Genomic DNA, 61,013 nt, shown 5'->3' with positions numbered 1-61,013 from the left:
ATTTGGTTGCCACAGAAATCCTCAAGGGCAGGAGATGAAACAATGGCAAGGAAGGTCACCCAGTGGGTGTGTGGTGGGACCAATGTAGACGCCGACCTCTGCAGCTAGTCCGTGTGCTTTTCACGTGTGCATTGCGGGCCTCCGAAGGAGGCTGGCCTAGAGGTGGGTGCCAGTGTAGCCTCCTGATACAACCTTGACCTCTTCGCCCTCAGAAGTCAGTGTCTGGATGAGGATCTTTCAACCTTTAGATTGTTGATTGAGCACTTCTGTGGCTAGGAAAAATAACGGTGGCTAAGAAAATTGGGAATGGGGTAATATGAAAATTCTTAAAACCCAGGATGATGATGTGCCATAACTAGCAGTCGATTTGTCCCTGGGTCTCGGATAGTAAGGTTGCCTGGTTTCCTGTCCTCTGATTTAGGCCTGGCCTCACATGGCAGTTTCTCTTGTGGAAGTTTAGTGTTCACCCAGCTCTCCTTTATCCAATACAAGGACCCCTTCCTGTCTTTTCTGTTAATCTGGGGTCCTGCCTTCTGGGATAAGGCATGCTCTTCAGTTGTGCTGAGTTACCAGAATGTGATTCCGGTACCAGAGTTGGCAATGGTATGGCCTATGACATAATCTAGCAGATGGGGATCCTGCCACTCAGCCTCACTGGGATATACCAGGAACTTTACACTCATATGAAGACACCCTGAGATGTAAAAATGTATCCATATTTCACAAAATGGAAACAGGCTGCCAGAGACAGTGGCTTGTCCAAGATAATGGAGGCCATAAATGTCATGACCATGAACTGAATTTACTGCCTGGTGCTTATAAATTTGATTAAAACTATAGAAGACGGGCTGGAAAGATGGCTCTGAGTCAATCAGGTGCTTGTTCCCAAGCTTGATGACCTGAGTTTGGCCCCCAGGACCCACAAGTTGAAGGAGAAAGCTGATTCCTGTAAGTTTCCTTCTGACCTCATTCTCGCCACACGTGTACACACACACACACACACACACACACACACACACACACACACACACACAAAGTAAATGTAATTTAATAATTTAAACTGTAGCAGACTTCTCAAATGGTTTCCTTGCATTCATAGAGCACTTTACACAGTTTGCAAAGCCCTTGTGTTTCATTTCCCTTCCCTCCCCTCCTCTCTCTCCTCCTCCTTCCCTCCTCTCGTCCTTCCCACTTCTCTTCTTGAACTGTGTGACCAGGTTTACCCTAATTCAAGACATGCAGCCCAGCATATGCACACCTTTAATCCCAGGATGTGAGAGGCAGAAGCCAGTAGATCTCTATGGGTTCAAGACCAGCCTAATCTACATATAGAGTTCCAGGACAACCAGAGATAATAGTGAGACCTTGTCTCAAGAAACAAAAAACCAAAAACATTAGTCATGTAATTTGGCGTAATTTGAATGCCTATTGGCCACAAAACACAAACAGAAGCATGCTGCTGTTGTGCCAGAGTGCCTGCAGGACTGAAGTCGACACCAGAGGGCGGAAGAGATTATGAACTAACACCTCCAATGAGAAAAGACATCTCCAGCCAAATGTGGTGCCACATGCCTTTAATTCCAGCACTTACCGGGCAGAGGCAAGTGGATCTTTGAGTCTGAGGCTAGCCTGGTCTACAGGGTGAGTTCCAGAACAGCCAGTGCTATGTAGAGAGACCCTATCTCCCTCCAAAGCATTGGAAGATCCACACACCCCAGAATGTAGCTGGGCTGATTACTGAAGGCGTTCCTCAGTATGAATGCAATTCACTAAAAGTCAGAAAAAATGACCCAGGAAGAACCTGAAGGTATCCGCAGAGAGGAGCCTTAAGGAGCTAAAAATTCTGAAATGGAAAATTATAATAATTGAAAAATACACTAGAGCAGTGGTTCTCAGCCTGTGGGTTGTGAACCCTTTAGGGGTTAAACGACCCTTTCACGGGGATTTTATATCAGATATCCTGCATATCAGATATTTATATTACGATTCATAACAGTAGCAAATTTGTAGTTATGAAGCAGCCACGAAATCTATGGTTGGGGTCGCCACAGCATGAGGAACTGTATTAAAGGGTCGGGGTTGCCACAGCATGAGGAACTGTATTAAAGGGTCGGGGTCGCCACAGCATGAGGAACTGTACTAAAGGGTCGGGGTCGCCACAGCATGAGGAACTGTATTAAAGGGTCGGGGTCGCCACAGCATGAGGAACTGTATTAAAGGGTCACAGCATCAGGAAGGCTGAGAACCACTGCTCTAGAGAGTTTCGATAACAAACCTGAGCAAGCAAAAGGATCTGCATGGGCCAGAGGGATGGCAATGAGTAAAGTGCTTTGCTGTGCACATCCGACACCCATGCGGAGAAATTATTACAGTCCAAACGTCATAAAGAAAACTGAGAGAAAAACAAACTGTTACACACAAGGGAGATCCCAAAATATTATGACGAAATTTCTTAGTAGAAATGTGACTGGCAAGAAGACAGTAATGTGTGTGGCACACTCAAAATGCTGACAGGACAAAGAAAAAAATACAGCCAAACAAAATACCTCATCCGTCCAAAGTGTCCTTCAAAAAGTGGAGGAGGGAGGAAGACTTTCCAAGATAAAAGCTGCAGGAGTTTGTTACTAGACCTGATGTACGAGAAATGCTTCCTGCTTTGATGGCACTCGCCTGCAATCCCAGCACTCTGTAGGCATCAGTAAAGGCCAGCCTGGGCTACAGAGTGACACTCTGTCTTAAACAAAAACAACAGGGCATGGTGGCACACACCTTTAAATCCAGCACTCTGGAGGCACAAGCAGGTGGATCTCTGTGAGGTCAAGGCCAGCAAGGGTTACATAAGGAAACTCTGTCTAAAAAACAAAACAAAAACAAAAGAAAAGAGCTGGGCGGTGGTGGCGCATGCCTTTAGTCCCAGCACTTGGGAGGCAGAGGCAGGGGATATTTGTGAGTTCGAGGCCAGCCTGGTCTACAGAGTGAGTTCCAGGACAGCCAGGACTGTTACACAGAGAAACCCTGTTTCGAAAAACTTAAAAAAGAAAAGAAAGGTAAAGGAAGCTCTTGAGTTCAAGCAGGGATACTCAAGTTCAGACTTACAACAACACAGCATAGGAAAGGGTTGGGGACTCAGCTTAGTGGTGCCCCAAAGCCCTAGGTCCAGTAGCCAGCACTGAATGGAAAAAACAACATAAAATACAAATATCACCGGTGAGTTCAAAGTTATAGATACATACAGATTACTGTAATATAGTGCTATATAAATTACTCATTTTTTTTCAGTACTAGGGATTAGATTCAGTGCCTCTCACATGCTAAGAGAGCACTTCAGTGGCCCTATGAATTATTAATTCTGGTATAGAATTTATTTATTTAAAGTTTTTTTCTTTTTAAGACAGTATCTCATGTAGCCCAGGCTGGCCTCAAACTCACTATGTAGCTGAAGATGACCTTCCATTTCTGATCCCCTTGCCTCTACTTCCTGAGTGCTGGGATTACTGGCATATGCCACTCTGTCTGGTTTATGTGGTGCTGGAGATCAAACCCAGGGCTCTGCATGTCAGTTAAACACCCTACCAACCCAAGTCCTGTGTAGAATTATAATATATATATATATATATATATATATATATATATATATATATATATATATATATTGGGTGTAGTGTTGCATGCCTGTAATTCTAGTACTCAGGAGGCAGGCAGAAAGACCACTCATGAGTTCCAGACTAGCCTCTGCTACATAGCAAGACCCTGACTCAGGAAAACTGCATGGAAAGGTCTTAGAAGTCTCCATTCTCTCCTGACAAATAAAGCCTGAACAAATGAACAACCAACAGTTCTCCTTAAACTCATAGAGAACTAGTATCAGAGGCCACATCATCGCCTCTAGAATGGAGGCAGCTGGCTGCATAGAGAACTAGTATCAGAGGCCACATCATCGCCTCTAGAATGGAGGCAGCTGGCTGCATAGAGAACTGTGCAGGAGCATATACCGTGGGAACTGGTGCCAGGGTAGAAAACCTGAGCTGTAAGTGTGGATAATCTGACAGCCAGAAGCTGCTGGGAGAGTTCATGTGGTAGAAGGCTCCACACAGCTGTGAGTTTCACCTCTGGGGATTTGACTAGGTTGTTACAATAAATATTGGGGGATAGTGTCCTTTTGATAGGAGGAGGGGAAAGGGACCCTTTTTAAATATACCAGAATTTCTCAGGTAATCCCAGCACTCAGGAGGCAGAGGCAAGCTGATCTCTGTGAGTTCAAGGCCAGCCTTGACTATATATCAAATATTTACTTATTAGGAGGGAAGAAATAAAACCCTGTATTTGCAGGTGGCAGTATTCTGTTTATAGAAAGTCAGAAAGAAGGAAAGAAAGAAAGAAAGAAAAGAAAGAAAGAAAGAAAGAAAGAAAGAAAAGAAAGAAAGAAAGAAAGAAAGAAAGAAAGAAAGAAAGAAAGAAAGAAAAAGAAAGAAAGGAAGATGTGGCTGCCAAGTTGTCTCAGTGGTTAACTACTTCTAGAGAACTGGGGGTTGATTCTTAGTAGCGCCACCTTCTGGGCTCTGAGGGCACAGACACAAACATGATGTATAGACATGCATTCAGGCAAAAACACTTGTGCACATAAAAATAAAAAAAATAGAATTTGAAAATCGAAAGAGAGAGAGAGAGAGAGAGAGAGAGAGGAAGTCAGGATGCCTCCAGCAACTAAGAAATCATAGCAAGATACAAAATTAACATAGAAGTTGGTCACTTTCCTAAATACCAGCATTGAATTAGAATTTTGAGATCAAATATATAGTACCATTTAGGCCAGCAAGACGGCTTAGTGGGTAAAGGAACTTGCCACCACCCTGGTGACCTGAGTTCTATCCCTGGAAGCCACATGGTGGAAGAAGAGAACTGACTCCACAAGTTGTCCTCTGACCTCCCCATGCTGTGGTATGTGTGTGCTCCCCCCGCCAAACAAATATAAAAATGTAATACCTGTGGTGGTTTGAATAAGAAGAGGCCCCATAGGCTCATCTATCTGAATGTTTAGTCACCAGGAAGTGGCACTATTTGAAAGGATTAGAAGGATTGGGAGATGTGGCCTTATTGGAAGTAGTGTGTCATTGGGAGTGGGCTTTGAGGTTTCAAAAGACCAGGCCAGGCCGAGTCTCTCTCTCTGCCTATGGATCAGGATGTAGAACTCTCCGCTACTTCTTTAGCTCCAAGTCTGTCTATGTGCCATCACGTCCCTCTCCATGATGATAATGTATTAAACCTCTGAAATTGTAAGCAAGCTCCCAATTAAATGCTTTCTTTTGTGAGCTGCCTTGGTCATGGTGTCTCTTCATAGCAATAGAACAGTGACTAAGACAATACCATTTACATTAGCATCCCTAAAAATGGAAATAGGTGAAAAATATAACAATGTGTGGTACAGGATCAACATGAGAAAAGTTATAAAAGTGATGAAAGAAAGAATTTAACACAGATATTGCACATTTTGGACAACCATCCAAAGTGCTGGGAACCAAACACCAGTCTTCTGGAAGAGCAGCAAGTGCACTTAACCACTGAGGTATCTCTCCAGCTCAGTTTAAAAACTGATTAGTTAAATGCAGGAAATCTCTAGAGGCCAGCCCAGAAAAGGTAGGAAGACATGTGACAGATGCCCCACTGACAACTTTGGGTGTCCCGCGTACATTTATTGATCTAGTGACCTGGAGACATGGTTTTGGTTTGGGTTTGTCTTTTTGAGACAGGGTCTCATGCAGCCAAGAGACCTGGCCTTGAACTCCTGATCTCCTGCTAGAGACATGGTTTTAATACTAATACAGTAACACAAGAAGAGGCTGAGGAGGTGGGCTTATGTTGGGTGGAGATTTGTAACTGATACTTCAGTTACATCCTTACCTCAATATGCTGCATCCTTACCGAGAAAGTGAACTTTACAACAGTCTCCTGTTCCCATGGGTTTCTATTTAATATTATTATCTGGGGACTCTGTATCAAAATTTGAAACGTTTGGGGCCGACAAACTGACTCCTTGGGTAAAGAACTTACTATGCAAGCCCCAGGTCATGAGTTAATCCCCAGAACCCACGAGGTGGAAGGAGAGAACTGACTTGTGGAAGTTGTCCTCTGACCTCCACACATGCTTCCATATTCTCTCTCTCAAACATACACAGTAAAGTAGATATAGAAAATCTTTACAGGAGAATGTCTGCAGTAAAGCATTTTAAGTTTGTTCATGTGAAGGAAGTAATTTTACCTTTTTTTTAAAAAAAAATATTTATTTATTCTGTATACAGTGTTCTGCCTGCGTGTGTCCCTGCAGGCCAGAAGAGGGCACCAGATCTCATTACAGATGGTTATGAGCCACCATGTGGTTGCTGGGAATTGAACTCAGGACCTCTGGAAGAACAGCCAGTGCTCTTAATCTCTGAGCCATCTCTCCAGCCCCTGTAATTTTACTTTTTTAAAAACTTTTTAAAATTTATTTTTATTTGCATTGGTGTTTTGCCTGCATGTATGTGTGAGGGTGTCAGATATTGGAATTACAGACAGTTGTTAACTGCCATGTGGATGCTGGAAATTGAAGCCAGGTCCTCTGGAAGAGCAGTCAGTGCTCTTAACTGCTGAGCCATCTCTCCAGCCCCCAGTAATTTTACTTTTAAGGTTAAGGTTAAATGTTAATGTTAAAAGTAGCCACAAACGCAATAAAAATTCCATTCCAGGGCTAGGGAGACAGCTCAGTGAACCAAGAGTTTCTGCACAAGGTGAGCACTTGAGTCTGGATGTCCAGAGCCCACATAAAGCAGGGTGTGACAGTGTGGATCTGCATCTCAGTGCCCCTTTGATGAGGTGGGTTGGGAGTGGAGGTGGGGCCTCTAGGGTCCGCCAGTCTGATGTGTGCAGAGGCTAATGACAAAGAGACCCTGTTCAAATGGTGGGAGCTGAAGACTGACCACCAAGGCTGTCCCCTGACCTCCACACAGGCCAGAGCATGCACCCCCTCCCCAATTCCAGTTACCAAAACAGGAAAATACAACTTAAAGGCTGATCAGTCCCAAAGAAAAGCAGGACAAACAAAAATGGTTTTCCAAATGAAAATAAAAATGCAATTAGAAGACAAATATTTTTCAGGTCAGCTAAGGAAGTATATGCCCAGATATAGCTAGTTTACAAGAGGTGTACCTGAAATGTAAGGACACAGCCGCCACTGTTAAAACACATCAGGATAATTAGCTAAATAAAGAGAAAAGATTTGCATGGCTGGCTGGGTTTGGAGGCTCCAGCCCATAATTGATCAGTTGGACCCTTCGCTTGGGTTTGTGAAGGGCAGCATGCAAGGGCACACACATTCCTTGCATTATGAACCAGGAGTCAAAAGGAAGAGGCCTGGGGGTGGAACATAGATCCCCTCCTTACTAGGGCGACCCCTCAACTTTCAAGGGCTCCACCTTGTCCCAACAGTGCCACCTTGGGGACTAAGCTTGAACATTTGGACTTCTGGGAACTGTCAAGATGAAGTGGCACAGCCTTTAATACCAGCACTGGGGAGGCAGAGGTAGGTGGATTTCTGAGTTCGAGGCCAGCCTGGTCTACAAAGAGAATTCCAGGATACTCAGGGCTACACAGAGAAACCTTATGGGGGAAAAAAGATTCAAGCTGCATATAGAGAGGTTGAAACTGAAAGGATTTACAAAGATATGCCCACTCATCACCAAGCAAAAGGAGTCTAGTGCACAGCTTTGTTACGATCAGAAAAAGGACACTGAAGGAAAAGGCAGTGCTAGATACAGAGGGCCATGGAAGGGCTGGAGAGATGGCTGTGACCAAGAGACCTTGGGGCTCTTGGGGTGGACACTAGGTGGGTTCCTAGCATCCATGTGGACAGCTCACAGTAACTTCTGCTCCAGGGCATCTGACACCTTATTCTGGCCTCCATAGGCACTTGTATAAGTATACATAAAAATAAAAAAGATAAATCTGTGGTGATATATTGTGTACCTTAATAAAATTTGCCTTAAGATCAGAGAACAGAACAAGCCACTAGATTAAACATAGAAGCCAGGCAGTGGTGGCACACACCTTTAATTCTAGCACTCGGGAAGCAGAGATCCATTTGGATCTCTGTGAGTTCAAAGCCACCCTGGACTATGTGAGATTGACTCAGTCTAGGAGAGAAACAGAGCCAGGTAGTGGTAGCACACACTTTTACTCTCAATATTTGGGAATCACAAGTCTTTAATCCCAGCACTTGAGATCTCACACCTTTAATTCCAGTATTTGGGAAGTACACACACCATTAATCCCAGCACTAGGAAGGAAGTGATATATGGCTGGGCAGAGAAAGGTATATAAGGCATGAGGAGACAGGAACTGAAGTCTTTTCAGGCTGAGGAGTCTAGAGGTAAGCCATGGCAGTGGTTTGTTACTTTTGTCTATCTGATCTTTCAGCATTTACCCCAATATCTGGCTCCGGGATATTTTTTTTTTTTTTTTTTTGGTTTTTTTCGAGACAGGGTTTCTCTGTGTAGCTTTGCGCCTTTCCTGGGACTCACTTGGTAGTCCAGGCTGGCCTTGAACTCACAAAGATCCGCCTGGCTCTGCCTCCCGAGTGCTGGGATTAAAGGCATGCGCCACCACCGCCCGGCCGGCTCCGGGATTTTTTATTAAAAGATCATTTAGGATTTTGAGCAACATAAATCTTTTCAAAAGGGCTACATAATTAATTTAAGGCCATCAGAAATATATAATTCTAAAATGATTGCCTCTAATAAAGCCCTTTTAAATGTAGTTTTATGTATATGTGTGTGTCTATATGTGTGTGGGTGCCAGAGGAGGCCAGCAAAAGGCATTGGATCCTTTGGAACTGGACTCACAGGTGGTTGTGGGCCACCATGTGGATGTGGGAATTGAATGTGGGCCCTCTGGAAGAGCCACAAGTACTCTTAACTGCTGGGCCCTTCCCCTAGGCCCACTAGTAAAGTCTCCAAAGCTGGACATGGCCCTATGACATGTGCAGGAGTTCTGAGAATCTGTCTTTCCCACATGCTCTCCCTTCCTAGGCTGGCAGTCAGGACTGCTCTGACCAGGGCCTTCTCCGACCACCCCGGGCCCAGAGTGAGGGTGACAATAACAGTCCTAGTCAACTCATGATGAACGTGGAACACAAACAAGAAAGAAACCCATGATGGCTCTTGACAGCTTTACTGAGGTATAACTGACATATGATGAACGCTACGTACTTAAGTGTACAACTTGCTAGAGTTTGGAATAAGTTAGCACAAGAACCTTGGAATATGGATGAAAAGGCCCCAGTAGTTTTTTTTTTTTAAAGGGACAACTGCACAAACTATTGTCGTCTTCTTCTTCTTCTTCTTCTTCTTCTTCTTCTTCTTCTTCTTCTTCTTCTTCTTCTTTGCTAAAGCTTTTTAAAAATTTATTTAAATTTATTTTATGTGCATTGGTGTCAAGGCATCAGATCCCCTGGAACTGGAGTTACAGACAGCTGTGAGCTGCCATGTGGGTGCTGGGAATTGAACCCAGGTCCTCTGGAAGAGCAGCCAGTGCTCTTAACTGCTGAGCCATCTCTCTAGCCCAAACTATCTTCTTTTAAAATGAGTTTTTATTACATTTAAAATGTTTTCATTCATTTATGGGAGGTGCCTGTGCCACTATGCATATGTGGAGGTTGGAGGACTGCTTGTAGAATTTAGTTCCCTCCTTTCACCATGAGGGTCCCAGGGGTCAAGTTCAGGTGGTCAGGCTGCAGCAAGCACCTTTAATCACTGAGCCGTAAGCTATCTTAAGAGGTTCAGGAATGGGGCTGGAGAGATGGCTCAGTGGTTAAGAGCACTGACTGCTCTTTCAGAGGTCCTGAGTTCAATTCCCAGCACCCACATGGTGGCTCACAACCATCTGTAATGAGATCTGGTGCCCTCTTCTGGCCTACAGTCATACATGCTGTATACATAATAATAAATAAATCTTTAAAAAAAAAAAAAAAAAAGAGGTTCAGGAATGCACCCAAAGCCCCAAATAATCAGTAAAAAATATTATGTTGAAGAAAGAAAGCGGGGGAGGGAAGGAAGGAAGGAAGGGAGGGAGGGAGGGAGGGAGGAAGGGAATAAGGAAGGAAGGGAGGGAGGGAGGGAGGAAGACACCCAGAAGCTGGACCTGTAGGCTCAGTCTGTAACCCCAGCACTTTGGAGGCTGAAGCAGGAGGGTTGCCTGAGCTACATAGCAAGTTCCAGGGCAGCCTGGGCTAGCTATGGAGTGAGACCTTGTTACAAAATAAAACAAAGAGGCAGGAGAGATTGTTTGTTGGTTAGGGCACCTGCGGTCAAGGCTGACAACCTGAGTTCAACACCGGGATCCACGTAGTGAAAAAAGAGAAGCAACTCCTGCCAAGCTGTCCTCTGACTTTCACATACATGCTATGGTGTGCACATCACATGCCCTCGCACACACACTGAATAAATACATAGAAAATTAAAACACAAAACAAGCCTGGCGGTGGTGCACACCTTTAATGCCAGCACTTGGGAGGCAGAGGCAGGCGGATCTCTGTGAGTTCGAGGCCAGCCTGGTCTACAGAGTGAGTTCCAGGAAAGGCGCCAAAGCTACACAGAGAAACCCTGTCTCGAAAAACAAAACAAAACAAAAAAGCAAGCATCCACTAATTGTAATACACATTTCTCTTTTTGCTTTTACAAGTTAGATGGGCTTGCAAACTTGCCAGCTGGTTGCAGAAGGGTGTCATTTGAGTCCAGGAGGAAGGTACAGGATAGAAGTCCCATGTCGTCCTAGAGACTTTAAAAATGGCTCATTGTATCTGCCATGACTCAGACAGAAACATCCTGGAAGTCTGCAAAGCTCAGGTCCTGTCCCAGGTGTCAAATTTCTGACTGATAATGACAATCGTGTTAATAGAGTATCTACTCCCCAGCCTCAACATAGGATGTCAACCTCAGCCTTCCTGAGTAGGAAGCGATATTAGAGCCAGGAGCTGCTGAGCCGGTCGTCTCAGCTTGGCGGCTGAGAATGCAACTCTGTCATGGGTGTGAATTGTTGACCTGGTCATCTGAACTTCTAGAGACGCTAAAACTTCTTCCTTGGTGACTAGTGGCTTTTCAAACCCAAGGTTTAGGATTAAATTCAGAGTGTGGCTGTACCACACAAATGCACCAGATCTTGAAAAGTGAGCAGGCCTGGTTAGTACCTGGATGGGAGAATTAAATATAGAGCTGATAAATAAATTAAGCATCTTATGTTAATAATTTGTGTTTAAAATAATATTGTGGGGCTGGAGAGATGGCTCAGACGTTAAGAGCACTGGCTGCTCTTCCTGAGGACCTGAGTTCAATTCCCAGCAACCACATGGTGGCTCACAACCATCTATAATGAGATCTGGTGCCCTCTTCTGGTGAGTGTATAAATAAGCAAATAAATAAATAAATAAATAAATAAATAAATTTTTAAAAATAATATTGTATGTATTTGTTTCATATTTCAAGTGAGATTTAAAAAATAGTACGGTATACTACAGAATCTGATAGGTCAACATGATTGGATCAAGACTCATGAGCTATAAGAAAATTTTGTTAAGTTCATAAACAGTATTGTAATATTTGACAACTAGACCTGCTGAGTTTATGTGTCTTACATTTATAAATTTTTGCAAAGTACTTGGCCAGGACGTTTTACTAAGGATGGAAATTGGATTGGCCAGGAATACAAAAGCATAAGCAAATAGAAACAGGAAGCTTACAAATTCAGTTCAAAATATGAAATGGAATCAAATGTGTAAGTTTAGAAGTGAGGCTACTTAACAAAGTTTAGCTCCCTCTGAGTTACTTGAACAATAATAAAATTCTCCTTAAGCCTAGGAATTATTTGATATTAATATATTAATAATTATAACCATATACATCTGGGAGTTGTTTTGTTCTTTATTGCTGTTCTTTTTATTTTATGAGTCAGAGTCTTGCTATGTAGCTCAGCCTAGCCTCAAACTTGTGGAGATCCCCTCTGCTTCAGCCTTTAAGTGTTGTGATTACCAGTGTGTGCCACTGTGGATGGCTGGGATCTTTATTTATGTTTATGTTTTTCTATACAAGGCCTTCTCTTTAGTCCAGGATGGCCCAGGACTCTCTGTGTAGCTCAAGGTGGCTTTGAACCGATGACAGTTCTCCTGCCTCAGCCTCCCAAGTGCTGGGATTATACGTGAGAGCTACTAGACCTAATTGTGTAATTCTTTTTCTCACTGGTGTACATTATTGTACGTAATGGGTGGTTTTTTAAAAAATATGTATGTATGTATGTATTTTATGTGTATGAGTGTTTTGCCTGCATGTATGTCTGTGTAGCATGTACATGTAATACCCAGGGGAGTTGGAAGAGGCATCAGATCCCCTGAAACTGGAGTCTCAGCTGGTTGAGAGCCACCATGTAGGGGCTGAGAACTGGACCTGGGTTCTCTAGAAAAGCAACCACTGCTCTTAACCACCGAGCCATCTCTTCAGCTCTAACAATGGGTTTTATGGAAACATTTGTATAATGCACACTGGCCAGTTTCCCCATGTGCCCCTCATAGTATCACTAACCACTCTCCTAGACAGCCCTGCTCTTACTTTAGTGTCCTATGTACGTAGATGGTTTTTATGTGTGTATGGAAAGCCTAGGATCCACAGAGGAGAGAGACTGTGATTAAGTATATGTTTATTAAATGACCCTTGGAGGTCTAAGTAAAACCAATGTTGAGTTTGGATGAGTAAATTTAACGTTCGTTTTTAACTTAAGGTCCTGTAAATAGTCTTGTGCTCACAAAATCTGCCTTCACTCATGAAAAAGAAAATCACTTTGACCTGGAACTCACTATGTAGCCCTGATTGGCCTCCAACTAAGGATCCTCCTGCGTCTTCTTCCTGAGTGCTGGGACTGCAGGAACTATGTGAGCACCGCCCACGTGGCCACCTTGAGACAACTGCATCAGGGATGGAGAGTTAACTCAGCAGTTAAGATCAGAACACACAGGTTCTGCTCCCAGCACACACATGGTGGCTCACAACCATTTGCTAACTCCAGCTCTGGGGGATCCAACGCCCTCTTTTGACCTCCACAGGCACTATGCACACACATGGTACATGTACATATATGCAGACAAAACACTCACACACATAAAAGAAATCTAAAAGAAATGTAAAAAAAGAAAGAAAGAAAAGCTACTGCATCATTTGCATTTAGGAAGTGAAGAAATTAAAGCTTAGAAAGCTTAAAAGAATGAGAGTCAGCTGCATGCCTGGCTAGCTCGAAAGCCTGTCCCCAGCCACTGAGGATGTGGCTACTGTCAGGTGACCTGGAGACAACTTACCAAGGTCTGCTTACGTGCATCATACTTGGCTCTGTAGCTAAACAATTAATTTCAGCCTTAGGAAAGACGGTTTCTTGGCTCTGTAGTGAAAGGCTGGCTTTAGGCTTGGTGACTAAAGACTCAAGGCCACCCACCCTCTGTCTGTCCATCTGTTTGGGCTAACTCCAATCAGAAAGGCCTTCTTTCCACCTGTGTAAAGGTTGGAGATGTCTCTCTGGGTTCAAGTATAGCTGAAAAGAAAATGTGACTGCCACTTTCCCACAGAACAATTGTGGTGATATATCATGTACCCTAATAAAATTGGCCTTTGTCAGGGAAATGCCTGAGGGGCCTCTCACAGACCCCCATGTCAAATTCAGTTCAGTCATTTCCTGTCATCATGGAGGAAACTTCTTCCCAGAGCAATTAAAGAACCCAATGCCTATTGTAAAAAACCATACTGCTTGGGGTGATAGAACAGCTATAGGAAAAAAAAAATCAGGAGAAACCATAAATCAAAATTGATAGAGATTAGATTTGGAACCTCCCCAAAGTTAGGGTTGGGGAAGAGTTTTGTTTCTGTCTTTCAGCAGAATGAAGGCTAAGGAATCTGAAGAACACTGGACAACTGAGACATCTGAAGAAAAAGGACAAATCATCCAGAAAACTTGCCCCAAGTAAAAGATTTTCTGCAGTGACCCATGACCACACCTAACAGTGACTTTGAAGTCTCCAAAAAGATGATGGGACCCCACAACAACGATTCCATCAGGACAATGATAATGCCATTAAGCTGACATTTACCACCTAAAGATCAGTTTTGGACTACAAACTGCTCAGGACAATATCAAGATGGTTAGCTGAGATGATACAGCCTCACAGACTACTCCAATCAGGACTTGACCATAATCTTAAATTTTCTTTGTGTCCCTGTAAGACTACCAGCAAGAAGTAGCCTAGAAAACTACACCCACATTCCTAAAAAATTAGATTATGGATGTCTGTCTTTGTTTAAAGGTTGGTTAAAAATGTTATTGATCATAGTCAATCTCTTTCTAAAAGGAGATATGATATAGAAATGTATTATATAGAAATGAAAGGATAAAAAATAGATTATTGAATCTACTCTGAAAAAAAGACATAGAAATAATAGGATAAAGAGTAGATTATTGAATCTACTCTGAAAAGAAAAAAGGAAGGATATAGATATGATAAGATAAAAGTATAGATTATTGAATCTACTTTTAAAAAGCAACTACTTCTTTTAAATATTTTACATTGGATTGGATTTTTGTATATTGTATACAAATTGTATATATTGATACAAATTTGAGATTAATTTTGTTAGAAAATACTGTACATATATTTATAATCTAGTTTAAGGTATTGTACCTATACAATTCATTTAACAATGTAATGCAAATTGCTGATCCTTAAAAGTTATTATTACCACTAGCTAGGATATAAGAAATGCAAGTTAATAGTCATTAAAATCAAACTTGTAGTCATATTAGGTATGTTTTCAAGGTCAAACAGATGTATTTAGATAGATCATCTTCAAACACTTCAGAGATCTACAGAATATGGCATTTAAGAGGTTTTATCTTTTTTTTTTTAATGACTATGAGACATATCTGCTCCTGGCAACACCAATCTACTTCAGAGAAGATGATGGGCATCAAAGAAACACCATATGGAATTTACTTTCTTTGTGGCAAAAGTTAGCTACTAGATAAGAAACTGCCCTTGCCTCAACTGCTGACAGTATGGTGTCCAAATGGACAAGCAGGACACAAAAGAAAGGACTGCCAAACCTTACCAAGACAATTTAGGAAGGCCCTTCAGAAAATCTTGCTTCACAGATGAATCTGTCAGATATGCTAGGCCTGTAGGCTAAAGATGGATGCCCCAATGTTGCAGAGGAACCTTAGGTGATTGTCCAGGCAGCCAGCTGTTTCTGTCATTTCTCACATTTTTTTGGAAGTTGTTTGCTTGTACTTCCTGTTTACTTAGGTAATATTATTTCCTTCTTGGGTCTCTGAGGGAGTTGAAGACTAGATAGCTATAGTTAGTTTTCCTTGTTAACAAATTCAGAAAAGAAACTCACTAGAGAGGTGTAAAATGTGTAAGTTTGAAAGACATCAAAAGATAGTATTTGGTTGGTAATACAAGTTAGAATAGCAAGTGAATTAGGTACAACATTTTGGACTCACAAAAATAGGATAAATAATGGAGTATTTTCTTGAATTTGTCAAATGTTTATAGACTGGACATTGTTAATGTAATTCTTGACTTATATATTGTATATACTTATTGTACTTATTGTATATAGTTTTTCTTATATTAATTGTAACCTTCTTTTATTATTTTAGACAAAAAAGACGAAATGTGGTGATATATTGTGTACCCTAATAAAATTTGCCTGAAGATCAGAGAACAGAATAAGCCACTAGATTAAACATAGATGCCAGGCAGTGGTGGCACAAACCTTTAATCCTAGCAATCGGGAGGCAGAGATCCATCTGGATCTCTGTGAATTCAAAGCTACCCTGGACTACATGAGATTGACTCAGTCTAGGAGAGAAAACAGAGCCAGTGGTGGCACACACCTTTATCCCAGTACTAGGAAGCTCACACGCCTTTAATCCCGGGAAGTGATGGCTGGGCAGAGAAAGGTAAATAAAGCATGAGGAGACAGGAACTAAAGGCTTTTCAGCAGAAGGGTCCCTTTTAGCTAAAGGCTTTTTTTGGCTGGGGCCTTTCGAGTGAGGACTCAGAGGATTTCAGTCAGAGGATTCATAGAGTTGGTGAGGTGAGATGTGGCAGTGGCTTGTTCCTTTGTCTCTCTGATCTTTCAACATTTACCCCAACATCTGGCTCTAGGTTTTTTATTAAAAGACCATTTAAGATTTGAGCAACAAACATTCCTTGCCTCTCATCAATCTGATTAGACTATGGATCTGATTCTGGAATAATCTCTGAGGCCAAGGGAAGACAATGCTCCTGGCTCCTGGTGTATATGGTGTATAGATCCACCAGAAGCTCCAGGATATACGGCAGAGAAGGCATAGTGACTAGGGTGGTTGTGTCCACACTGGTGGGAGTGTGAGGTGGAAATGCCTCACGTCTTGGCAGACCAGAAAGCAGAGCAGGTCCAGAAATGGGTCTGGCTAGAACCCTCAAGAGCCCTGCCCCTATGCATACTAGTTAGGCTGTGAATCCAAAGGTCTGATGTTCTCCCAAAACAATGTCACCAGCTGAGAACCCAGTGTTCAAGTACATGAGCCTGTGAGGAACATTTCACATCCACACTGTAACATTGGGTATCCCTTAAGCCAGGCAAGTGGGCACAAGCCCACACACACCCTGTTATTCTGGCACAGGTGTGTTCCTTAAACCACATTTCATCTCCAAAAAAAGACAACAAGGAGGTCCTGGATGGTCCTGGACGGTACTGCGATCTGTGTGTGAGCAAACTACTCACCCTTTCCTAAGAGGACATGAAGTCCATGAATGACGTGAATTTTCCTCGAGATATCTCACAGATTAATACTGTGAAGTAAAACTGACAATACTCCATGCCGTTCTGAAGTCAACACATCCCATATTACATGCCAACTGAAAAGAAGAAAGGAAACAAAGATACTTGCTGAATATTGTAGACAGACACACAAACAGGTTGACAAATCATGGAGGAAATATTGGTGACAATTGGAGGACTCATTTCTGTAAGCGATCACGTGATGGTAGCTGGTATTCCAGAACCACCTGCTTCCACTACCCATCTATATTCACTTTACGTTCAGCAGGAGCCCCAGCTGACCAGGGTTCTTAACCAAGGGTAGGAAGTGGTATGGGACCCACATCTTCTTCCCTGAAGAGTGCAGAGATCCTCCTGGTTTTTCCTCTCGCCAGGATTAAAGCTCAGTGCCGCCACACCTAGCTCAAGTTCTTTTTCACCAAATTTCCGGTCATGTTCCTTACTAATTCCTGACCACTCAGACAAACCGATGGCTTCTAATGGAGAACCCGTGTGCTTGTATTACTGCATTTCTGGCTAGTTCTCCTTCCAAACAAAGTACATAACCGCGGGCCCTAAGTTCCCCAAAGATTTCCCCGAATAACTGCCCTTGATAATATCACAGATAGATAGGGCTGCAGCGGTCTGCTTTCAGGCGGTGCCTGCATAGCACACAGAATCATCTTTAAACCAAGACTATATCTTCTCTTCCTCTGTGAAATGATTGTAGGAAAAATCCCCATGAGAGTGAATGCAGTGTGAGTGAGCAGGAGTGAGGGGCCTTGGTCATTGGGCCATTTCATCTAACTCGCCTGTGTCTGCAGGGCCTGTCTCTCCCAGTCACATATTTCCCTCTGATAACGGAATGTGTGCACACCTAACTTTACAGCTTCATAGGACAGATAACCATAACACCCGCACAATGATAAGCAGTGTGGGTCACAGAGTAACTTCGTGGCCCACGGTCAAGCTTTCAGTTTCTATGGAGAGACAAGAGCAGCCAAAGCTGTCCCTCCAAAGGACAGTAGTCATCTGTGGATGATGGCAGGACCTTGCCCAAAATCCTAAGGGCTACACTGCAACTAACTATTGGTTCCTGCCAAAGACTCTCACAGCAGCACCCTTCCCTGGCACTGACACATTGAACGCCATCATCGGTCTGTCGGCTCAAGTGGCCCACATGGCGGAACAACGTGCCTGAAGGCCGAACCTGTCTTAGACCTTTTCTAGCTCTGGGTCCCACTCAAAACTGGCAGCAGTGACTGCATGCGCAAGATCCCAAATCCCAGCACAGATAGTGAGGAGCTCACGAAGCTCCACCTCTGTCTACAGCACTATTGGCAACTGATGGCGGCTGTGGCAGGGAGAGCTGATTTTCTTCAGGGAGGGATGCAGCCCCTGAACGGGCTTCCCGTGTTCTAGTCCATGGCCCCACATCCATGCACATACAGGTAGCACTAAATGGAGTAGGTTAAAAAAAAAAAAAAAGGAGAAGTGGGGGCAGGGTCATGCTAAAGAGAGGGTTCAGCAGTTAAGAACTCTGGGCTGCTTTTGCACAGTTAGATTCCGAGCACACACACGACAGCTCACAACTGTCTGTGACAGGATTCAATGCCCTCTTCTGGCCTCCAGGTACATACATGTTGCATAGTCACACATGCAGGCAAAATGTTCATATACATAACATTTTAAAACAGTTTATATTTATTTATTTATTTATTTTACTTATTTTCCAGACAGGGTTTCTCTGTGTAGCCTTGGCTGTCCTGGAACTCATTATGTAGATCAGCTGGCCTTGAACTCACAGAGATCCTCCTGCCTCTGCCTCCTGAGTGTTAGATTTAAAGGCCATCATGCCTGGCTAGTTTAAATTTCAAAACAGAATGAGCTGGGTATAGTGGTACATGTCTTTAATCCCAGCACTAGAGAAGCAGAAGCAGGTGGACCTCTGTGAGTTCAAGGCCAGCCTGTTCCAGGCCAAGGCCACATAGTGAGATCCTGTCTCAAAAAAAAAAAAAAAACAAAACAAAAAAACAAAACAAAAGGAGAGAAACCAGTGAGAGCACATGAAGACAGGAAGAAAACAGGAAGGGAGAAGATGTAGGGGCTGGAAAATTGGATCAAAACACAGTTTATGCGTGTATGAAAGCCTCACTTCTTTAAAAAAATCTTTGAGGGAAGTGTACTTTCTGAAAAGCGAAAGAGACAGAGAGAATGGTATGACCCCAGATGATGCCTGCATTACACTTAACCCACTTTTTTGTTTTTGTTTGTTTTTTTCCAGACAGGGTTTCCCCGTGCAGCTCTGGCTGTCCTGGATCTCACTCTGTAGCCCAGGCTGACCTCGAACTCACAGAGATCGGCCTGGCTCTGCCTCCAGAGTGCTGGGACTAAAGGCGTGCGCCACCACCGCCACCAGCATCCTTTTTCCACTTGACTATGACAACACCGGGGATCAGAAGAGCAAAGAGACTTGCCCACCATGACTTAGCTAAGTGGCAGACAGTCTAAAGTCGGCTGCCTCTGACTCATTTCTAAGACAGTGCAGAGCACCGGAGAATGTGTGCTTGGTTACGAAAGAGCTAAAGGAATGAGAAAGTGACAGCTGATTTGGTCTCCTGCGACCACATCACCTTACGGACAGATGTGGAATGCTGTCCTCACAGGAGAGCGGCCATTACCACCCAGGCTACAGGCACGTAACCCCAGCACCTGGCTTAGCCCTCACCGTCTCATTCAGAGCAGCTGGGATGACTCACATGCAGCCCTGGGGTTTGGACCTGTTCGAGTTCCCTCATGGAAGGACGGGTGGGACGCGTCTTCAGACCCTCACTTGAGGTTTCAGCCACTCTTTCTTGAACCTCCCCCTAAGCTGTATATAACTTTGCCCCAGCTACACATGGTCTTGAGAAGACTCTCGAGTTTGTAGAAGGTGAAAGGTTCATTGAAGTGGGAACTCCATCTGCGAAGCTGTGGGTAACTCATAACCCATGCTGCCGGGCGAATCCTCAGTGGTGTGGCTGTTTAGAGGGTCACCTATGTACCTGGAGGTAAGGCCAATAAACTCACTGGTTCCCTGATCTTGGCCTGGGGTGCACCTTTGTTCTTTCATTGGTCCCCTATCTGGGGTGCATAGCTGTTCATGTCTCCCCAGGAAACCTTCAGGTAACAACAGAACAAAGGCAGACCAGGAGAGAAAAGTCTTGACCAAATGTGTTAGAGTAAGACAGTTCCCGGGAGGAGCTTTCTAGGGAATACTGAGTTGTCAGCCTGCCTGGAGCATAGGGCATTGAGCACACTGTGTGGTCTTTAAGAACGCCTTTAATCCCAGCACTCGGGAGGTAGAGCCAGGCAGATCTCTGTGAGTTCGAGGCCAGCCTGGTCTTCAGAGAGCGAGATCCAGGACAGGCACCAAAACTACACAGAGGAACCCTGTCTCGAAAAACAAACCAAAACCAAAACTAAAACAAAACAAAACAAAAACCCACAGAATTTGGTTAAAAGTTTTGAACTGTATCATGCATCAGTGTGGAGTATTAATCCGTGTGATAATAAGACACATGGTGCTTTAGTGAAATCATTCTGAGTGGATGGATCAGGGTGACCAAATGGACCTGTCCCCTCCAAAGCCATTTATTCTCTGAACAAGAGAGGCAGAAGTTAAAATCAGCCACTAGTAGGCAGCAGTGTGCCCAGGAATGGACAGGCCAGGCCTGGACCGTTCCTCACAAGAATGGCCACTTGGTGAATGGGAATCAGGCAGAGCGGGGAAAGCATCTGTGTGAAGTGATCCCAGAGACCCAGACGGGAGAGGGGACATGGTAGCCAAAGACGGGGGGCTTGGCCCCTGGAGGATACGGATAGAGGGAGTGGAGGGCTGTGGTGAGGAGAGGGGCATCACGAAGAGCCTTCTGAGAAAGACAGATATTAAGATGTGCCCACTGATACAACTGAATCCAATTTGATATAAAATCATCTACTTTCTGATCGAAACTGAGGCCTGTTCTACGGGAAGAGAATTCTTGTCTGGTTCTGTAAACCCTCTCAAAGCCCTTGGCTGGAATGGTCACAGGCCCTAGAGGGAAGCTCTAGCTGTTGTTCTGTTGAGTGGCCACGGCACGCCCATCAGTTTGCCTTCTGACAGTTCTGTCTATCTCATAGGTTAGTGCTACTGGCAGTTTCTGTCGGGAAGTGCCATGCAGTGGACAGCAGTCCCTGCAGACTCAAAACTGCTCCGTCCAAGGCTCAGGGTCACCGAGGAAGAGAGGGCAGAAAGGGTGTGGGAACAGAAAGATGGGGTGGAGAGTTCTGGAGGTCTGATCTCTGGACATGATACTGGCTGTGTCGCTCTTGAATGCACAGCAGCTTTGATTGTCTGCACAAGATTGGGCCATTAACATCCTCTCATGGAGGGAGGCGGGACCCCACCTATGTCTGAGGATCTAGAGGCTGTTAATGGTTGATGATATTTTCTTCAAGGTGTAGTCACTGGCAAGGTGCCCATGCTCCTGTAAACAAGCTCTCACCTTTGTGCCTGCGAGCAACTCTAGTGAAACTCATGGGTGAGGAGGAGGAAGGGAAGGAGAGGATGAAGAGGAGGAGGAAGAAAGACCAGCAAGATGGCTCAGCAGAAAGAAGTGCTTGCCACTAAAGCCCCACAACCTGAGTTTGATGCCTGGAACCCAAAGGTGAAACCCAATTCCCACAAGTTGTCCCCTGACGGTCACATACACATGTATGCACCCCCATCACCATTGATGCCAATAATATAATGAAATTCTTAAAATTAAAAAAATGAAGTGAGAAGAGGCAAGGGCTCAGCAAGAGAGAAGGATAACGATGTAATGGAGGTAGGTGGATATGATCAAAATACATGACATGAATGCATAAAATGCCATAATGAAACCCACTATGTGTAATAATGCAATAAAAAAGAAAGATGGACATTATCCTGAGGGGGACCCAGGGAACGCTTATAAAAAGAGACACAACTAAATTTTAGAAGCATCACTACCATGAGGAGAGCCAAGACTTAAAGGAGAGAGGCGTTGAGGAGGCTGCTGCGTGGCTGGGCAGAGGGCAAGGGGCCGGTACTGCCAGCAGCTGAGTTGGCAGGGGACTGGAGAGACAATCAGAATGGGGGGAGGAGCCACGAACACGCCGTTTTGTTAAAAGACAATAGACATTCTTTCCCTATGAATGCGTGTACTTTCTGAATCGGCACTCCTGCCTGAAACTGCATGGGAGGAGTTCGGCTGGGAAGCCGGGACTGACTTCTTGTGCTCTCATTTGAAGTCTTGACCAGATTCTCTGGTGGAACCTGAGATCCTGGAATGGTTCGGCCTTGGCCCCTCTGTGCTCTGGAGGAAGGACCGTCGACTCCTGCAGTGGGTGGATAGCACTCGAATGAGGAAAATACAGGCTGCCGCCGAGTTCCGACTGTTTCCAGGGAGACTGAGGCAGGGTTGCAGATAAAGCACCAACCTGTCTAGGCGCTGGTGAGAAGGACGCCAGGGAGCAGCTCGGGTACCCGCTGGCTTCCCATCAGAAACGGAAGGCTTCACCTGATGTGGGACAGGTGTGCTCCTCCCTGGCTCGGAGCCCGCCCCCTCGCTCTGACTGGTGACTACGTCACCTAACCCCGCCTCCCCCGCGCGTCAGTGGGCTGACTGCGTCCTTGCTGCGTGGCTGGGAGGATGGAGCCAACTCGGCCCCTTCTCTGCGCACGCGCGTTGCCCCGTTCGGGGACACGGTAGGCTCTGGGCTGGGGAGGGCTGCAGAGTCCGGCTTTTTTCAGCCCTGGACCCCAATCAGCTCCTCCCGAACCTGGAAGTCTTTGGGCCTTAGGCCACCCGCCTTGCCACGTCCCCGACCGCTGCTGAAGCAGTCCCCACCTGTCCCTACTCTTTGCAGAGGTGGGTTCCCAGGCCTTGCAAATGGCAAAAGGCTTACTGACCGCCCATACTCCCCCTCACCTGGCCTCAACAGCTCAGGCTCGCCTCTTCTCAGCTTTGTTCAATTGGGAAGGGGCTGGAGTAAGACCTTACATTTTGTTTGTAAAGTTTCCTCTCCTTAACCCCCTTGTCATGCTGAAATTCTATAGTTGTCTGCGTAGTCAGGAAAGGAAATTCCCTCTAGGTTTTGTAACCTTTAGAGACAGGATACTCATGGCGCTCTACTACAGCTATTTCTTGAGTGCCTAGCCCTGGATTGGATGATGCTGAAAATCCAGTTAAACCTAGATGTCCCTTCAAGTGCCTCTGAATTGAAGGGGGTCTCTGGGAAGGACCTGCCTGTTCAGTGCTGCCCAGACACCCTGGACACCCCTCAGGTTGACCGATTTCTGTAAATAAGAAAGCTGCCTTGGATACAAAGCACCATAACAACTCACCGTGGCAGTGTAAACAGCTCATTTTGTTTGGGGGAAAAGGAGAGGACAGTTGTAAAATACGCAGCGTGGCTAGGGTGGGGGTGGGGTGGTTGAGATTGCATCCATTTTAAACTTCTTGAAGCCTGTCAGGTAAGACACCTATCTTCACTTTCAAGATGTTCAAGCTTGAGTATCAGGGCTAGGAGCTATCAGTCTGAAAATAACATATGAAGAAAATGCTGACTGCCAGGACAGAGAACTTGGGTTTTCCTCTGGGTCAGAGGTCATACAGATTTTTGAGCAATTAAAGGGACGTTGAACAGGTGCTTAGAACTGACAGGATCCTGAGCCAAAAATCCAAAGCCACTGCATGGTTATAACCATGCTTTGCCTCCCTCTGACTTCCATCCAAACCTGCCCGGCCCCAATCCACAAGCATTTTGAAGCCACATTTCTAAAAACCAGCCATTTATATCTGCTTAGGTAAAGTTACAGGAGTATGTTGGTGTATTTACAAGTGGGTTTGTCCAGATATACTATAACTTAGTGTCTGTATTTAATATTGACAACCAAAAAATATATAAATATCTTCCATCTATACACAGCAGGGCAGGAGTGTCCGTGTCTGTCTTCAGCAGTGAGTTCTCAGCCTCCGAGGCCTTCTCATGATGTCTGGCCCTCAGTGCACAGGAGACTGGAATCTGGCAGCCCAGTCTGACCCTTCCCCTCTCCTCCCTGCTCTCCAGTGCTTCCAACTGGTCTCAGGCAAGGAAAGATTAACTGAGTGGTTGGGAAGGAAGAGATAGGAATGGGCGAATCCTAAAAATGGAGCCCGACCCCTATGGTGGGGAGATCCAGGCCTGCGGAAGGGGGCGGCAGCAACCACCTCCTGGGGTAAAGCCTCATAGTTCATAGTTCGATTAGTGTGTCCTTGGTCATAGGTCCAGCCCTACAGATTAGCTTGGCGAAGAAGGCATGTGTCTGGACAGGCTTGGTCCCCACCCTCAGGCGCTGAGCCATTCAAGGTGAAGACTAGGGTGTGAAGATAGGAGAGTGGCTGATAAAAAAAAATAACAAAATCAGTAATAAAAAAAATTATAAAACCTGTTGCTTATCTGAACAGATTTGAGCAACAGTCTTGCTTTCGTTAAAATTCTGGAGCCATCCAAGTCCTGAATATTCTTCTGGACATCTTTGCTGGCTGAAGAAAGGCGCCCGAGCCCGGCTCGCCTGAGATCTGTCCGTTTGGAAGAGGTCTCATCTAGCTGCCTGTGCTCCAGAGATCCTTGGGGCTGCTGGAAGCAGGCCGGGCTGGGTGTGGGGCTCCTCACACTTGGGAGTCGGCCCCCAGAGGGTGGAAGAGCTCCTCAGGTGTCTTGTCACTTTGGTTTGCACCCCCCTGCCGGAAGCCAGACGCGATCTCATCGAAGGTCCGGCCTTTGGTCTCGGGAACTTTGAAGTAGGTGAAGATGAAGAAGAGCACCAGGAGCACCGTGAAGATGATGAAGACATAGGGACCACACAGTTGCTGGAAAACAGACACATCATCACCATCTGTCCTGGCTAAAAGGACTCTACCTCTGAGCCTTTGATCTGAAGGAGGGAATAACTGCTACCAGGCACCCAGGCGTGCTATAAAAACTAAATGAGACTGCTCACATCTGACTTGTGACAGGCTCCAGAACTGGCATGAAAACTAAGGGAAGAGCCTGGGCTGGGCAGTGTTTGGCCAGGTGACATGGGCTTCTGAGCCCAACTGCTTGTCAACATGACTCTTGAATAACAAGGGTGAGCACTTCAGATAACTGGACAGAGAAGATGTTTTCTCACCTCCACATACTGGAAGCACATGCCCACGATGAAATTTGAGGTCCAGTTGGAGAAGCCAGCTACAGCAATAGCAGCAGGACGGGGCCCCTGGCTGAACAGCTCGGCCACAATGAACCATGGGATGGGACCAGGGCCTACTTCAAAGAAGGCCACAAAGCCAAAGATGGCCACAATGCTCAGATAGGACATCCAGGGCAGTTGTTCCTGTGGACAGAGATGGGATGAGAGGTTAGACTGGGAGATGATGGCTTCTCAGAAGGAAGAGAAGCTGCACAAGTCTCCACACTGGGCTTGAGGTCACCCTGATTGTTACACAACCCAATGTGGTGGTTTGAATGAGAATGGCCCCCAGAGGCTCATGTCTGATTGCCTGGTCCCCAGTTGGTGGAACTGTTTGGGAAGGATAGGGGTGTGGCCTCGTTGGAAGAGGTGTGTCACTGGGAGTGGGGTTTCAGGTTTCAAATCAGAGTTCTCTCTGCCTCATGCTTGTGGGTAAGGATGTAAGTAAGCTCTCAGTAACTGCTCTAGTACCATGTCTGCCTACCTGCTACTCTGCTCCCTGCCATGATGGTCATAGGCTAGCCCCCAAACATAATGTTCTCTTCTATAAGTTGCCTTGCATGGTGTCTGTCTCATCCAGCAATAAAAAAAGGAACTGAGACACCCTGGTAGCCTCTGCCGGGTCTCAGTCTCACAAGAATCTACTCTGCCTATCCTCTAGTGCTCTCGGGACTGTCCCTAGTGCTTTTCCTCGCTTGGGTTGGACACAGGAGTGTGTAGGAGTGAGTGTGTGTGTGTGTGTGTGTGTGTGTGTGTGTGTGTGTGTACACACCTGCATGGTACAGGTTGTCATAGTGATTAGTGACAGGCTAGGGACCAGTCAACCTAAGGTCAATTCTTAGCTTCCTTCCTTATCCAACATGAGGCTTTACTTTTAGTTTCAGTAAAAAGGCTGAACACATTTTTAATCTGAAAAGTCAGAAATGCAAAATGCTTCAAAATCTGAAGCTTGGTGAGCGCTGGTAACTGACACCAAAAGTGGAAAATTCCATACCTGACCATGCATGATGTCAGTCACGATAACAAAAAAAAAAAAAAAAAAGCCATTTAAATTTGCCACCAGCCTATGTGTGGAAGGCACATGTGAAACATAATGAATTTTACGTTTAGACTTCAGTCCTAGTCTGACAGTAACGTATTGTGTATATGCAGGCGATCCCATATCAGGAACCCAAGGTGTATATGCAGGCATTCCCATATCTGAAACCCAAGGCATATCTGGTCTGAGCACTTCGGGAAAGGGGTGCTCAAGCTACAACATCTAACTGTACAGCTCCTGTCTGGAGAATGGAGACAGGTGTGTCTGTGTACCTCTGTGGCATGGAGGGGACATTATACTGCTCAGGTTGCTGTGGAGATGAATTGAGGATACAGGAAAAGGCTCTGCAAGGCTCAGCGTTGGGCAAGGCAGTTTCATACGGAGATGAGAGCTTGGGTTCTCCAGTCAGACAGGCTAGGTCAGGAAATCCCCAACCAGGGAGGGGAGAAAAAACTCAAGATGGGAGGAGACAACCTGAGTAGCACAGGCCCCAGTCCAGAGGCACACACCCACACTGGGCAGCCTAGGTTGGGTGCAACATGGGCATTTGGGGATCCAAATCCAGGTGGAATCTACCATCATGGGCACCTGGGTCTCCCAGGGCGTGGCCACTCACCAGCAGGGCCAGTGCGATGGTCATGAGTACAGCACAGCCTGCCATGCCGGCCAGGCCAATGAGGTGCAGGGTCCGCCGTCCGGCTCGCTCTACCACAAACAGCTGTAGACAAAGAAAAGGTCATGTTCCCCTTGCCTGTCCGATGCCTCCTGGAGCCTACCTGCGCAGAGGCTCACCTCAATAGCCAAATACAAATAGGCACTCTACACACTAGTGGGGGAAACACCTTTCCCCACCAGGCTGTAGCTTGGGGGCCTCATAACTGAGTCCAACAGTAACAGGGTGAGAGGTGGCCCTGGGGATCAGACAGCAAAAGCATCCTGGCTGTGACCTTCTCACCTCCCTGGGCGTCTGTGTCAGTTGCACAGTGTGGGCAATGAGCCTTACAAATTTATTGACACCAGCTTGGTTCCCAGGATAGGCTGTCATTCTGTCATGAGGCCCTGAGCTGGACCCTGGCTGCTGACCGAAAGCAAGCCAAGACTCACCGACACCACAGTGAAGGCTGTGTTGACGATGCCGGAGCCGATGGTGGCGTACACAGGCTGCTGCACACCTGCCTTCTCGAAGATGCTGGTTGAGTAATAGAACACCTGCCAGAAAGGGAGACAGTTGGCGATCTGCCGTGCTTACAGCCTTCTCCTGCCTCTGTACTGGTTACTAGTGGGCGTGACACCCAAGGTGAATAAGTGGGGTGGGGGTGGCGGGGAGATGAATACTTCTCAGGCAGGTGGACTCTGCCACAGGTTTTGGATCCACAGGTATATTACTTTGGCAGGACTTGCTTATAGTTTGTTTGGGATTCACTCACGGGGCACACTTGAGCCTGGACTTGGCCGGGGCCACAGGAAGGGGTAGGTGGGGGACTCACAGCATTGATGCCTGACAGCTGCTGGGACAGTTGCAGCACCACAGCAATGAGGATGGGCTGGCGGTAGGCGGGCGAGCGGAACAACTCCAGGATGGTGACCTTCTTCTCCCTCATCATCTGCCGACCCTCTTCTTTCATCTCCTGCAGGTCTCGGGTGACGTCGGCTGTCCCTCGAAGCTTCTTCAGCACTGGTGGGACCGGAGGGAAGGTGAAGTGGCTCAGAGTGGGAAAAAGGCCTGAGCTCAGGGGGGCAGGGAGGAGGGCAGGGCCCAGCCCGTACCGCTCTTGGCCCGGTTCTCCTCGTTCCGATTGATGAGTAGGAAGCGGGGGCTCTCGGGGCAGAAGGGCAACAGGATGCACTGTAGCAGGGCTGGGATGAAGATGACACTGAGCAGTAGAGGCCACAATTTTGCATTGCCCATGATGGAGTCCAAGCCGAACACCTGGACAAAGAAAGCAGGGACTGTGAGTACCCCTGCCCTGGCCCTACTCAAGTACCCATTCCACTCTCCTAGCCCACTAGCTGCTAGGAGACGGGAACACTTTGCTGAGCCTGTTGCTCATCTGTAAAACCAGCTCAAATTATAAGGACAAGGGACAAGGCCACATATAAATGTGTCAAGCACAGCTTGTGAAGATTGTTACTCAGCTCCAGGAGGATTAAAGGATGGGAATGGAGGAGCCTCGAGAAGGTACAGTATGCATGAGACTTAGAGGCCTGGAGGCCCAAGAGCCCAGCACGTTGAAGTGGGGCCCCTGTGATGAAAGGAGAGGAGAAGGCCAGGGGCTCTTGCTCTTAGGCTGGTGTAGGGTGGGGGTTATGTGTGCCCTGTCTACCGGGAGACTGTCCTAGGTAAGGCTGGGTAGAGAAGCTCTGCTCTGCTGGACTGTGACCTGAGTGAGGGCCAGAGCTGTGGGCAAAGGCAGTACTGGGCAGGAAGACCCAGAACTGGCTTACCTGGGCAATGAGGATGCCAACGACGATGCCGAGCTGGTGCAGCGTGCCTAGGGCTCCACGAAGAGCTGTGGGTGACACCTCTCCCACATACATGGGCACAAAGCCAGTGGTCAGGCCACAGTACACTCCAATGATGAAGCGGCCCAGGATCAGCATCTCAAAAGACTTGCCCAGTTTGGAGAAGCCCATGAGCACGGCAGACACAAAGGCCAACAGGTTCATCATCAGCATGGAGTTCCGCCTGGGGGCAGATCACAGGTCAGCCAGCTCCCAGGACCCCCGGACTCCCCAACATCCCCCCAGGAACTCCTTGAGAAGGATAGCATCCCCAAGGCAGAGCTGGGGCCTTTCCTGCTTACCTGCCAAAGCGATTAACAAAAAGGCCCACAGAGAAGGAACCAATCATGCCCCCGACGGAGAAGATGGCCACTGAGAGGGACCAGAGCGTGGTGAGTGTGGTGGGCTGGATGGCTTCTCCATATCGGTGGGCCCATGTCTGGTTGTAGAACTCCTCAATTACCTGCAGGGAGAAGATCCTGGGTGAGTGGCCCCTCCAGACAGAGCAGCTACTTCACCACAAGATGCCAGGGCTTGGCTCTTCTGCAAACACACTGTTCTTCACTGCTTCTTCCTTTATGTAGGTTCAGTTTCCTTGGGTGAGAGGAGGACTGGGCTCTCCCCACTTCCAAGGTGCTCAAGACTTACTCGGGAAGATGGCCAAGGATGACAGAGCCAGTTTGGGCACAGAGCAGGAAGGTACAGGAGAAAAAATGCTTCTGCCCATTTGCCCCCTTTTCAGATGGCTCCATGTACACTCTAGGCCACTAGGCCACAGCTGTAGGCCCTGGGCCCTCTCCCAAGTTCCTGTTGGAGGAAGCACAGCTGGACAGACAGGTTCTGCCATTCTGAGGGCCTGTGGGAAGTGCACACTCACTGACTTTGCATTTTGAGCCTGGAGGACTAAAGGACACGCTCTAAGGCACACTGTCACTTTCTGTCTCCTAGGCCAGCTCCCCTGTGGCTGGCTGGAAATGCCACCTTAAAGGAACCACGGCCTCCTTCCCTTTCTAAGTGCTCAGATGGGAGGTTCGGGGAAAGGCCCTGGGCAAGGAAGTGGTTCCAGGAACTGGAGACATTTGTCCTGGTGTGGGCCTGCTCACTAGCCCTGCCCCCACACCAGGGAGGGCCTAACCTGGTGCCAAGGATGTGGCAGTAAGCAGGTGGCGCTGGTTCTGACACACTCACCACACTGTCAGGCAACATGGACAACACCCAGTGCCACAGACTTAGCCAGACCCACCCAGAACACACAGACATGGACAGGCCCAAGGGCACACAAAGAAACAACTTTCTGTGTGCACGCCCTGGCATGACACATACTGGACTTCCATTCCACTTCACTTTCTTTCTCTTTGAAACAGTAATCCTCCCGCCTCAGCCTCTTGAATGTTAAGATCATGGATGTGAGTGACCGTGGTCATATGGTACTCATAAGGCTCTCGGTTTTGGCCAGTCACAACCCCTCCTCCTTTATGTCACTGCAGCTCTTACACAATTCCACACTGACACAAGCCAGTCCCTCCCAGGTGCACACGGAGCAGCACACACCTCCTCCATACCAACTGCTTGAGTCCTTCTGATTCCAAATACTGAAGAAAGGAAGGGGTGGATAGGTGCTCTTGCCAAAGGAAAAGGGTGTGTGTGTGTGTGTGGTGGGGGGCAGCCCCTAGGGTGCCCACTGGGCCTGGGCTGGCTCTGCTCTCATGATTTGACAGAGCCAGGCTCCAGGGGTTAGGACAGACTGATGGAAAAGGTAACCTAAGCACATACTTGGCTGCTGTATAAAGGGAAACCAGACAGTGCAGGGGTCAGAACCTGGTTCCGAATGGAAACACAATCAAGTTCTGAGCCCAGGCCTACTCCTTTGATCCGGGGTGACAGTGGGCAAGTCAGGACAGCTCTGAGCTCCGAATGCCTCCTCTCCAACGCCGACTTCGGCACCACGGCCGCGCGTCACTTAACGGGGGCACAGTCTAAGAAATGTTAGTAGGTGAGTCCATTGTGCAAACATCAGAGTGCACTTAGAATGAACCTAAACGGTGTGGGTCATTCAGGGGCTCTTGATGCAATTAAGAGACGGCAAACACGAGCTACGCCAGGACGCGTCTGTGCACCCAGCAGGCTGTTTCAGGGCAGGCTGTTCTAGTATGCAGAAGGAACTCACTGAAATTATGATAAAAAAAAAAAAATACTAGATAAACTAAGAACAGCTACCTCTATTGTCATTTTATAATTTTTTAAAAATGTACTTTAAATGATATGCATGTATGTTTGTATCTCTATATGGGTATGTGTACATGAATACAGGTGCTTATGTGGGCCAGAAGAGGGTGTCAGACCCCCCTGGAGATGGAGTTACAGGAAGTTGTCAGCCACCTAGTATGGGTGCTGAGAACTAAATCTGGATTCTCCACAAAAGGAATCGTCCTCTGTACCACTGAGGCATCTCTCCAGCCCCACTGACAACCCTATATGTGGTATTGCTCTTTGTACATGACCACGTGTGCTAAACACTGAGATGTATCCGCAGTCCTGGGCTAAACTTTTATGGCTGGTAGCATAGTGGGTACATTTACAGACTTAAGAGCAATGCTGGTATGCCAATGTTTCTGGACCACAGGAGTATTTGCTACATGTCTTTGTTTTGTGATGCTGGGATAAACTCAGGGCCTTGTACATGCTGGTCAAGTGCTCTACCACTGAGGTACTTTCAGCTGTTATATTATAGGACGGCCACTCCGAACACAGTCTGTCATTGAAAGGTCTTTGGTGGCACCTGACTGCCTCCTTTACAATGCTAGGAGAAATTCAGGAAACATACGGCACCCACTGCAACACTACTGGCCCCAGTGCAGTGAAAGCATTGACTAAGTCTGACTACACTTTCCTGCCACAATTTAATATTACGAGTCGTGCCTGTTAACCCAGCCGCCATTCCGATCGCCATCATCTCCGTTACCTCCCCATCCTGCTGTCTGTCACTCCTGCCTCTGAGACCTAGCCCAGAGATTTCCAGACTCCCAGGAGTTTGTCGTCCTGGAGGTCAGGGGTCAGAGCCAGTGGTAGGGGTACCTTGAGTCAACAAAGGCTCTTGGGCTCTCTTCCTCGAGACCCTTGGGCCTACAGGATGCAGAGACCAGGCTGACTCCGTCAAACAAAACAAAGTGCTTGTGTTCTTCCAGGGATAACACACCCCAGAGAACTGCAGGAATGGCAAGGCCCCGTTTATCAGGCTCTGCAGAGAACAAGCCGTTCTGAATAAGGGAGCCGCAGAGATAAATGACGAGTGTTTCTCCAGGACCCACAACTGGGAATTGGGACTGTTCCCCTTTGGTCACTCAGGGTAACCAAGCAGACCCACAAGAAAGAAGAACTGAAAGCTATTGAGGTCCTTGCAGGCAAAACACTCAAACATTTAAAACAAATAAATAAACAAATCATCAATTTTTTTGAGGCAGGGTCTCTATATAGCCCTGGCTGTCCTGGATTCTCTATGTAGACACCAGGCTGTCCTTGAACTCAGAGTTCTGCCTGCCTCTGCCTCCAGAGTACTGGGATTAAAGGCATTTGACATCACAACATCACAACTGACTAGAAAATAATGGAGCTTATCTGAACTGTGTGCAGCCAGTGGATTTGTGCTGAGAGTGTCACTTAAAACTTAAGCTGCCTAGACGAACCTAAGGATGGGCACTGAGCTTCTCTTCACAGCTCAGGTCTTTAGCACTGCTCACAGTCAGGGAGAGGCAGCTCTGAGTGATGAGGTGCTTCCAAGCTCTCCCACATCCAGGTAAGTCCTGGGCCTGGATTGTCAGACATGAGCCGAAGCTCACACTCTCCCAGCTCTCTATGAAGAAGTGTGGGCTTCCTAGACTTCAGCACCACTGGCCCCACACTCAGGGACAGCGGAGTCTGAGCGGTGGGTTTCCACTCAGAATCAGGAATATTGTGTCATGAGTTTTCCAGTCCTTTGCCGTTAGAGACTCTCCTTTTGCAGGGGTCCATATGGGGCTCCAAGCTGACACTTGGCTCAGGAAAGAATGGCCCCAGAGAATCCTAATTCTATATGGGGAATAATTCTAGGCTCACCTTCCCCATCCAGCCACTGCCCTCAGCATCCTCCTGGGAGAGAAAAGCTGTCCCCAGAGACAGAGTGCCTGCTCACTACTCCTCTCACAGAACCCCATGGAGCAGCCTCCTCAGCCCTGGCTTATGTTTGAGGTGAGGAGCAGCAGCTGCCTCCTGTCCTGAAGGTTCCTACCCCTTCTGCCAATCACAAGCCCAAGAACTGTCCCTGATGCTGCCACTGCCCTGCCCCAGCCATCCCAGGTCTGCTGAATGTGGCGCAACACCTGTCCTAGGTCCAACCTGTGTTCTGCTCCTGTCTGTCACCCCCAAAGCCACGCCTGTCTTGGGAACAATTGAAACAAACTGGCCTAGAGCAGGGACAGGCAATAGTTGAGGTTAAGTAGGCCTATTCAGAAGGGCCTAAGGCCATACACGGCTCTCACTCGCTTTTCATAGAACCCTTTTAAAGTGGAAAGCCAGGGGGCTGGAGAGACGCCTCAACACTTGCTGCTCCTGCAGAAGAGCCAGGTTCTGTTCCCAGCACCCACATGCCAGCTCACAACCACCTGCAATGCCAGCTCTAGGGGGTCTGCTGCTCTTTTCTAGCCTCCGTGAGCACGTGGTGCAGACACACAGGTAAAATTAAAATCAAACAAAATAAATGTGAAGCCACTTCTTCATAGGTTCATGTTGAGGAGATAGGGAGGTCCTGGCCAGTTGAGAGAATTGTCATGGAACTGGCCTGTCACAAGAGCTGAGGTCCCAGTGATGCTCTTGGTTAGTGCAGAGAGCACCCAGGCTGGTATGGGAGGGAAGCACACTGGCTCTGTGCAGCTGAGGTCCTGGGGCTTGGACAGTTGGCAGGAAAAAGCTGGTCCTCACCAGGCAGCTCCCCTGAGGTCAGGCGAGGGAGCTGCACATGTCCAAGGGCATCTTGGAAATCCCAGGGACACGCTCTACCAGGCCCAGGCAACTGTGGGTGAGCGTGTCTGCTCTCTACAGAGGAAGTTCTCACTTCCGCTCTGTGGTGGCAGGGTGGTGTCTGCAGAGGGACGTGAGGCAGAACACGTAGCCTATGCACAGAATAAACCGTTGCTGATGTCACTGTTGCGCCCAAGGATAGAAGCCAGGAGGGGACTAGGGGATGCCTAGGCTACAGAGTGCTTATTTAGCATACACCCGGCCCTAAGGTTCAAGCCCCAGAATAGCAAAAACAAGCAAATCCAACAAAAAATGAGAACCCAAAAAACCTCAAACAAACACAAACTACAAAGGAGCATTTGAGGCAGGGTTCACAGCTTACATTGCTAGGCACAGGTGACTACCATATGGACTACACAGGGCAGGAAGAACCCAAAGAAATTCAGAGGCCTGGCTCAGGGACCCCAGGACAGAAGCCCCAGGTTCCTAGGTTTCTGAGAAAGAGGCTCCCCACCTCAGGAGTGGGAGTTGCCTGTTGTGGGGAGCTTGCTAAAGGTAAGTCTGAAGCCACATACAGCCTGGCACTTGCCTTTCTTTTAACCCTTTCACAGTGTGAAACCCATTGGGCTCATAGGCTACATACACATGGGGTGCTGGCTAGCTCGGCCATGCTGCTGACGTGACCTATGGTTCTGATCCACTGCAGAAGCGTCTTTGGGAACCTCTGGCTGCTCTCAGTACTCATCCTTTGGATAGTCTACTTTCAGGCCTGAATCTTCTCCCACATCCCAATGATTCCCTCAGCTCTCTTTCCTCCATGTTCTGTGTGGATGAAGAGGGTATGGTCACAGCCTTCTCACTCCTCTTACAAGGAGAAAGGGGTCAGATTGTCCAGCTCAGTCCCTTGGCCTGGACTTGACCCCCACTCCCAGCCTCTCATCTTTCCCAGAAGGCTGCAGGCCCCTGCATCTCTCTGTAACAATCAATGCAGCTACACCCGAGGGTCAACTGTGAACCCAGATGTTCCAGGTGGGTCTGGACAAACAGTCCCACCCACTGTGTCCCCAGGGACCCTCTCTGAAGCCAGGGAAGAGGAGGCTCAGGTTAAAGCTGGAAGCAGAGTCAGACCACCCAGGCTGCTTCAGAAGATCCAGAACTGGCCTTCCTCCTCACCAAGGATAGGCCTCTCTCAGCCTGCTGGCAAGTGATCCCTTCCCTGCTCCACGGCCTGCAGGAGCTTCCCACGTAGACACAGACCTTCACCTCACTGTGGCAGCCGCAGCGGGCAGAGCCATCTCAGCCCTCAGGATGAAGCGTCTCCTCAGCAGTACTATGACTCACATCCTTTCTGGGCAGACCGTGACCCCACATCTCAGACTGCTCCTCCCCTTCCACCCAATCACCTTTCAGGGAATGCAATGACCTTCTGGGAAGTCCCCCTGGCTAGCACTCCTTCCTCAGTGCAGAGTACCTATGGTGCTACGGGTGAGAAAACAGAGTCAACGCCCCCTCTGTTCCTCTGCCCGTCTACGTTTCTATCACCGTCCTTGGACAGCTGATGAACGAGAAGGTGATGTGATCTAGAACAAACCCTAACATGATCTGATCCACTGGTGCTGGCCATGGGGGACAAGGGGACCTGCGATGACGGGGCGGGCTGTGACAGCATGAGGGTTTGTACGACAGCTGTGTGGGAAGTTCTTGAGCTATCTGTACAGGACTAGACTTGACTCAGCTCTGAGCTCAGAGCACAGTGGGCTAGCAGTGTGACAAGTGTGGGCAAGGGTCCAGAGGCAGAGGCAGGGGATCTGTGTGAGTTCAAGGCCAGCCTGGTGGGGAGGGAGGGAAGGAGAGGGGGAAGAGAGAGAATTATGCTTAGATGCCACCCTTCCTCAGTGCCTGTCTCTCACAGAGATTGAGCACACAACAGAGCCAGACTCTCTGGATTCAAACTCCAGCTCAGCTCTGTGATAGCAGTGTGTCCTTGGTATAGTTTCTTCACATCTCTGCACTCCCATCTTAGAAAATGGAGATTATGGTGCCTACTTGATGAGGTTATGACAACTGAGTGGCCATTTCTAAAGCACTTAGAACATATACAGGCTACTAAGTAAGCTGTAAGGGTCTGTGGTGAGAGGTGAGAAGGGCCACACTAAGGCTGTTTGTATCCCCATTGAGGAGAGGAGTCAGCTCAGCCTTAGGGGCACTGGGCTGAGGCTGGGAAGCAGGTCTAGCTCAGGTTGGTTCTTTCACTGGCTAAGCCCGGTCACTTCAGGCAAGGCCTCATTTACTGTGTAGACTGGGATCCTCCCTTGTCAAACAAGAGAGGCTGAGCTGATATTAGGCCCCTCCCAACAGCCTCTCTGGGTTGCATGGGTGCCATTTTCTCAGATGTGCTGGGTCTTGCCCCTCATCAAACGGAGAGACACTGTGTAGGTCAGCCCAGGGTAGTATGCAGGGTGTCGCTGTGCAGTTACTGGGTCCCTCTGTGGCCAGGCTCACCTTTTCTACCTCATCGTAGAGTGACTGGTCCAGAGTCCAACACACTGACCCCCTCCCCTTGTCCCATTCCACCCCAGCTCAGCCATTCACTCTCCAGACGCCCTTTCCCAGCCTTGGTTTCCTCATCCACAAAAAGGAAGTCCGTCTTGCCTGCCAGGCTTACAAGGTGCAGGGAGAAGAGGTAATTTGAGGGCAAGTGCTATATAAACACTTAAGATAACATCATGATTAATTACCACTTCCGGGTAGAAGCCTTTCAGGCCTGTTTTATGGCAAAGAACAAACCCCTGGTAATGAATGGAGGAACGTCTACTCACTGTGGACAAAGCCTTAAGAGCACGGCCACCCTAAGGGAAGAACTTGACCAGACCTGGGAAGTTGAGTGCCAGTGCAGATGACAGATTCCACAGGAGGGGAGCCCTTTCCTGACCAAGTCCTTGCACAGTTTTTGACTGGGCGCGTGGCCCTCCTTGCTGTGGGCCCAACCTCCCCTTCAGGTGTGAGTGCCAAACCCTTCATAAAGTCCTTCTGCTGCTGCCCTCCCCTAACCTCCCCTCTTCTGCAATCTGTGGGTTCAACCAGCTGGGGAACATAAATATTTGTAGGAAAACTGCATCTGAGCTGGCTATGGACAGACTGTTTAGTCATTAATCCCTAAACAATACGGCGAGTATAGTAGATAAATACTGACGACAACGTTTATATGGTCTCAGATGCAGGTAATCCAGGGATGAGTGTGTGAGAGAAACGATGTACAGATTTAGGCAGTACTGTGCTATTCCATATGGGGTCCTGAGTGTCCAGGATTTCAGTATACATGGGGGATGGGAGGGTCCCGGAACCTACCCCTCACAGATTCCCACATTCTCCTTTTCCTAAGAGCTTTCCCCCACCCCTCTAGATGGGGTGGGTAGTTTTAGAAACCAGAATGTGTTCTATGGTGTCACGGCCATATCTCCTTGCAGAGTGCAGGGTCTGGCAGAGTGGATTCTGGTAAGTCCTTGTTGAATGCCAGTGCTGGCAGAATCCAATCACTGTGCCTTCCTCAGGCAATGGAATCAATCTCATCCAAGTATGGTGGCCACTCTGTGTGCTACATGCTGGCTGAGCCACACTTTTGTGTTCTACTTTTACATACTTTGATCCTCTTTTTCATATGATAAATTACCTACTTGGAAAAACTCCAGCCAAGCTTGTGAGAAGTGTCTGCAGAGCGCAGAAATGGACAGACTAGTACCACCGTGTCTGGCTCAGAATTTCACTCCACCATGGTTGTTCTCACGTCTGGCTCCTGAGAAGTGACATTTGGACAGGTGTCCCTGGTGGCTGGCTGCTGGCAACTCTCATAAATGCAGTTCACTGGCTGGGCCCTCTGTGTGGTTTACCTGTCCTCGGACACCATGGTCACCTCCATCCCTGCACTAGCCTTCCACTGTTTCTTACTAGCTAGGCCTCCAAGGCAGACAAACTCAATCTAGCTTTGCTCACATCTTCAGAAGTATCGTGTCCCTCCTTGCCAAGAGCAGTCTCCCTGCACTTACCTCCTTAGCTTTTCCTTCTCCTCTACATGATGCCTTACACCATGTCTATAAAGGAAATCTGGAATAAAAACAAAATCCCAACACAAACACCAACCTCATGTGAGTCCTCCGGCCACTCCGACCTTTTCTCTCTCCTCTACCAAGTCTTCTCAAGTCTCTTGAGCATGATGGGATTCTAGGTGTGCACCACCATGCCCTGCATGCCCGCCTGGCTTTAGATGTCAGCTCTTCTCCATCTGTCACTGGGAATGTCCTCAAGAGCTAAGCCTTTGCTCTCTGTACTTCACAGATCCTCTCCCATTCCTATCCGACAGCAGTGACGATCAGTCAGTCACTCTCCAGCCTTGTGTCCAAGAAGCCAACTCAGATGCGTGAGCACCTCTGCCCACCTCCAAAGGCCGACGACAAACTGATTCCTGCCACCTCATACCTACTAGCTCCTCCCCTGAACCAGAAATATAAAAGCCATTTTTCAACCCCTCTTCCTTGTATCCTCAGACTGAATTGATTTTGACAAAATCTTATCTCTCCTTCCTAGATATTAAAAAAAAAAAAAAAATCGTACTTATCTGTGGGGGGCAGGGTCCGTGTGTACTCTGACACATGGCGACCAGAGGACAGCTTGTAGGAACTCAGGCTTGGTAGCAGGCACCTTTTACTCTGACCCTCTCTCCAGCACTCAGCATTTGTTCTTAGACCACTAATCCATGAAGTGTCTCTGACTCCAGCTAGCTCTCAAATCTATCCCACCACTCCAGGTGCCCGAATATTTCCAAAGATGCAGATCGGATCAGGCCTGTCCTCCTCCACAGGCTTCAAGGTCCTCATGATACGTACCCTCCACCTGGCCGTGCCATGCCAAGCTGGGGACCGGCTATGCTGCAGGTCCAAGTCATTCATGCAAGGACGATGGTGGTCCAGTTCTGGCTTGCTGTGAACCCAACTTCTCTTCTTCCCTCAGCCCACCTTCCTGACATGCCAAAATATTCACCCTTCACAGAAGAAGTAGCTCTCTGGGCATCCATCTTACTGCCTCCCCTGCTCACTCCACCCTGTCTGTCGGGGAAAAAAAACTCCTCCTCTGTCCTGCCTTTAGAGTCCTAGTTAGGTCACCAACTCACTGTGACCACAGTTAAGACATTGCTTAACACAGTACTTCTCAACTTCGGCTACCCATCAGAAACAGTTACAGCATCCCAGACCAATTACTTCAGAATCTGGGGGTGTATAGGGAACCTCAATATGCAGCAAACTTATCTCCCTACTTCCTCCTATCTTGTCTCGCAGGCTTTCCATCTGCACAGATTCCCAGAAAAAGAGCCCGCTCCCAAAGCACACACCTCGGTGGGACCTGTTCTGTGCACTTAGTAAAAACAGGGTTTGGCTTTGTTCTAAGCATGGGCTCAGTCGCCATGTCAGATCCTGGAAAAATCCCATCAGTGCTGCTGCAGCTCAGCATGACTCAGCAGCCAAGCCTTCCTAGTGACCTGCTCCCCAGCATCAGGCGTGGGCCCTATAGCTAAGTTCCGCCTCCTTGGAAGAAGCCCAGCTCTAATTTCATACCGTCTGGTGCTCCAGCTGGGCCCCTGGTCCTGGGAGCCACGCACACTGTCTAGCCTCATCAGCCCGGCTAGTGAGGATGGTCCTGACAGGAGGGCTGTCTACTTTCATTTCATGATCCCTGTCAAAGTGTGAACTGTTAAACGACAGGCAAGCGTGAGTTAGGAAGGTGGCTTGAGGCTATGGAAACAAAGAGCTTGGCTTCAGATGCCACCATTCACTAGTATATGACCTTGGGCCCATGGGTCATTTAATGAGGCCCGGGCCTCATTTTCCGGGTCTATAAAATAGAAACCACCACCCAACCTTATAAACACATGTAAAACACCTAGTGTAGAGGAGGGACAGTGACAACCTCCATTTCTGTTTCTAACCCCTTCTCCCAGAACAAGTAGGTGATTGCCGGAGTCCTTTTCCAGTCTAGACACCCAGAGAGCCAAGTGCGGGCAGATCTGGGATGTGCAATGAGAAGGAAGTCCGCCTTCTAGCTCCTGCGGTGCCTCTGGGCAAGATGCCATGTGTGTGTAAATTGACATGGAAAGAAACTCCAGGGAGAGGAAGCAGTTTCAATCTGGAACTGGACCGTGCTGTGTGTGGATGGGGTGTGAGAGCATAAAACTGCTCTGGACACCAGCTGTCTACCTCAGTGGCACTGGGGAAGGTTACTCAACTCTGACTGCTTGCTCCGCCTGCCTGCCTGCCTGCCCACAGGTGTGGCGCCCTCAGGAGCCCCAAATACCATGTAAACAAAACTCCGCTAAACTGATCATTGTAAATGTCTGTATTAGCTGGGAAACTAGTCAAGACGGCCTACCAAGATCCCAGCATCCAGTGGCCCTGCAATTCTAGAATTCCAGTTGATGTCAAGGATAGACACCCAGGAGGTACTAAGAGCATGCGGATGGGGTGGGGTGGGGTGGGGTGGGGTGGGGTGGGGTGGTGGTTATGTATGGGTGGGATGGCATAGCACGTACCTTCTGGGGGGCATTGATGACGCCAGTGTTATAGCCAAACTGCAGGGACCCGAGCACTGCCCCTCCAACAGCCAGCATGAGGCGGCCGGTCACCTTCTGCAGAGGAAGAAATCACAGGGTTACCGGCAGGTCTGGGCCCAGAGTACTACAGAGCAAAGCCAACGCTGGCAGTGTCTCGGGTTCAGGTGACTCGCCCGACTTCTGGCAACACACCTATCCTTCTCCCAGGAAACCTGACTACCTCCTGGCCTCGGGTGCCCAAGCCTGCCCAGTTAATTTCTAGACTTTTCTCTGAGGATAAGGGAAACAGGGTCCTCTCTGTGCAGTTCGAGAGAGGCCGTTTTTTCAAGGTCTCATTCCCCAGGCAGAGTGATGCCTGCACTTCAGGTGGCTCTAGCCTCTGGGAGGACCAGAAACCAACCTTCCCTCTTGCGCCAGGGAGGCCAAACTAAATGAAAGAACAGTGCAGACGGGGAAGAATGGCTCTGGATTTGAAAGGGCAATGGCCTGAGTCTAGCCCATGGAAACTCCAGCAGGCTGGGTTTCCCGGCCTCACTGCATCCCTACCTTCTACGTGCCGATCTGCAAAACGGGAACAATCACATTGTTCAACATTCCCCGGGGCTGGAAACAAAGCTCTGAAAGCTCAGAGCAAGAGACCAAAGTTCTCCATCTCCTCAGGGGTCTGCAGCAGCTTGGAACTCAGGGCCCTGGAGATACGATTTGGTGCTCCTCACACCAATGCCCCACCCTCACCCCCAAACCATAGACTCTGAGGGTTACTTGTGCCCAGATGAAACACCAGCCAGTAATGCGATTCAAACAGGACATAACCCAAGGTGAGTAAGTGCTGATTCCTAAGGGGCAAAGGGCTGGAGGTGGCAGGAAGGAAGAGGCAAGCAGGTGAAAGGGCCTGCTTATACAGAGGTGAAAGGCCAGCGAGGTGTCCACCTGGATAGACAAAGTAAGTAAGGGACTCTTTCCAGCTCTGCAAATGAGGAAGCCAAGAAATGTGACAAGAGGTAGGCCTTTAACTGGCTGTGGGAAAAGAGCTGGGGAGACATGCCAAGAGAAAGAGAGAGAGAGAGAGAGAGAGAGAGAGAGAGAGAGAGAGAGAGAGAGAGAGAGAGAGAGAGAGAGAGAGAGAGAACAGACAGGCATCTGCAGATCTGCAGACGCAGGACACCTGCACCGGGCTGAGCTGGACGCTGCAGGTCCAGGAGGGAAGCCTGGGATCCTGAGTCACGAGAGACTCCAGCTGAACTGAGCTTGGCTTGTGTGGGTCTCTGGGTCTGTTTCCCCGCAGTACCCAGAAGCAGCACCAACTTCTAGATTGTTAGATAGAGCTGGGCGTAGCTCTTAAGCAGGCATGTTCCCTAGGTCTTCTCATTTTCCAGAAGCCTGCAGGACAAGGACTGCCAAAGCGACAGTTGTCACATCAGAGGCTGAGAAAGAGGAAGGTCTGTATTTGCCCCAGTGTGCAGCGCAGAACGTGGGGGCCTGCCTTCTAATGGCCTGTCTGCCCGTTTCTCCTTGGCTGACCTTGCAAACTCACCCTTTACGGCTTCCCTCCAATTCCCAACCTCTGTGGACTGAAGCGAAAGGCACAGTCCCTCAAATCTCCTGTCTCCCAGCTCTCTAGGGAGCTTCCAGCCCCCATGGCTGCTGGTTGAGTGGGCAGTGAGCACATGACAAGCTTCTGGTGAGCCACAGCCAAGCCAAGGGTCATGTGGTGACCACTGGGACTTCAGAGGCTATGATAAACATCAGTGGCAGGGCTCAATGGTGACAGCTGGGCCCTACCATGTGCTGGGCGGTCTGGTGATGCTCAGGGGTGTTCTCAGGTGTGATACTTAGGGTATGCAAATATTCATTCATTTTTCTAGCACATGCTAGAACAGAAATGAAATTAGAACATACCTATGATTTAATAATCCACAGCATAGCAATATAATGTAATATTAAAGAATATATCAGATGTATTGATTTGGGACACTCTCCAAATTACAAGTATAAAAGCCAGCTTTGGTAGTATTCATATTGAACGCCACCTTTGGTATGAAAAAAAACTGGAGGGAGGAATATGAATAAGCACTTTAAAATGTATGTATATAAAGGGTAATAAAGTTGAATATGGGGATTGGGGATTTAGCTCAGTGGTAGAGCACTTGCCTAGCAAGTACAAGGCCCTGGGTTCGGTCTTCAGCTCCGGGTGTGTGTATGGGGGGGGGGGGGGGAGTTGAATATGGTAGTCCACACCTTTAATCCCAACACTTGGGAAATAGAGGCAAGCTGATCTGAGTTCAAGGCCACACTGGGAGTCTTGAGTGGCTGGCCAGAGGCAAGGTAAAAATGGTACTTCATTTTACACCCTTGTGCAGGCTCTTGAGTTCTAAACACTGTGACTGAACACTTATAAGCCCATGATTTCATATTACTTATAATGAAGTGTTTTTATTATTTAATAAAAAATAGTAAGAGAGCCGGGTGGTGTTGGCACACACCTTTAATCCCAGCACTTGGGAGGCAGAGCCAGGCGGATCTCTGTGAGTTGAGGCCAGCCTGGACTACCAAGTGAGTTCCAGGAAAGGCGCAAAGCTACACAGAGAAACCCTGTCTCGAAAAACCAAAAAGAAAAAAAAAAAATAGTAAGAGAAAAATAATATAGATTTGTCAAAAATTATTCAGGTAGATCATGAGTAGAAGCTGCTGCAGTGGACATTAGGTGAGGTGGGTACTATGACAGTGTTGGGGGGGGACAGGGGGACACACAAATCCCCCTCTGAGGGACTTTGCCACTGGCAGGTCAAGGTCTAACTCCTTGTAGAAGACCTGCCTACCAAGCATGGGTTATATTTACCTAGGCAGGCTGCCTTATTAGAACTTATTAAAACACTTAGTGACTAGGTCCAGTTGCCATGTGCAAGAACTGAGGCTCAGGACCCAGTAGGCCCATGCCTGATGTCAAAGAGATGGCTAGTAGTCAAGTGAGCACCGTGGCGGGAGGCAGACTCAATGACCACCCGTGGCATCTGGATTTCAGTAGAGGTGCTTTGAGGCAGTCCTGGAGGGACACACTTCTAAAGTCTCCCCATGGGCAATCAAAACTCAATTCCCAGTAGGAATCAGCTTGAAGGGCAAGCACCCAGTCTGCCAAGTGGGAAAGCATTGGCAGGGCTACATCCCAGGTAGACAGAACAGCATGTGTGGTGGTAGAAACAGGGACGGCTGATATAGCCAGGTTAAGAGAACGAGTGTTTAACAAGGCCCAGTACAGGCTGAAGGGAGGAATGGCGCTCCTGCCTCTTGGTAGGCACCTGGCCCTGAGATCTGCCACCTGCCCCAGACACCCCCACCCCACCCCACCCCCCCCCCGCCTCACTTTCCACACCCTGTTTGATCACTGCTGACTTAGAACTAAGGGAATACGACTTGGATACAGTCTACCACTTCATTTTACCCTGTTAGGAGTTGAGGCAGGCCCTACCTCTGAGCCTTGGTTTTCTAGGGCCTAGGAAATCTCAATCAACAAGTGTTTGCTGAATGAGGTCAGAACCGGAAGCCACCCTCAACTGGGCCACCATTGTCCATCTGCTCCCATGAGCTTGCAGATGAAATTGTAATCCACTCACTCAACATGTGTTTATCTGTACCAGGCTGTGATGGTAGTGTCTGAGAGAAGGGATGCAAACCACACCTGAGAATGAGGCTACCTTTTAGAACATTCTGCATCCTGTCAGGTCTTCCCCTTGGTGTGTACGCTCCAGCCTCTAGCTTAATATACTCATCTGCCATCAACTGGGGACTCTGAGAAGGAAACCTGGCTTTGCTGTCCCTGCAGCAGAATGCAAGGGGGTGGGAAAGGGCAAAGAACATTCATAAAAACCCACCTCTCAATTTACTATTTTATATAAAACCCATTCCGTGCATGTTTCGTCAGAATCAAACCCGATCGAATGCTGGAACATCAGAGCTCTGAGAAGTGGAAATGGCTGATGGCCTCCCCAAAGCCCTCTCTCTGAGGCATGCCCACAGAGATACAGGAGACCCTTTGAGTCAGGTGGCAGAATCCCTTAGGTGCTCCATGGGCTCGCAGTTCACCTGAGCTCAGGCACCAGCACACAGAGGGTCTTCCACGATCCCCTCCTCCCTGTCCCAGGAAGCAACTGGTGAAGTGTTAGCTTCAGGGACCTTTATTCCCAGTAGCTGGGATGACGAATAGTCCAGACCACAGCGTATAGCCTTTGATCGCTGGCCTTTTAACACCACCTGTGTGCCCTTCCAGCCTGGCTCGTCTTGTATCAGACTCTCCATCAATATTGGCAGAGGGCCAGAGGGCACGTGGCATCACCACTAGGAGGCAGAGGCAGGGTGTTCCTTGTGGGAGGAGAGTCCTTAGATGTCACTCTGTCTTACTCCGCTGCTTCCTATACATGGTCTTCCAGTGTGCTGGAGCATGAACCACTCAGCTTCTTAGCCCCATGGGGCAGGGAGGAGGTTCAGTCCCCTTTACTTATTTGCTTTATATATAAATATAAATATATATATTCTAATAATGCATTTGAGCAAAGTTCTGGGTATTAAAAAAAAAAAAAACCCATGCGCCACCTTCACTTGACAGATAAGGAAGGTGAGGTTGGAGAACAGGGAACCTGGTTTGTTAGTAAAACACCAAGGCCAGGGGCAGGGCTTGAGTTCTCTGTACTCCTAGCCTGTCATCTTACTGTGACTCCTCCTTCAGGCCTCCCAAATCTTAACAGTGATGGTCTAATCCTAGAACGCTGACCTTCAAGTGACCTTGGGCCCCTCTTAGTTTCCTTAAAGCCTTCTAGTGATGTTAAGACTCGCATGGCTGCCTCCTAGGCACTCTGTGGTGGCCCTGGAGGCAGGCGGTGCTCATTCGGTCTTTACGGGGGAGACTGGCACTTACCAGCAGCACTCGTAAGGTGCCAGGCACCCTGCCAGGGGCTGCTCACATCCTGGCTTGACCACCACGAACCTACTCTCTCCACTCTAGAAGAGACTGCTCCTACTTTACCAAAGAATGGAAGCCTCAGAAGGAAAAGCTCCTACCCTGGGGTTCAGGAACTTCTCTGAAGTTTCAAATGGGGGGGGGGGGGGGCAGGGGAGCTTCTGGTACCTCATGCTCTGTCCTTCCTGGTCAGGTTCTCTCCTCTACTTCCCGGTACTGGTTCCTGAAGGAAGCAAGGTTTCTACCTGGTGCTTTCTATGTAGGTTAAATTCCATTCTAGCAACTCTCTAGGCCTCGTCAATTCTGAAGCCAGAAGCCAAGGTCTGGGAACCTTTTGGCCATCTTGACTGGAGTTTACTCTAAGCCAAGGTTGGCTGACAATCACCGCTGGGTTAAGGAACCAGATCTCACCTATCAGCTAGAATGGCTTTACATTTCTAAAGGGTGGGGTCGAGGGGGGGAGTACATGGAAGTTACATCAAATCAGAATTTCCATGACCACTAACAGAACCACACCCATTTGAGTATCCATTTGTGACTTCTGTGCCACAGTGGCCCTGCTGTAGTCGAGGCAAGCAGAGGCAGACAGATCTTGGGGCCCACAAAGCCAACAATATTTACTATCCTGTCTTTATAGATTTGTCTTTCTGAAACGTAGGTCCTTGAGTGCTGGATGTAGAGGCAATGCCTGAACTGTTCAGGATTTTCAAAGCCTTTCAGGCAAAATTCACACACACCCCTCCTTAAGTAGCTGAAAAGGGTGTTGTTCCTGCAAGGAGCAAACAAATACTTCCCTGGCCTGTGGGAAGGAACCTGTAGTGAACAAAGGGACCCCCAAGAAGCTAAGGTGCATTTAGTGGTGTGCTAGCACCAATTCAGTGGAGATAAAATTAATTGTAATATGTAATTTATTTTTATGTATGCTCACTGGTGTTTTGCCTGCATGTATGTCTGTGTAAGGATGTCAGATCCCCTGGAACTGGAGTTCCAGAAAGGTATGAGTTGCCATGTGGGTGCTAGGAATTGAAGTACTCTTAAACACTTAGCCATCTCTCCAACCCCAATAAAATTAATTTGATTAAGACTGAGCATAGAAAAAGGTCACTGTCACTCAGCAAGTTTAAGTCCCAACTCTTCCACTTTGGGGACCTTTTGAAAATCCTTTCCCCTACAGCTGCCATTCTCTGTGAGGTTTCCCAAAAAGTTCCCCGTGCTACCTGAGTGAATGGGATTGGGTTAGAAACTGAAGCAAATCCCTATCTATGCAACTTGATATTTTACTTGACAGCCAGAGCAGGAAAGGAATATATAATGCATCAGGTGGTGAGTAGTATAAAAAAAAGTGCAGGGGAGTGTTTCTCAATCACAGTGAAGCATGTCTGCAATGGAATATTATGCAGCTGTTGGAAAGAATGCAAAACATCTGTATGTGTCTGAAAAGAGCCCCAGGGTGGCTTCTTAGAAAAAGAAAAACCAAAACAAAAGCCCCAGGTACAATTACACTGTGTGAGGAAGACAGTTAATGATCTGTGTGAGGTCATCTACTGTGTAGACCTTAACCCCAAAGTCCCTTGGGCTGCTAGATGTAAAGTCAGTGCCTTAATGGTACAGGATGCAGAGGTATTTACCTTGGGCTGGTGATTGGGATGTGCTGCACCACACACAAGTGTGAACCATCACTAATATCACACTCAAGGGTGATAGGGCAAGCATCTACACACACACAAATGGGGTGGTGGTGACTGGGAGTGAACAGTAATTGTGAAAAGTGGGAGAAGAGATGCTCTTGTCCTCTTACTTTCATGGCTCTCTTTGGTTTGCTCCATTCTGTGCTTTTTAAAATCCAATTTCATTTTCCCGTCACATCTGGGAATTTTACTGGACAGGGCGCCAGAGCCAGGGCCTAGCAGGCCCAGCACACTGCCTTCAGAAGTACTGGGGAGAGTGGTAATCCCCCATGCAGCTCTCTAGCTGGAGGAGGGTCTTACATAGCTGGGAGCCACTGCTCCCAGCTGCATGAACAGGCCAGCTCTTACAAGTAAATGTTTAGTGGCATTATGGTGGGGTGACCTCCCTGGTGAGGCAAGACATGGGTCCAGTTGACTGACATGAGGTGGACGAGCCAACAGAGCAGACCTAACTCACAAGATCTGGTACTGAGAGGAACTGCCTGTGGGAATGACACGCTAATGGCTCTGGAGTGAAGAGGTCCTGGAATCATACTCTGGCTGGTAGGGTTTGAGGAGCTCGTTATGGAGAAGATAATGGTGGTCCTAAGACCAGAGACCAAGTGTCTGGGTGAGGTTGAAGATGGTCACTATGGCCACACAGTACAGTGCTAGCACAACGATGCAGCCCACAATACTGAGGGCAAAGTTGCCTAACAGGCCACTAAGCCAGTGTCCGACTGAAAGAAATGCTCTCATAAGTTAACACTACTATCCATGGAGCTGGTACTGAGGACCGCCACACCATGCCAGCCACGTGACTGACATGGCCACCAGAGGCAGTACCCAAAGCTGTGGTAGGGAGGTGAGGTAAACCTAGAGCATCATGGATATGGGTTAGGACCCTGAAGAGTCACTCTTGCATACTGGAGGGCCACTCAGAGCCCCATACCAAGAGAGCTGAGCAGGAAGCCATGGCTCAAGTCGGGAGGACAGCCACAACTTGACACGAAGAGGCACTGCTTCTTTCTTTCCTTTAGCGAGATTCCCCATCCCAAGAAGCCCCGCCCCCTCCGGCAGAGGGCCTTCCAGAGGCTTGCCTCCCCCACCCCCACACACTCTGCTGTGAAAACAGACCAGAGATCTTAGCACTCCTCAAGCCTGCTGCACAAGGTGGCCTGCATCTAACAAACTTCAGTGTAGCTGATCCACAAAGGTGAGCACAGGCTGGGGACATACAACAAGGTAATAAAGCAGTTTCTGAGTGACTCTTCCCTGGACGCTCCCAATTTCAGGACAGGGACATGAGCTGTGGATTGAGCAATTTGGACAGATGTTCTGTCCAGCAAATGCCGAGCCTTCATCAGCTTGGGGTAAGCGTGCAACCCAGGAGCCCCTGGCTCCCTACTGCAAAATCTCAAGTTTATGCATAAACTACTGCCAGGCTCAATGAATGGCTGAAAGACAGAGCCTCGGGCTCCACTCCACCCCTGCCTGGGAGGGAGGTAACAATTGGAGATTTGTTTTGGGCTAGGCCAGCGTGGACACAACCTCCCTGAGCCCTTGAGTCCGTCCGCCAGCTTTCCTGGCCTCAGCCATGCTAGGACAGTGGCTGCTAGACTGAATGGCTTTGTCACCTCTGTACCCAGGAGAGGGGTGAGGGGTGAGGCTGCAGGCCCCAAGCCAAAGCTGCACACTTTCCCCTTTGTTCCAGGCCTCCTAGCTCTTCCAGTCTGTTGGGGGGTGGGGGGGCTTGATCCTTGTACCCTTGGTGCTGGAGCAGATCTCCAGGCCCTGACACCCTATGACCAGGAGGCACAGGGTAAAGCTGCACTCTCTGAAGTCACAAGCTGATTAGTGGGGGATTTGGGGCTGACCCAGCGAGGGGAAGGTAAGGCGGAACCAGAGGGTAGCTCAACACTGGACAAGGATCATCTTGGGACTGTTTACATTGTTTGTATATCTAAGCTGGCCAAGAAAAAAGGTCTTTCCACTTATAATAGCCACCACCCTGATCGAGGACATGGGGACGGTCTTACTCACAATTACGAGAGAAAGAAACCGAGGCTCCAGGAAAGCGACTTCCTTCACAGAAGCTTCCAGATGTTCACTTAATTCTAAAGCAACCCTCAGACTCCTACAGTACCCAGAAATGGCTGTGAAGTCTGAAGCCCGAGGACTTCTGCACCCGTGGGATGGGTGGGAGCTGACACAGAACAGGGATCAGAGGGGGAATCTACCAACCCATAGAACACCTCAAATCTTCAGTCTTGTCTTGGACTCTACTGGCCTCAGTTTCCCCTCTGTAAAAGGGAAGGCTAAACCAGGGCCAGAAGGTCTCTTCTGGATGAGTTTCCTTCATCTTCATGCTACCTGCAAAGGTTAGCAGCCTGTTTTTTTTTTTTTTTTTTTTTTTGGGGGGGGAGGTTGGGGGAGGCTCAGCACATGACCTTGGTCACTCTTCTCTGAAACTTTAAGGTCATGGTGGACTCCCATTTCCCCCATGGTGCAGTTGTGAGGCTCTCAAGAGAAAGGGGACAAGAAAGCAGTTGTGTCCGTTCCCTTCACATCACAGGGATGGAACCCAGGGCCTCACACAGTGGTAGAGTCTTTGCTCTACCACTGAGCTGCGCATGCCCCCAGCACTGAGAGGTGCTTTCCTAACTACCCAAACGCTTGGCAGAGAGCTGAAACAGAAGCCCAAGGCAGGGCAGGCAGCCACACTAGATGGCTCAGCTCTGGGCCTGGCACCCTTAGCACACACCACCTCCCCCACTCCCTTAACCCCCCACCCCCGTTGCCCTCTGCCCCCTCCCCCAGATTCCAGAATAGTGAGGGCTTTAATGACTTCCCCAACAGCCCAGCATCCGAGTCCCCCAAAAGCACATGCTTCAGCTGAGGCTGAAGGTTACTGAAGGTTACTCAGGGCCCAGCATGTCATGGGAATTCAAGGAAACAAGGACAGCTTATGGAACATCTATAGAGACCCGCACACATATCCCCAAACTCTACTTATTTGTTTATTTATTTAGGGGCAGGGTCTTACTGTGGCCTTAGCTACTAGCCGAGAGAACTCACCATATAGACAAGGTCAGCATCAAGCTCAGAGATCACTTGCATGCCTGCCTGGCTTTTTAACTTTAAAGTTACATCTCCTTACTTATTTGTGTAGGGTGGGAAGAGACACGTGCCAGTGTGCATATGGAGGTCAGAGAACAACTTGCAGGAATCAGTTCTGTCCTCTACCATGGGAATCCCAGGGACGAACTAAGATCATCAAGCCTGGCGGTAAAGTGCCTTTACCTGTTCAGCCATCTTTAGGCTCCCCCACCACTGAATTCTAACCATCTAATGATTCAAACTGCCGTCACTCTGCAGTTGAGGCAACTAAGTTAAATGAGGATTCAAAAACCTCACGGTGAGCTGTTTTTTCTACCACTGGATCCTGAAGAAGCCTGTGACTTTTCAGTCTTCTGTTGAGTGAAGGAGACTGACCAGCCAAGCAAAGGGCAGCGGGGACTAGCCTATGGGCTAGCCTAGCCAGCATGGCCACTAAAGGTGAAGTGAGAGGCGGAGGTGAACCCTTGCTGGCCCCTCCCTGCTTCCTACTCCGTGAAGCTCAGAACTTCAGAGTACACCAGAGACATGCTGGACATTTAAAACAGCTCTCCAGGATTCCGTTTTAATATACAGCACGAAAGGCTATAGCTCTGATTGAGAAATCAGCAGTCTCCAAAGGGAAGGGCTTTTTTCCAAAATGTACACAAGATAATTAAAAATACCTAAACTGGGCATGGTAATGCACGCCTTTAATCCCAGCACTGGGAGAGGCAGGCGGATCTCATCTCTGTGAGTTCAAGGCCAGTGTGGTCCACTGGTCTACATAGTGAGTTCCAGGACAGCCAGAGCTATGTAGAGATCCTGTCGCGAAACCCCAAAGTATTTACAACTGCTCTTTTGTGCTTTCAACACTGTTTTATTGAAGCACAAAATCTATTGGTGTAACAGTTCAAGTACCTGAATTCATCAGTACAGATATTAAACCACGGGAAGTAGGTATTTCAAGGTTTACAGGTGGAGTTGGTAGGGAGAAGTTTGAGAGGCACGTTGGAGTAAAAGCATTTGCTCCAGATGCCACAAGGGCTGCCTTAGAAGTTAAGCAAACTCTCCCTGCTGCTCACAATTCAAGAAACACTAGTGAAAATGGACAGTGAAGACAGTCCAGACCTTAGGATCGTTCGACTTTAGGAAACTTACTTCCCGTCTATGTGCTTCTGGTGAAGGAAGAGCAGAACGACATGAAAAAAAAGCAGTTTAGCCATGAGCCAATGGCGGTCGATTTTCTTCTTCACCCTTCTGCATTCAGAATATTCACCTTATCCACTCAAGAAATATTTAGTGTGGTGGTACCCGGGAGGCAAAAGCAGGCGGATCTCTAGGTTTGAGGCCAGCCTCATCTACATAAATAGTTCTAGGACAGCCAAGGCCGCATAGTAAGACTGTCTCCAAAAACAAAATCCAAGGAAGAAAAGCGGACAGACCGACCCAGGTCTGACAATATAGGGAGTAAGACTGCTTTCTTTTGAACAAGTGGGAGAGAAAAGTTCTCTCTACGTGGAGAAACCGAAGTTCGGAGCCTCTGAAAGACTCCGGGCCTCAGTTTTTCTTTTCTTTCCTTTCTTTATTTCTCTCTCCTTTTGTGTGTGTGTTTTTGTATTTATCTATTTTTACTTAGTTACACCCTATCATCGTGGCTCTGCCGAGACTGTCAGTAGGGCCATCGGGAGCTAACTGGGGCTTGCTCTACGTCTCACTCTGCTCAAGCCCGTGGGCCAAGGAACAAGTCGCAGGAGCTCAACAGGCATGGGGAAGCCCGGTCTCACACTACTGGGTCCACCACACATCTCCACTGCCCACGGTAAGGGCAGCCCGGGATTTAACCCATGTTCGCACTGTTCTTAGCTTTAAAAAGGGAATGGGGGGGGGGGGGTGAAGGTGCGCATCCTTGTGTCTCTCTATACTATACGGGAAAAATGAAATGTTTTAAATTTTTAAAAAGCGACTAGAACAAATTCTACACAAAGCAAAGGCGCGACAGGAAAGAAACAATGTCGCACACCCTGGAGGAGTTCTGTAAATCGGCCCCCTGCAGGGCAAGGCTGTTCACATGTGATGAGAAATCCCATCTAGACGGTGGCTAGCCTGGGGAAAAGGCCCCACATCCCTGGAGGACAGCGCAGCATGTTGTCCCCCCGACCCAGGCCTGGAGGAAGTGCCTTCTCCTCCTGGCCACCCCCAAGGCCCGGGTTCCGGGCGCGGCGCGGGCTTCGGGCGGGTCCCGCCTCCTCCGCGCCCTGCCGGGGCCCGGCCGGGGGCTCGGCCCTCTTAGCCAATGGGTGCCGCGCTCCGGCCCCCTCCCCCGCGCGGGAGGAGCCGCCGAGGTCGTGCGCGACGTGCGGCTCCTGGGCCCCTGATCCTCGGCCCCCGCCCCGGCCGCGTGAAGCGCGCGGCGGCCGCGTGAGGAAGCGGGGCCTCGGACGGGCTCCGGTCCTGCGCTCGGCAGCACGTCCCCGCCCGGGGCGCACAGCCCCGCTACTCGTACCTTGCTGCTGGGCTCCATGGCCGCGCGGCGATCGTGGCTCTAGCTGTGCCGGCTGCGAGCAGGGGAACGGGCGTGCTCTGATTCTGCGTCTCCCGCCGGATCTCCACGCCTTGGCGCCCTTGGGAACCCGTAGCCTAGACCGGGACTCCACGAGTGATTCTCAGCTCCTTGCCGGAGAGCGCGCGGAGCAAGCCTTTTTATAGGAACGCCGCCATTGGTTGGAGCCGCGGGGGGGAGGAGTAGGTGGGCCGGGAGGGGGCGGGGCCTGAGCAGCACGTCCGGGGCGGGGCTCCGGGGGCGTGGTTCTTTCGGGAGGGGCGGAGGGCTCCCTGACCGCAGCCTAGCTCTGGATGCTCAACTCCGCAGTCCTGGGCGCGGGGCACCCGAGGGGGGCGCTCGCTGTGTGGCTCTGGGCTGGTGCGCACACCTCTCTGAGTCTCAGCGGCCGCTAGCAAAATGGTAGCGCTTGGTGCCGGGATGTGTTGCCATCGCTGGGACTCATTCGGCTGCCGGATAACTTTGGTAAACTGGGGATAATAATAGTACAACCTCTTGGGTTGTTAGGAAGATTAAGCGAGTTAATATTTGGAGCGTGTTTACAATCGCGTCTGTTATGTGTAAAGTGGTATTAAGTTTATTACACAGACCATGGGAGGTCTGGCTCCGAGGTAGGGGGTCTCCCTCTCCATGCTCTAGTTCTGTTCCCAAGCCTAATCTCCTCTTTGGCTCCTACAAACCATGCCCACCGCTTCTCTAGGCTATAAAATCACTGCCTCCCTCTATATCCGACTCTATGGTGACCCCTAAGTAGGAAGACTGGAGAGGCTGGGTGCCTAAATGGTTAAGGACGCAGAACACCCTGTCATTGAACCAGCTCACCTATAAATTGGCTCTAACTGATCCTGGGCAAGCAAGCTCCAGGCCAGTGAGCCATGGTTTTTTTTCCCGGATAAAATGGAATTTCGTATCAAACTCTGTGCTATCAGAATTAACGGTGAGCTCCTGCGTATGGCAGTCCACAGTCAGTCTCTGTAGTGGTGATACTGTGGTTATCGGAGTTCACTCTATTTTCTTTTCTAGAGGCCATGGAGGGAAGGGCCTCCAGTCCCAGTTTCCCATCTAGGTTCAGCTGAGGGAGGGATCTGGGAGAAGGTAGTTTCTGTTAGAGACAGAAAGCTGAGCTGTGTACCAGTTGCTGGCCTAGGGGGCACCCTGGTTGAGCATGGGTCTCTGAAAGGGAAAGCCTGTGGGCCTGGTAAGTCGGGGGTCTCCTACCTCCTCTCACAGTGCACACTACCTCGCCCTCTCTCTTCCCCTGCTGTCTGCAAGGCCTGCTCTGCTCTTGCTTCCTCCAACTCTGGACCCTGTTACTTTGCCTCAGTACATCTGATGTCAGGGCTGGAGCAAGGCCCAAGCCTGGTCATCCCGGCCCTTCCTTAGGGCACCAGTTCACAAACTCCACCTCATCCATCATAAAAGCACGTGTCTATCTCTTAGCCACAACAAGTCACACTCATCAATCAGCCACCTTTTTTCCCTCTGCGATGGTCCTGTGCTAGTCAATTTCCCAGGGACAGAGGCATGAGAACCTATTGCTAGCTTCAGAGAGTCCCCAAGCTGGAGGGACAGCGGAAAGGGCAATGTAAAACATTGCTAAGGGAGAATACCGGGAAGTCTCCAGAGAGACTGGGGGGTGGGAAGGAAGTAGTTCTTTGGGAAGGGGGAGGTGACGTAGAGCAGAGTTTGGAAGGTGGAATAGTTCAATAGGTGGCTAGATGGGAAGGCCATTCTTGGGGAAGAGCAGGTACAAAGGCAGCAGACAGAATAATTTCAGAAAGAGAGTCTCTAGACAGTACCCTGAACCACAAGTTTCAGACTTTGGAGTCCCAGCTCTGCAACTTACTTGCCAACCTCCAAGCGCATCTCTTTTCTCAGCTTCAAAACCCACATTTCTAAAATGGGCCTAACAGTCTGCTCCGGGGTGGATAAGGGTCTGTCAAAGTAGTTGCAGTAATTCTTTTGGGTTTTTTTTTTTGTTTGTTTGTTTTGTTTTGAGACAGAGCACTGGCTATCCTGGAACTCACTATGGAGGCCAGAATGGCTTCAAATTCACAGAGATCCACTTGCCTACCAAGTACTGGGATTAAAAGCTTGAGCTACCAGACCCTGCTCAAACTGCACTAATTGTTGGCGTCAGCATTTCAGCCCAGTCCCGTGGTCCCATGGCACTCAAGGAAAAGCAGAGTAGCCAGGAAATCAGCTTTTCTTTTCCTCATTCCCCCATACCTGCCCAGACACAGATCCCATTGTCTGCTTGGAATTCCACTTCTCTGTCCTCCTCTGTAAATGTTTTATGGCCCCTGGAGGCTACTGTTGAGAAGCAAATTCACTAGGAGCTATGGACACTGGATCAGAGGTTAGATTCTTAGGTGGACTATTATCTTGGAGACCGAGTCCTTGGCAACAGAATTTAACCCCATCTAGGGAGAGAGCACCAGAAAAAGCCCATGAGATGTAAAGCCTTAGCTAGAAAAGTGTGCCACAGAGGGAGGGATGTGGGTAGAAGTCAGAAGTGGCTCCTGGTAGTGTGATTGGCACCTAGGAATTGGGGGGTGGGGTGGGCAGGGAGAAGAGGCTGAAGAGGTAGTTGCAAAGACCCCTAGATACCATCTAGGTAGAGGCTAGAGCTTTAATTATTGGGTGGACAGTGGGGAGCCACAGAGGGTTTCAGAGAGAAAGAACCCGCTGACATCTCGGCATCCCCAAACCCTCCCCTGAGGCTCCTAAAGGGGCTGTGAGAAGAAGGTGGGGTCCCGCAGCGCCTCCCCCACCCCCACCCCCAACCTGGTGAGACTCTCTAGTCTGTGTCTACACTGGCAGCTTTGTTCCCTGGAGGCTGACTTCAGCCCTTAAAGGAACGCAGCCTTTTCTGGGTTGCTTCCAAGCTGCTCCAGCATCAGCCAGTCTGGAAGAAAAAGAGCTCCCGGGACTGGCGGGAAGGTGCCAGGTGCACAGGACGGTGCGGGCGGGCGGGTGCCTGCCTGGTGCGTGTCTGCCAGCACGCCTGTGGGCCGGGAGCTTTAGAAATGGGGCGGTGCTTTGTGGGGCGGGTCCTAGCGGCTACCGAGTAAGAGTGAGTAAGACAGCCCGGAAAAGGCTCTGTTGCCTTTAAAGGCAAGTGTCCCTGGTAGGGCGAAATGGCTTTGCTGAATCAGTGGCGGCTGATGCAAGGGGCACAGGCAGGGCCTGGGATGGGGATCCCCTGATCGGAAGGCTGTTTTGCAACTCAAATCCTCCTGTGCTGGAGGTAAACATGGTATAGGGCTCTTCGAGGGCATGCTGGGCCAAGCAGGACACACTTCTGTGTGTTTAATATTTCATTCTGACTTGCACACCTGCTCCAACCACCTGCTCCCAGCTCATTGGTCATCCCTTCCTTATCCTTTCGTGTGCCCCTCTATTCATTGATGTGGGGAGTGCTGAAGGAACTATCCCTCCTCCACTGACTGCTGAGCTCTAGAATCAGCTTTCTAGCTGCCTCCAGGACAGTGTTCTGGGTGTCCCACAGGTGTGCACGCTCACCATGCTTAAATCTAGACTCATTGCTGCACCCCTGTCCTCCAAGTACCCCAAAGATGGGTACTTCCAAACTGCCCTAGTCAGCTACCTGACATCCACCAGACTCCTCACCCTGACTACCTGGCCCAACCAACTCTGTGGCTTCTGTCCTTCCAAAAGACCATGGACCTCCCTCACTTCCTCTCCACTCCTTCCCCCGTCCCCCATCAGAGCCATTTCTCAGGCATCTTCCCACTTGCCATGGACCTTTGTCTCTCAAAAAAAGTCACTCCCTGCTCTAAGCATATTTCCATGGCATATGACAACATGGCTGATTCTCACAGGCATCACATGAAGGGCCATATGCAAAAGTGTGTGCGCACAGGCACATAACATGCAAACCATTTGTGAGCTCAGAAGCCCGGAGAACAGTTCTGTCTGGAAGGGAGGGTTCCGCTGTGAGGGGGGCTGCTGGGTAATCAGGGTGAGGCAGCTGGAGAGCAAATCAGCAGTCCTGGTGTTTTTCTCTTTGCCCCAAGCTTTCATATGACTCAGCATCTTGCAGTAACTAATCCCATCTTTATTGAAAATGCTGATACTTTGTCATCATGGATTTTTCTTTTTTATATATATTAGTTTTGATTTCTCAAAAATATGACATTAAGAACTGGGACTGCACCTCAGTGGTAGAGTGTTTGCCAAGCCTGGATTTGATTCCCAGCACAACTGGGTTTGGGGGCACCCATGCCGATCCCTGCCTTGAACTTTACTGGGGAGGGGAGGGCTTGTCTCGCCACACCCGATTCCTGACCCTGTTGATAATGTTCTTCGTGGGGATACTGGTTGCACAGGTGTGCCCCATTTGTGAAAATATTGAGCTGTGTGTGTTTCTAATTTCTGCATTTGTCAGAATGCATACAGGCTTCTGTCTGTTTTTACTTAAAATCTTTAGATGGCTCTAGCGAAATGTCCCCTGATGGTGTGTGTCTTCCAGGATCCCAACCCCCCAAACCAACAGCTGCTACACACTGAGTCTCTTAACATATTTCTGTTTTATTTTGAGTCTTTTTCATTTGTTAGTTTGTTTTTCAGCCAGAGCTGCATTATGTCAAACTCACAAGCCTCCTGCCTCAGCCTTTGAGTAAACCATTACCTCTTGCTTTTTGTAAGTTTGTTAAATGAAACAATGCAATAATCCAATTGATTTAATCTCCTCAGGATGATTAATGTTATGAGATGAATGTTTTTTCTCTCTCTCCATTTTCCAAAGGAGAAAAGAAAGGCTATACACAGTAAAGAAATTTGCCCAAATCATATAGATAGTAAACATGAGTTTTTAGTACTTAGATTTTAAAAACATGGGGCCAGCGAGATGGTTCACTGGATAAAAGTGCTTGCTGTACAAACCTTTGCTTGAGTTCGAACCCTAGAACGTGTATAAAAGCCAGACAGCGGTGGTGCACGCCTTTAATCCCAGCACTTGAGAGGCAGAGCCTGGCAGATCTCTGTGAGTTCGAGGCCAGCCTGGTCTACCGAGCGAGATCAAGGACAGGTACCAAAACTACACAGAGAAACCCTGTCTCAGGAAAAAAAAAAAAAAAAGTAAAAAGCTGGGCAGTGGTGGTGCACGCCTTTAATCCCAGCACTCAAGAGGCAGAGGCAGGCGGATCTCTGTGAGTTCAAGGCCCACCTGGGCTACAGAGTGAGATCCAGGAAAGGCACAAAGCTACACAGAGAAACCCTGTCTCGAAAAACAAAACAAAACAAAAAAGAAAGAACGTATATAAAAAGCCAGAGGTTGCGTAGGTAAACCCAGCGGAGACAGGAGCTCCCACTGGCAAAAACAGTGGCAGGAACAAGAGAGACCCTGCCTCAAAACCAAGCTGGAAGGAAGTTAGAGGGAGAGAGTAACAAAATCCATTATGTACACACATACATCACACACCACACACACACACACACACACACACACACACACACACACACACAGACTCACAGAAACTCACACATATACACACACAAAGAGACATAAAATTTAAAAACAAGGTAGAAGGAGAGAATGGACTGCAGAAAAGTTGCCCTTTGACCTCTACTTGCTGTAACTCCCACACTCACACACAAATCTTTAAAACAAATAAAGATTGGACCAGCAGCACTTGTCTAGCTAGGCCCCTGACCCAGTACCGGCCAAGCAACAGCCTAGCCTGGTTCTAATCACGTAGATTGCAGTTATTTGAACCTTATCTTCCCCTGAGATAACTACCTCTCCAGGGCAATCCCTCTATCATTCCCAGCTTCCCTCTGTCCAGCAGTTAGTTGGCACCGGAAATAAACTATAAATGCTTAATGAGAGACAGAACCAAAGCATAAATGGAGGAGGTGACAAGGTGTGGAGAAGACACAGTACAGGATTCAGAGAGACAGACCTGCTTCGTGCTATGCCTTGGGTGTGTGACCTGACCTGAGTCCCCCAAACACGTCACGGGAATATCTCCACCGGAAGACTTGATTGTGAATACGGAGTGAGGAAGTGGCTGTTGGTTGATACATAGTCCATAGCCATGCAAGTACTTGGAGAATGGTAGCCATTATATCCAGGTTTTTACACCCTTAAAGCCCTGTTTACTCCTGGGTTGCAGGCTTCTGTCTCTTACAATTTCTGTATGTGTTTGTTTCTAGGGGTCTCTGAAGTTGGAGAGAGGCTTGGATGTGGCCCCAACACCTCTGTTCCTCAAGCCTCCAGAAAGGGCAGGGTGCTAGGAGTGGGAAGTCTGTTACTGCCGGAGGTGTTGTCCTAGGCTGGTTACTCCTTCCCTGGGGACTTTAGTTTTCTCTCTCTAAAATGGGCCCTGAATACTCTTCAGTTGTCAAGCTCTGAGGTGGGTTCTATGTCTCGCCTTGGGCCTAGCACATAGTAGGCCCTCCATAAAGATTGGGAATGAGGAGCAGTGAGGAAGACACCCTGAGAAGCTCAGAACTGATGGGAAAATGGACAGCCAAGCTTGGCTAGCGTGTGTGGAGAACAGAGGTGGGGACTGGGCATGTGTTTCATGCTGATGAAACCAACAAGACATCTTCCCACAAAGCTGCCCCTCCCCCCACCTTTACAGAGAAGGCAAGACAGACTGAGGAAACTGTAGTAGGGATGTTAAGTGCTGCTGGAGGCAATGGTGAGGCAGGAGGCGTGAAACATGGGCTTCTTCACTTCTAGAATCTTCCATGCAGCAATTTAGACCCAAAAGAAACACATAGCTCACCCCTCAAGGAGCAGGTCACCTGTGTCCATCTTTCCTGGCTGTCCCCAGAGACCCCCACCTGGGTGTCTCCTGGCAGTCAGAGACATGTTCATCAGGAAGAGCTGGGTGACTCACCCTGATGCTGGGGCTGACTCATACTCTATAAGAGGGAGAGTGAGATCCCATCTTTATGGGAGTTTGAAATGAGTGTTGCAGATCCAGGACAGTCTAGTGCCTATGACAGGGTGAATGGTGTGGCTGCGGACTCAAGAGGAGGGAGGTTTGCTTGGATCTGGGCACTGGGACAAGTTTGCTGGGTGACTTCAGGCTGGTCATTGTCCCTCAGACTCTTCAGCATGAAAGTGTTGTCGCCACAGGTAACCCCCTGTACCAGCCATAAACAAAGCAGACAGAGGCCCTCTCTGTGTGGGGACCTGGTGACTCATGCCACGCAGGCACGTGTGTGCTGGCTTAAAATGTTCAATTGGTATCAATTGGTTGCCACGGAAAGGAAGCCAAGATATTCTGGAGAGGGAAAAGCAGGTCACAAAACTGTAAGTCTGTCGTGATTCCAAACGTAAATAATCCAAGCCAGGCAGTGGTGGTGCACACCTTTAGTCCCAGCACTCAGGAGCCAGAGGCAGGCAGATCTCTGAGTTCCAGGCCAGCCTGGTCTACAGAGTGAGTTCCAAGCCAGGGCTACACAGAAAAACCCTGTCTTGAGAAAACAACAACATAAAATGTAAATAATTCAGGTGTAGTGACTCTCCTTTAATCTCATAATTTGGGAGACTGAAGCAGGAGGATTATCCTTAGTTTGAGACCAGCCTGGGTTACAGAGTGAAGCTGTTCATGTGCCTCATAGTTAGATTTCTATCGATACAAGCTAAATGTCAACTGAAGTTACTTATGGGTAGTAAAACTAGGGATAGTTTTTGTTTTCTTCTTTTGAAATAATTTTTCTGTTTTTTCCATCAGGAACGAGTAGCCATTGAATAATTTTTTTCCTCACAGGAGAATGAAGACACACACACACTACATGTATATGAATATTTATTATGTTCGTGCTGGTATTTGTGGAAGCTGTACAATCACCAGCCAGGGTAGGTTCAGTCAGCTGGGGTTGCTCAGAGCTCTGCCTCCCTGGAGCTCACAAGGGTGGGGACTCAGAAGCTATTTCAGGGAGGTCGGTATGCACTCTGAAAACTAGACATGAGAACAGCAGCGTGCTTCAACCACATGGCAGGAGAGGAAGCACCTCCAAATTTAGTGGCTTTAAAGAGCAAGGATCTGTGTGGGTCTTTGGGACGCACTGAGCCATTGCACATGACGTCAGCTGAGGTCACTCATGCAGCTGTGTTTGGAGACACATGGTTGGGTCCATCTTTCCACAGGTATTGTATCCTCCTCAGTCTGTTGCAGGATAGCCCGGCTTCCCTCTAGCCTGGCTTCCCTCTAGCCTGGCAGCTGTGTGCTAGGAAGACAAGCCCCAATGTAACAAGCTTATTGGCTTATTGGCCAATTATATCATTGTAGATCATTCTGGGTTTAGATTGCTGTCACTTGACCAGTAATGAACATGTCTCTGCAGGTAGAAATTTCCCAACAGTACGTACACACACACACACACACACACACACACACACACACACACACACATTTTAAAGACAATTTCTTATGTTGCCCAGGCTGGCCCTAAACTCTGTGTAGCTAAGGATGACCTTGGACTCCTGGCCCTCTGAC

General features: G+C 48.5%; 1 protein-coding gene across 1 annotated transcript; it reads right to left on the bottom strand.

The window, feature by feature from the left end:
• Positions 1-23,686: 23,686 nt before the first annotated feature.
• Slc2a1 (solute carrier family 2 member 1) lies at positions 23,687-52,685 on the bottom strand. The gene is made up of 10 exons (XM_059256077.1): positions 52,477-52,685; positions 40,236-40,331; positions 28,969-29,129; positions 28,610-28,850; positions 27,932-28,094; positions 27,652-27,839; positions 27,269-27,373; positions 26,781-26,882; positions 25,066-25,269; positions 23,687-24,763 (listed from the first exon to the last, which is right to left on the bottom strand). Exons 1-10 carry the CDS (start codon positions 52,492-52,494, stop codon positions 24,563-24,565), a joined length of 1,479 nt encoding a protein of 492 aa, XP_059112060.1. The 5' UTR covers positions 52,495-52,685; the 3' UTR covers positions 23,687-24,562.
• Positions 52,686-61,013: the final 8,328 nt, after the last annotated feature.

The sequence above is a fragment of the Peromyscus eremicus genome, chromosome 2, assembly GCF_949786415.1.
Source record: "Peromyscus eremicus chromosome 2, PerEre_H2_v1, whole genome shotgun sequence".
Taxonomy (NCBI): domain Eukaryota; kingdom Metazoa; phylum Chordata; class Mammalia; order Rodentia; family Cricetidae; genus Peromyscus; species Peromyscus eremicus.
Note: the sequence above shows the minus strand (reverse complement) of the source record. Positions and strands in the feature narration are given on the sequence as shown.

Bases quoted from the DNA above. Each gene is read 5' to 3' on its own strand.
- Slc2a1 (XM_059256077.1), bottom strand. The intron at 29,130-40,235 runs GTACGTGCTATG...TTCTCCCTGCAG, and splicing joins TCATCAATGCCCCCCAGAAG to GTAATTGAGGAGTTCTACAA. The intron at 24,764-25,065 runs GTGAGAAAACAT...TCTGTTTTCCAG, and splicing joins TGTGCTTCCAGTATGTGGAG to CAACTGTGTGGTCCCTATGT.